Below are 72,089 nucleotides of genomic sequence, written 5' to 3' on the forward strand. Positions count from 1 at the left end.
ACAAGACAGCAGCCAATGAGTGGGTGACATTTGACCGAGTGTACGTAGAACTATGGAGTTCATCCAACAGGTCATTGAACCCGCGAATTTTTCCGGTCCCTAGTTATTCCTACACGTCAGTCGATGGAGCGAGTGATTGAGTGGTACTAAATATAGCTTCAGCGTCCTTTGCAACTCTTTGCGGTGGCCCTGATCGCCGAGGCGCACACTTTAGGAACCCCTGTCATGGGCTGTTAGGGCAGCTCATCAGAGTGAGGTTTTTCCCAACCTAACCTAAGCTAAGTGTATTTGGGATGGGTCTAAGTAGGGAAGGCTCAAGTACGTCTCAGGCCGAAGCCTGTATGCCTGAAGGGGCAAGCAGATTTCGCGAAAAGATTTCGAGACTAGCTGAAAGTTAAAACACTGTAGCATCGTCTGTGTTTCGTGATTGGGTGAGTTTCTTTCAGGTACACGTATTTCGTAACACCAATCACGATAATCCAGTGCGGAAGCAAACGCGTCCTGAGTGGCTCGGTCAAATAAGGCAACGACTTCTCTCGCAGACGGCCGCCAATCACAAGAAAGAAACCACAGGTTCGAGTATACCTTGTTGCAGTCTAATAAGTGTTCAGATATTTTCGCGAAATATGCATGCCCCTAAAATCATGCAGGGTTTTAGCCACGCAGGAAGGGTATCATGCATCACGAGCTAAGAAGGGATTGGACATCCATGACTAACTGCCTTTACATCTTAACTCTAGACTAAAACTAGATAAGTAGGGCCCAGGTACAACCTGCATAGACACAGGGCTCTTTCTAGGGAGTGTAAACGTCATGCATTATGCATAGGGACCGGAAAAATTCGCGGTTTCGATGGCCTTCAGGATAGACTGCACATTCCCCTGTACACTCGGGCAAATAACAGAAGTTCATTGGCTGCTGACTTGTAAGTCGTCTCAGCTGGTTTGTCCGTGATTCGTTTCTTCTTTGGTTGAGGGTTTATAACTGGTTGAGATTCGTCGAGATGAACAGTGAGCCAATAGCAAAATCATTATAAAGGTATATTTATTTGAATTCTACCTTATCGCCGAATCAATCCGCGAATTTTTCCGGTCTCTAATTATGCAGGCAGGTTGGTTATAGGAAACAGAACGATGGTTCAGGAAGGAAATTTTGTCCAGTTATAAAGAACTACTAAGCAAGTTTGGAACTTGGACATTGCCGTCCGCATTGAGTTTGAGCACGTCTGGAGATTAGAGTGTGTGTATTTTCGCAAAGTATAGGCTAATGTGGGTGGTAAAAAATTTTCTAGCTATTTCACATTAGTGTTTTTAGCCAAAAATAAAACCTGTGTAAAAAAACGCCTGACTACGAACTTATTAAGTAAGCCCTACTACGTTTCTTGTGGCTCATACATAACAACGTTAATATTAAGGGCAAATTACCACATTAAATGAATAAATGAAAACGCTAAAAATTTTAACGACATCGAGGTAATTAGAGACGATGTGGAATGAGCGGATGAAATGGAACATCGAGAGAATGAATGAGTGATAGAAATGTGATTATCCCGAAGGAAAAAAGTCACCGACTCACAGCAACGTCAGCAACGTTTCCCACTTATGGGAAATCCGGGTTAGAGCCGGCCGGAAATGGAAGTCGAATCACCTTCAAGACGACAAGTGATCTGTTCACCCAAACACCGCAACACAAAAGCAATTAATAAGTTTAAAAGGTTTTTACGTTTTAATTCAAAAATGCTATACGTAGTTGTAGAAGTAACCATATTTGAAATACTAATGCATCAAAAATATTTAATCTTTTATATTTGCCAAACCATAATGTAAAAAAAGAATTTTTGCGAACATAGCAATTTATTTGAAAACATTATCAATTAAAGCAAATATTTTGTTAAGTTAGCAAAGTAATTTTTTTTAAGAATGCAAGCAGTCAAAGTTACCCGATTAAAAATTATTGCCACTTAAGCCGTTCAAAGTTTTTTTTTTCCTCAAAAATGTATATAATTATTATTTTATTTTGAATTGTTATCAATGGTTGAGTTATTTATGATTGAGAATCAAGACGAAATTAGTCACAGTATTTAAATATTGTACTGATTGGGGACTTGAAAAAAAAAAAAACTTTAAAAAAAAGCCTGTGATATGAAATTCAAACACTTTTTGAATTTCGCCTTTTTTGATTCAGAACCGTGATTAATTGACCTATCAACTCTTCTCGGCTCGACGTTGAGTTATAGGGCACCCCATATATATATATATATATATATATATATATATATATATATATATATATATATATATATATATATATATATAGTTACGTTTATTACTCAGACGCGCGATTAGATTTTGGCTGGGAAGCAAACAAACTTTATATTACCACCGGCGGTTTTTGATGCGTTATTTCTCCGTAGACAGTAGTTAATCTCCGTTGATAGCCCCGGACGTGACTTTATCACGTGCGCCGCACGCTTAGCTATGAATTCTCTTAGGAAGCAGTAACCGTCCGTAGACGTAACTCATTCTTCACCCATGATTTAAGTTAATATTGTGGTAAGGCATAACATTTTTTTTTGTACGTGGAATAGAAATATTCACGTAAAACTTAAGACATTTGCAAAATTTGTACATTTACATGAAAACAACTGCTCCATCAAAAATTTGTGTTCGCAGCAATACTGAGTTCGGATTCTTACCCGGGCATTTATGCTTTGCTTTTTCTCCGGTACCTCCAATAGTTAAGAGTAATTTGTACTGAATAGCTTTCCAGTTTTAACTGCGCAAATTTTTAAGCTTAATAAAACCAAATAAAGTTCAATTATTGAATATTCAGTTATCGTTTCCAATGTATAAAAAATAATGCTTGAATGAACATTAATGAAAATATAAAATTAAGCGCCAATTTTCGTAAGAAATACTCAGTATTATCTCAAAAAACGTAATTCATAAATGCAAAAAAATTAGCCAGGTGTTGTACGAAGTTACAATGTATTTCTTGCAGATTTAAAGCCGTTCCTTGGCAACTGGTTTCAAAACTCTTTTGTAAAGGCACAGAAATTTTATTCTGTGTACTAGGAAGAATTTTAACATAAAGGTTTTCTGTATAAATCTTGTAGTAGTCTGTAAGAATGTGTACTTTTTTATTTTTTTTTTGTTTTATAATAAATAAAATATTTTTTATAATTCTATATTTTACAAAAGTTTTTATCACTCTCTCGTACTAATCTGTTTATTTATTTTTTATCTTACTGCAGGTATTGAGGAGTGTTTTTTATATTCTTAGTTTTTTTATTTAGATTAGTTTTATTACCTCTTTTTATAATTATAATATTTTATAAATATTTGTATGTTTAAAGTGTAAGACGCACTCTATTTAAGTCAAAAAAAATTATTATAAAAAAATATAAAAGGATAAATAACAGCACAACTGCCCACCAATTGTTTTCCCCACGAATACGCACTTTGAAAAATACAAAACAAGCAAACTCTAGGGTTATTCCACCCTGTTAGGTTATTTCTACCTCGTGAGTTTTTTTTTACTAGTCCTGATGCTGTTTTGCAAACACTCCCTCCCGTACCGGAAAAAAGAGAGTACGTATTCATTATTAAAACCAAGACTTATTACGTCATGGTTAAAATCCTGCAAAATTTGCTTTATTTTCTGGTGACGTGAGCATAGTCAACTAGATACGTTATATGTTCATTGGATGATGCCTAAGGTAGGTAATTTTTTACGAAACGGTCGAACGCTCATTCTAGGGGCATGCAGATTTCGCGAAAATATTTCGAAACTAGATGAAAGTTAAAACACTGTTAGCACCGTCTGTGTTTCGTGATTGGGTGAGTTCCTCCCAGGTACATAGCGATTGTAACAACACCAATCACAGTGATTCAGTGCGGAAGTAAACGTGTCCTGAGTGGCTCGGTCAAGTAAAGCAACGACTTCTCTCGCAGATGGCCGCCAATCACAAGGAAAAAACCACAGGTACGGGTATACCTTGTTGCAGTCTAGTAGACGTTCAGATCTTTTCGCGAAAAATGCATGCCCCTACTCATTACTTTTACAATAGAAGCCATTGCCTCATTTAGCCAGGCCAATCACGACTCGTTTGCTTCAGTCGTGTATCAACAGCAGACATGCGACTGAAATACACTTTACCAATCACGAAACACCGATGCAGATTTTTTTTTTACACAAAGCTGGTCTCCAAATATTATTGCGAAAATTACATGCCCATAATGATGCCATATTTCTCTTTCTCACTGAGTCACTTGTGATTTGGTCAGGTTTTTTTTATTGTTTTTCATTTACATGTTGTCATTCAATGATAAGTATTATTCAAATGTACTAACATTTGCTGTCTTGACTGTTGCCAATTAATAAAATGAATTTTGCAGGTCACATTATCGTGGCATTGCTGCCGATGTCCAGGCATATTCATCAGCAATAACACATATTCACGCAGTAAAATACGCGTAAAACGAACGAGGTAAAAATGTTATTCCAAATACTATACTTTATAAAATCCTATACAGTAACGAGCTGATTCGCCCTTAAATAATTTAAAAAAAAATACACAAGTAAGCAAACCACTTGATAGTGAAAAAGGTAAAATAAGTTTCAAGACTTTTATTTATTTTGATTGATAAAAAAAGTTTACCTTCTTATTACATAAGCTGATTGAGCGAAATTTATCGTATGAAACTATGATACGCACAATATTTCAGATGTGCCATTAAGATTTTATGCTTCCATAATAAACTTATTCCATGATTCTGTAACTCGATATCTAAATCAGAAATAATTAAGAAAAATGCCAAATATTTGGCAGCATTGCCATGTCCACTAAATATGAAGTTATCATATCTTATCCCGAACCGAGACTTCGCAATATTTTTAGTTTAGGTAGTATTGACCAAAATTAGCACCTATTTACTTATTATCAGAAGAAACCAAGAAAACTGTTTTAGTTAAAATACTTACACATTTGTTTCAATGTTTTTACAGTTTAAATCAGAAAACAATTTTTGGAAAAGCCAATAAGTGTAGGAACGTAGCTATTCGTCCTTACAAATTTACAAAGTTTATAAAAACAAAGAAACCAATAAATAAACTAAGAAACCGCTTGAATTAAAATAATAACAACTTAATAACTAATTAATACAATGCAATCGACTACCTACTGAAAGAATCCTAAACTTAGATAAAAATTTTAAAAAAACATTTTTTAAATTTAATGCAACCTAGGCGTCTGTTTTAGTCAGCGAAATTCAACATTTCAAAAAAAAATGTTAAGTGATATACAGTTGTGAATTTGTACTACATTGACCTTTATTTATTTTATAAGAATTTTTAAAAGAAATAAATATTGATTAGTGGTGTAAAAATTGTATTTAATTATACCGTATAACTTGATTTTAATTTGACTTTGTAAAATTTTACCTTATTTAACATAATTGCAACAAAAAAATGAAATCTGGACTACATTTTGGTTTGTTATGATAAATAACATAAAGTATACGGCAAAAAATCTTGAAATGTTAAAAGAATTTTCATAGGATACCCCACTTGATCTGAGTAAATCACTCTGCAATTTTTACCCCTCCCTTCTCCTTCAATTGACACTAATACATCAACAACCCCTTGACCAATTTAGCTGATATAATAACTTAAAAGTTATATTGGCTTTATATATCTTTTTACCAAATTTTAGGAATATTCAATAAACGATTCGAAAATTATCGTCGTATAAAGTCATATATATATACATACAAACAAACGCTCATTTGCTCAAGTTTATAAGGAGATTTCGCTTCACTCAGTCGATGATGCTAATTTCAAAATTTCCTTGTTTAAAATTTGGGATTAGTAAATAGTAAAAATGTAAAATGGTAGGTAAAACAAAGCCTTCAACATACATACTTAACTTTCTATCAAAGAGTACTCCCTTGTTTGTATCCTGGTAAATGCTCAAATCAAGCAACATGTCAAAGGTTGCTTAGACCCTAACTTCCCATGAAACTATTAATAGTTCCTTTTAAAAATGAGATTCTGACACGGTTGGCACTAACATTTTAAGTTGCATAAAACACATAGACATTATTGAAATATTTAAGGTAATGTATAGGTATATGTAAAAAATATAAATATTTTCTAAAAACAAAAAATCTCAAAAAAGTTCATTATTAATAAAAATACCACGATTTATCTTCCTAATGTCAAAAGGATTTTGGCACCCTTGAGAAATTTTGGACGCGTTTATGCATAATCCAGTTGTTACTCAACTAATCTGAGAGACAGCTAATCGCCTGCGAGAAAAAGCGTGTGATATGGTAGTATGGGAATTAGCTCAGGGGAAAATGAGAGTAGAGATATTATCTTGAAGGTCTGTTTCATTGTTTTGGTTATTAACCACCATTTTAATTTTGTTTTAATTGTTTTTTTAACTTTCTCCAAAATTGTATTCGTTATTTCATATAGAATATATTATTTAAAATATATATATACTGCAACTTTTAAGATTAATATAGTCATCTCGTAAGTGACCATGAATTAAACATCAAACAAAAATTGAACTACACTGTACTAAATTACATCCATTTATGCCTAATTATACTAAAATTTACAATTTTCCAATTCCTACACATCTTCAACCCCTGTTTTCGTATAAAACTATTCATGGGCCAAAAAAAAAAAAAATTAATGCCTACAGGCAAACTAAGAGCAGAATATTGCTAACAAACTATACGATTTGAGTTGACATTTGAAAATTCGTTTCGCTGAAATTTAACGCAAGTAAACCGTCTCACTGAAGTTGTTATAATACGTAACGAATTGCGTGTACAACTGATTGGGTTATTTATTTTTCTACGAGGATAATTGTTTTGTTGTTCATTAGTGTGTGGAAAAGTTATTGACTGAATAAAAAAGATTGCTTTACAACCGTTAACACAAGTTTCTAATGCGCGAGTGGGGAAATCTCATAAACAGCGGCGTTGTTTTAAATGAACTGCCCTCTCGCTGGAGTGTGGTGACGTCACGTGACCATGTTTGGTGGGTTAGGAAGGGTAGAGTAGGAGGGTGAAAGGGGGGAGAGTGCCCACACCAATCGCATCGACCCGACAGCACTGCCGTGGGCGGGATGGAGACATGTTAACGATAAGTGACGTGCGCGGGAGAAAAAAAAAAGAGCTAGTCATGCGAGCAGCTGTGATGGGGGTGAACGACTGCATCATACCCACAGCTTCTTGTATGTTAACGACATGTGCAGTTTTTAATGTGTTTTTGACGTGACGTCTAATAAATCGATGAACGCCGGCTGCACGCACGAAAAAGTGTCCCGTTACGCACATTGTCCCGTTGCGCTGTGTCCCGTTGCGCTCATTGCACGCTTGCGTCGCATCTATCTCTCTTCCACTCGATTGGAAAGCCCATCGATTTGACTTTTTCGAGGCACATTAAACTTGAAACACTCCCATTCGTTTCCTACTTTTCCTATCATCTTCCTATCCTTAACAGAATAACACAGATTGGAAGAAGTTAAATAGCAAACATGTACAAAAGTTTTAGTTAAAATAATCTGTTCGTTAAAGTAATAAACGTATTTGAATTAATAAGTGCAAATAAAATTAAATTTATCAATTAAATTGTAGATTTAATTTCACTCCTTTGTATCCATACAAAATAGCGATAATTCAATAAAAATGATTCAATTTTATTCACAAAAGTATGCAATCATTTCATCAATGTTTTGTTATGACGTTGTCACGTTAAACTATCGTCCGTAAACAGATTTTACAGACAACCAATTTTTTTTTTATTTGTGTACTAATGTAAAATGGTTCTTGTTCTGACTCGGATATTACTCCAGCGGTCGTGGACGTATGAGCGAGTTCCAGATGACAGGGCCCTCTGGCAATCTCTGACCGCAGTGCAGCGGTGATGACTAAGAAAAAATATAATTTAAATTAGCAATGCTTTATTTACTCATTTTCTAGTTTTAAATGCAAATCAGACGCGTTGACAATAATTACATTAAAAAGTGTTAAAGCTACATACATTTTCTCTCTCTCGAACTAAGCAAAACATATTATTAAACGTACTCTTATTATTGCTCTATACATTTTATAAATACATTTTTAACAATTCGTTAATTCAGTAAATAATAATTAATATGTAAGTAATGTGTTTAACATGTTTATAGACAACTAAGTATAAAAATATATAAAATATTTACAATTTTATTTTTAAACGTTTTCAGTTCATTTAAAACAATTAAACCGTTCCGAATCTGGTATACTTTTCGGATCTTGTCTACTTCCCATAGATCATGCAGTTAAATGAAACAACTCAAGTAATTAAATCGACGTTTGTTAACTGTCGAATAAGTCTACTCCAACTAATCAAAACAATTTTAATCACCCTCTAACAATAATCGCTAACCACAACTTCCAATATTCCAATTCCAACGAAGCCTTTTCTACGCCTCTTCCAATTTACGACACATTTAGACAAGTTTCAAAGTTTAGTTTATTGTCGCTGGAAATAAAGAACACGAGAGTTCAAAAGTGTGCAAAACAGCAATTCATTTTCAACCCTCTACAAATCAGGCAAAAATTATGACATGCTGAAACTGTTATTTTGCTTAATCAGTGAAGCCTATTTATTATTGCACTGACAGATAAATTGGTTTAGAATGAATTGCAATAACTTTCTAACTCCAACCACTGGTCCTCAGCAAATTCCACTGATCAATCAGTCATCAGAACCTTGTTGACTCAAAATTTTCGTGAAATAAATATATTATGGAATTCAGAGTGATGCCTGGGAGATATGAATGTTAGCCATCGATTTTCACTCTCGTGGTAGCCACCATCGTTAAAAAAACAAACGTTGAAAACTTTTCCATATATAATTTACGAAGACTATTGTTTACAAATTTGCACAGGAACTTCTTAAATTAACTGCTATATTTGTAAATTTAGACATACTGAAGTGTGCTTACTGTTACCATGAACCCAAAAGAATCACTTTAGAGTATTTAAAAAAACTTTAAAAATCTTGATTTAAATCTACAGCAAATAAAATAAAAACACACTTATTGCTTCCTCGTACGTGCTTACCAACTTCATTACGGAAAACAGAACTCTGTTACTTGTAACTGCGAAGACCACTTAGTTAATTTGAAGTGCATTCTTATTGGGGAAGTCAGTCAATTTGCTATAATTAGGAACAGGCATGTTTTCGCAAAAAGGATTCCACGACTGTGGGTGGAAGTTAAAAACACTATAGTAGATTCTGTGTTTCGTAATTGGTTGGGTTTCTTTCAGGTACACCAATCACAGTAATTCAGTGCGGAAGCAAACGCATCCTGAGTGGCTCGGCCAAATAAGGCAATTGATTCTCTCGCAAATGGCTACCAATTACAAGGAAAAAACCGCTGGCACAGGATTACCTATTGCTAGAGACATGCAAAATTCGCGGATTCATTTCGCGATAGGCTAGCATCAAAACAACTATACCTTCGTACCGCTTCTGCGATTGGCCCACATTTTATCCGGGGAACTGTGAGCCAATGGGAAACACTAAACCAAAAAGTGCCGAATTACGGACAGCCTAGTTGAGACGTCTCACGCGTCAGTAGCCAATGAACAGGTGTCATTTCCGCAAGTATTTAAAGGACGGTGGAGTCTATCCTAGAGGTCAATGAATCCGCGAAATTTGCAGGTCTCTACCTATTGCGGTCTAATAAGTCTTGAGATATTTTTTCGCCTAAAAAAATGCATTGTCCTAGCTAGGGTCAGGCATTTTTTTTAAATATCTGAACGCCTATCAAAACTGCAACAAGGTACATCCGCAGCAGCAGTGCCTTCCGTGTAGTTGGTAGCCGTCTGCGGGAGAAGGCATTGTCTAATATGACATCCGAGATTAATCATTGTGTTTCGGTGTGCTCACAATAGACGTGTACATGGAAGAAACTCGACCTAGCTCGAAATCCAGACGATGCCACAATGTTTTTAAGCCTCAGCTGGTCTCGAAAACTCTTCGATAATATCTAACGATTAGCATAAGTCTAAATTATTTTTTAATCTCCATCTCTGCCAGCCATCTGTCCTAAATGAATCGTCCTCGAAGCGTCGGATGGAAGTGAACCGATCGATTAGACCCCCACCTCCCTCCCCCCCCCCCCCCTCAACGCAGAACATGATAGTGGTTTTTTTTTTGTGCGACTGCTCCCCGTTTTCATCGAGGCCAAGGCCGTGAAGGCTATCCATCATTTCTAACCCCCCCCCCCTCCTTCTCAGACACCCTCTCCAACCTTTTTTCCAACCCCCAACACTTCCGTCAAACGGGGTCGCAGAAGTCCACGGCGTGGCAGCGTCGCGCTGCTCTCCCGCTGCGCCCCGACTGCTCGAGGTTCGTGGTCAGAGGTGCGGAAATGTCGCGTGTTCTATTGCTCTCAAACTGGAATCCAAACCTTTACGCTCTTGGACCGTGTTAATGATCGGACCGCACGCAGTTGCTTGGACCCCGCCCCTCCACGACCACGAATCAACGATTCCCAGCTAGGAGAGAAGTAAGCGAATCGATAGAGGTAGGTGGTTTTCGTGTTCGTTCGCGTTCGTGGTTAGAGGCAACTCGAACAGACCGATATTTACCCAGGTGGTGTTTACAATAGGCCCGATAAATGATGAAACAATAGTGATTTACAATCCATTAAAGCAGTAATATTAATTTAAATATTTACTACGGAACTAATGTAGTGTTACATGCGTACCAGGAGGCAATACCGCGAGCCGCGCCAGGTACCTGAGCCACCTGGCGGCCCAGCACGGCCAATGACGTCACGCGTGGGTTTAGGGCGGCCCAAACTTGCCACCCCCTGCCCGCGCGCCAACCTTCGCCAGCTCTGTAATCTATCACTTAGCGCCCTGGGAGTTGCGTTGGCTTACTGAGGCCGCCACGCGGAGTGGCGTGAATACACGCCGCTGTTCTGGATGCTTCGACAGTCCGGTCGGTCCGGAATGACGCGACGCGTCACAACCACTTCAGTCAGTTCCAGAAAGACGACCAGCGGGTATAAAAGCGGTCACTCCGACCTCCGCGGGAGTTCCAACGGGCGATATGAGCGAAGTGCGAGTTGGGCAAGCAACGTGACCGTGCGTGTGTGACCGAGTGACACGAGACTGTGTGTGTGGACAGTTGCGAGGTGAGGGGCGAACCACTGTCAAGCCTGGCTCCAGTGAGGAATGTGAACTGTGGTTTGTGAACATACATTAATTGTGGTGATTTAATTAGTAATGTAAATATTAGTAGCAAATAAAAATATGAAATTAATTGGGCTATCGTTACGAACCCATTTTCCCTCCATTCGTAAAAGTATGAATTAAATTAAAAATGTTATTTTAAAAATTATCCTTTCTTGAATGTGGGTTTTTTTTCACTGTAATGGGCTACCACCTGATTTCTTTAATGACAAATGAGGGAAATTAAATTATCAGTTATATTTTAACCTTTTAAAAAAATAACTATTTCACCAGCCAGAGAGGAGTAGCGTTCCGCTGGGCGAGTTGAAGTCTGAAAGCGAGTGACACCCAACGTCTCTAACGAAGCAACTGTCCATACCAAGACGAGAGTAACGGGTTATAGTCCACCAGCGACGAGCTGCCACTCGCGGAACGAGTTGGCTGTTGCAAGGCGAGTGTCCGGAAACGCCACCTGGGAGGCGACGAGCAACATGGCGACGTGGGACCCGGGTTGGAGTCCTCCGAGGAGCGACTACTCGCCGGACGAGTACCACCCCCCTCCGCGACTGGGGACCAGACGAGGCCAGTGGGGAATCCAGGCGGCAGCGCTCCCTTTTCGCCGCGAATCTGTTCTTCACTGAGAGAAAAGTTTGTTTGCCTCAACAAAATATTTGCTTGAATTGACCAAATATATTTATTTCGCCATATGCAAACAAAGATTTTGCAGTAGGAAAGATTCTGTTGACCCAACAAAATGATTTTGTCAACTGAAATGTATATTTGGTCAGGTGTAACAAGTAATTTTTGTTACTTACCGAGCTTGGTTAAGCTAACAAAATATTTTGTTCCACCAAGTAAATATTTGTTTCGCCATATATAAACAAATATTTGTTTGATTCAAACAAACCTTTTTTGCTGTGTAGAAGTCCCGGCTTAAGAAGCGAGTTCAGAAGTCGCATTTACGACTTGAATCATTTCCCTTGCTTTGTGATAGCTGTTTCGCAAAAATTGTGATAAACTGATGAATGCGTCCTCTGTGCATGTGTTATCGGGCACCCTCTCTGTAGATTTAATACTGCCATGCTACGTGCCGGTAATCTTCGTGACTGACCTTAAAAAAAATTCAATTGCAGACGGTCCCCGTGTCACAAGTCACCACAGACACACAAAACCAAAAAGACAAAATGATTTTGCATCTTCATCGCGGAAATAGACTGTTAATACAACATTAGCCCACCAACATTGGAAATATCTACTTACCTTTCACGTTTGTCTCACTTGCAGTAGTTTTTTTTTTTTAATCATTTCCTTTCACATCTTTGATCATTCTCCCTTTTTTATTCTCACTCCCCGTCAACAGATTTGCAGCATAAAAAAAATCTCGATCTTTTAATCTCTCGCCAATGATTTTACTCTTCCTTCCCTCTATAGGTACCGTCACGGTCTTTTATCATTTTCACGCGAAGGGCTTTTATTATTCCCACAGCTAAATTTCTTTTCCCGCTTTTTTCTCGAATATTTTCGCTCACGCACTCAATCTCTTTCCGCTGAAATGTTTAGTTAAGGTAATTTTAAATAGTCAGGGGGAGGGGAGAGGGACATCTCGTAGCTGCCACGCGCGTTCGAAGTGAAACTTCACAGAGAGATTTATAAGAATGAGCGCAAGTGTGCAAGTGCTCAAGTATACAAAAGCGCAAGTGTGTTTACCATCATCAGCACAGATAGTACCACTTAATGTCGTTGTTATTTTCGTTACCCTACGAGCGTTACACTTTCGTTACGCTCTGATGTCTTCTCCTCGACATGCCCTGCTGGCTGTAAATAAGTTTCACTTAGAAATAAAATAAAAATTGGTAGTGGCAACTTTTTAGTATTACTCATTTTCTTTTATAATTCAGCGAAACGGCGCTTTTAATATTCCTGTGAAATGTGGAAATATTTTTATAAAACTGACATATTCAAACCATTTTTTTTAACTCGTGAAACGTTTGTATGCAGGAAAAAGAAAACTATTAAGAATATAACAATTAATGAAATTTAAAACGTAGAAGGATTATTTTTTTCACACGAAGCAGTCGCTACCGTTAACGATTTCTCTCTCATTCTCTCTCTCTCTCTCTCTCTGTCTCCCTATCTCTCTCTGTCTCCCTATCTCTCTCTGTCTCCCTATCTCTCTCTGTCCCTCTCTGTTTTTTTTTATCTCTCTCGATCCGTCTCACTCTCTGTCTGTCTTTCTCTTTCTCGTGCGCGACCAGGCCCTCGCTGATGCGATTTGAGGCAATCGCAAAGATTGCCCAGCTGGTTGTTCCGCCTCGTAACTCGAGTCTACCTCCACACTCGCGGCCTTCATTCCGCTGAGAGCCCGAGGCTCGGCGTCTCGACCAATGGGAGCTGAGAGTCGAGCCGCGCTCTCCTCCTCGCGCGTCACAAGCGAAACTTCGCACATGAATAATCTCCCTCGAACGCCAGAACAGAACAATAAATTGTTCACACGTGTTCTGGGCGGGCTCATGCAGACGGGAAGCCTAAGATTCACTGTGCCCCGATCAGCCCCCCCCCCCCGAAGTTATCCGAAGTTCGCCGTAACCAAGCACTATATATTTTTTTTTGAACGGAACATTCATGTAAAATTACAGTTATTTGTAAATTGGTACATTTATGTAAAAACAACTGTTTCACTACAAAATACTGTTAGCAATTATACTGGGTTCGGATACTTGCCTGTGAACATTTACGATTAGATATTTGTAAACCGTTCCCTGAATAGCTTTCAGGATTAACTGCACACATAATAAATATGATACAACAAAATAATGTCAAAATTTTGAATATTCGATTATATTTTACATGGTTTAGAAAAATATATGTTTTAATGAAAAATCAGTTAAAATATAAAATTTTGCGCTAATTTTTGTAAGAAATACTCAGTATTATTTCGATAAACGTATTCAATGTATGGAAAAATATCCATTGCCATATTTCTTGCAGTATTACAAACTATTTCTGGGCAACTGGTTTCTAAAGGGATATTTGTAAAAGAGAGAAAATGTTTCTCTTTGCGAGGTTGCAATTAAAAAAAAGCGATATAACTTATATGCTTTGATTTTAAAAAAATTTAAGTACCAAGACAAAATTCTCTGTTTTACAAATATGAGATAGCTCAATCACGCAAAAAATAGGTTTTTATGCAATATATTTGAAATAACCAATAACTTATTTATGCTCAAACTTTCACTTTACCTGATATATTAATCATCTTAAGAGTAAAGCATTTACGAATTTATGAATCTTCTCAATCTACATAGGTTAATATAATAACCATAGTAATATTTCTGAAGCACATCACAGTTGACTGGTTTTAAAAACATAGTTTTTCTCAAATATTTTCCAGCGGTGTATTTTGTGTGGTATACAAAAGTGTGAATTTATGTAGACTGTTTGGGGAATTAAACAGTCAGTTTTTAGTATAAAAACACACGTTTTTAGGGGAACGTATTGGCTATCGGCACCGCACTTTCATTTGATTAATTGACTATAAAATATTATTTTAATATTTCTGAGAGTTATATATCAAATATTCAAGTTATAAAATGTTTTTCTCAAGATATATAGGTATTATATGTTGATGTAGTCAGAAAAAATTAAGAATTGTTTTTAAATTTACAGTTTACTTTAATAGTTAAATATGTTCATCTCTTAAGAAAGTGTTTGTTACTGAATTTCAGAAAGGCGGATAGTAGAGTGCAATAATTTTTATGTAATTTTTTTTTTTAGGTAAACCTCATAAATATTAAAGAGAAAATGCATTTTTTTTTATTCCCAGCCCTACCTTTTAGCCGCTCCGTATTTCGCAAGGTCTTACCGCAACATAAATTCGAATTAATTAAAGTAGGCTTAATTACTTTGCGTGGAGCGAGGCGTTATACAGGTATGCAGAGCTCCCCGTGGCGAGTGCGCCAACTACGGTTAGGAAGGGGAGGGCGATGAAATAAAGAGACCAAGTTGCCATATCACGCTCACTAATTACAATTAGGTATTGCAATTCTGCTTATTGATTCTAGTTACTCTAACCACACATATCAATACTTTTTCACGCTCTGCTTTCCCTTTCGATACTTTAAGAGACAAACGTGAAAATCTTGGGCCAATACACATTTTGCTTCTTATTGTGCGTATATTCACACATTTAGTAACATACATTATTAGAAATAGTTATATTTTTGTAAACTTTGAAGAAAATATTTGTGATAATTTCTTGTAGCAAAAGTTTAAAATGAACATTTACTTAACTGATTAATATATGTCCGCCTTAAATTTACTGGTAACATGGGATTCAAATTATGTATGGAACTTACCAAATCCATGGATATCCTCATTTTTATGGGTTATGAGTAAAATTAATTTATATTAACTTATAATAAAAATGTTGAAGGATGTACGAACAAAATATCAAATAACACTGGCTAAGTCTAAAGCAAAAATACTGTTCTTCCGCTTCATCTGATTGCTTGCCCTTTTCCCGAAAATCCAGTTAACTGGAAAAAAATTGTTATTTATTTGCGGCACGTCTTTAATTGAAAACATATATACATTTGTGGAATATTTAACAGTTTAGTTCAACTTACATTTCACAAGTTATTTTTAAAAGTATATACAGTATTATACTTTTAAGGACATTAATTTTTAATTACAGTTGTTGGTACTCTTTTATTTTAGCAAACATTTCAGAACTAAAACCTTTTCCTGTTTAAATTTTTTGCCAGCTATGTACAAAGCACTAAGTTATCCAAAACCATTTGCTGGCGGTTCATTTAAGTAGGTACTCTGATAAAATATTGCATTATATATTCTCTCGCGAAAAATAAACTCAAGTTAACTAACTAGTTCCTTTGCTACAAATTTGAATTATTTGTTATCTTTGATATTTTAATTTATTTTCATATGATGACGATTAAATAAAATAATAGACTCTGTTTCCTATATAAAATAAATAATATAACAGCTATGTTGAAGTTTGCATGCTTTTAGGCATAAATTGATATATTACTGGCAGAACCATGTGGTACAAATGGACAGCTGTTATGATAAAATTGTTGCGCGAAACTAATCAGCCTCAGGGATACCAATTAGTTCAATTATTTCACATAAAATCAATTATACAGTTTTTAAGAATACCACCAAATAGGGCTAAAAATTGTACATAATAACATCAAATACATTTTCCCAAGTTATGACTAACAATTCAAAAATGTTTCAATAGTTAAAATTACTGCAGTAAAAAATCTGAGCGCAAGGCATGCAACAGTATTGTGTTGGGCAAGTTAGGTCCAGAAAATGTTTTCAAATATATAATCAACTTCTTAGAAAGTCTACATACCAGAATTGAAAATGAAAATCTGGAATCATAAAGTACATTTCCTTCAGCTGGAAAATATTTTAACCCTTAGTATGCAATAATTTTTCCAAGCTAAGTTTTTATAGTCCACTTTTTTTAAGCAAATAGGAAACTGTTAAATAATTAAATCAACAAAAAATTAAAAAAAAAAAACGTTTTTCTCGGGTATTGTCTTTTGCTGAAATACAATTAGTAGAACAAATGAGAACTTAATTTTTATAGGTTTCAAAATTTTGGCATTTAATATTACTACCTAAAACGTAAGTAATTATTCTAAGTAATGATCCTTAAACCTAGTCACGTCGTGGATTTCTAGCAATGTACTATAAAATACTTTTATTTTGAGAGACTTACTCACCTATGGCATGGAAGTAGCAGATGATCTTCATTAAAAACACATCAGCAAGTAGATACCCAGACAGCTGCGTGTTAGTAACTGCAGCTACGATGTATTTTCAGAGCACTAATATCTGAAAATACAAAGGGACGAAAATTAATCACTGATTTCTTAGAGACAGTTACCAAACTGATATTTTATATTACGTCTGAAAACTAACATCGGTTTTATATCATAAAAGATTTATCAAACAAATATTTTGTCTTTTCAGAGCTGACGGGACTTGAGCATAAGTGTGTTCATCTCTTTCCGGAGTCGAGGCGAGCTGTGAGAGCAAAGACAGAATTCATAAGTCAAAAGTCAAAGATTTCTGAGATAGTGCTGAATATTTTCTACAAAAATTGACGCATAATTTTATATTTTCATTGATGTTTCATTCAGGCATAAAATTTTTTAAACCATTGAAAATATAATCGAATATTCAAAAATTTTACTTTTTTTTTGTTTTACCGTGATTATTAATATGCGCAGTCAATAATACTGCGGTAAGAGAACGGTTTGCCAGTAACTTTATTGGAGGTCCTGGGACAACAACAAAAAAACATAAATGCCCGAGCATTAATCTGAACCCAGTATTACTGCGAACATTATTTTGTTCTGATAGAGTTTCTATCATATATACAACAAATTTACAAAAATTTGTAATTTTACATTAATATTTCTGTTCCATTCACATAAAAAAAGGGGTTTGTCTGTAAACTGGGTTAACGGACGATAATTTTACGTGATAACGCCATAAGAAAACATTGATGAAAAATTGCATACTTTTTAATTTTCGAATATTATTTACAGTTTTTGCAAATTTAATTTAAATAATTAATTAGTGTCAGTATAATCACGAACAATTAGTTAAAAAGCCCGCCTTAACCTGTTTGATATTATAGAAGGTTTTCTCGCACGCTGTGTGGCCGGTTCTTGCACGCTCGGCTCAGCCGGCGTTCTTCGATTTATAAGTAGGGGCAGGCATTTTTCGCGAAAAGATCTAAACACTTATTAGACTGCAACAAGGTATACCCACACGTGTGGTTTCTTCCTTGTGATTGGCGTCCGAATGCGAGAGAAGTCGTTGCCTAATTTGACCGGGCCACTCAGGACGCGTTTACTTTCGCACTGAATCACTGTGATTGGTGTTGTTACAATCGATATGTATCTGGGAGAAACTCACCCAATCACGAAACACACACGACGCTACAGTGTTTTAACTTTCAGCTAGTCTCGAAATCTTTTCGCGAAATCTGCATGCCCCTATTTATAAGACGTTATCACTAGAGTCACGGAAATTTCGCGGATTCATTTAGTCGCAAGCTAGAATGCAAACCTCCACACTGTCGCACTGTGTTCATAATTGGACCGCAGTTATCTGGACACGCCCCTCTACGACCGTGTGCCAACGATGACCAGCTAGGAAAGAAGTAAGCGAATCAGGTAGTGCCAAACAACAAGGATAAAAATGTTCTCGCTAAGAAATCAACCAATGGGAAAGTAAACATGGGTCGAGCACACCTATAATTTTGAATTCTATCCTGAGGCCAGAGGAATCCGCGACATTTCTGGGACTCTAGTTATCACTAGAGACCCGGAAAATTCGCGGGTTCAATGACCTCCAGGATAGACTCCAATATCCTCTACACACTCGGGGAAAATGCCAACTGTTCATTGGCTGCTGACTTGTGAGTCGTCTCGACTGGGTGGCCTGTGATTCGACACTTATATGAGTGAGGGTGTCTAATTGGCCCTTGGTCCTCCAGATTAACAGTGAACCAATGACAGAAGCCGCACTAAGGTATAATTATTTGAATTTTAGCATAACACGAAATGAACCCGCGAATTTTACGGGTCTCTAGTTATCACGTCAAAAATACAGTGTAGTGTGCAAATACGTCGGGACCTCGAAAGCACGAGAGGAGTGGGACGATAGCGGCGGTGATGATTCATCTGTCGACGACGGCGCGAGCACGTGTGTGGTCGGTGACGCAGCTGAGCGCGTGGCGCCAGCTGGCAAACGGACGCCGTCGATAAAAGAACGTAGGGAGGAGGGGAAAGGGAAGGGGAAGAAGGGGGGTTAACACGAGCGAAATGACTAATGTCCGCGTCGACGGAGCAGAGGTCATTATCGACTCCTCTGATGAATGGAGCCAGCCGTCCCATCGATCGGAACCGACCGATCGATCCTTCTCGCCGCTGCTTTTCACACCGAGGTCGGAACAAAGCTGCGAGCCCGCTGGTCAGGTGACCCCGAGAGAGAGAGAGAGAGAGAGAGAGAGAGAGAGAGAGAGAGAGAGAGAAGGGCTGCCAATCGCCGAGGCGGTAAACGCGCTTAGTCAGGCCTTTAGTCCGTCTATCCGGAACACCCGACAGAAGTGTCACCGTACATGCCCCTAGCCTCATTTTTATAAATTAGCTGAAAGTTGTAATTTTCCCCTTAGTTTAAACGCAAAATGTGGAAGATTTTATCAAAAAGTAATAAAATTATACTTCAGGGGGTGGGGAAGGGAATAAATTTTTTTAAATTACATTTTTTTTTTTTAATAAATCAATTGTTGACAATAACATTATCCTTATTTCGAAGACAGAGAAAAGAACATTTCATCAAGAGGTACAAAGTTCTGTTTCAAGGAGTGGGAAAAATGAATGATGATAGTTTTTCGAAATCTCATTTAGACGGTGACCTTTCTCTTGTTTCGTAGATCATGTGTCAAAAATTAAACACTTATTTTAAAACTGTAAATTTGTATAAAAAAATTGGTTGTCTGTAAAGTCGTTTTACGGACGATAGTTTAACGTGACAACGTCATAACAAAACATTTATGAAATGATTGATCCAGAAGAAAATTAAATATCATATTCGGCCTGAGACTCAGCCGTAATAGGTTTTTGCAACCAAAACCATTTAGGCATTAAAAATATTATATTCTTTGAGGAAGAAATTTTTTAAATTTTTTTATCATTTATGAATAAAATTGAATCATTTTTATTGAATTATCACTATTTTGTATGGACACAAAGGAGTGAAATGAAATCTACAATTTAATTCATAAATTTACTTTTATTTGCATTCATTAATTCAAATATATTTATTACATTTGTAGTGTCACGCGCACCGTATTTATTTTTACAAGTACAAAAATGAAATTATTGCAGCGGCCGGGGTTCGATCCGCTATCCTTCGGAGCGGAAGTCAGCAATGCTAACAACACGGCCAAGAGGCCATATTCCAAACAATTGTTTCAGATTTTATATATATATATGTTTTTTTTAATTGTCTTGTGGAAGTTTTAAAAACGTATGCAGTCCGCCATGTTTATTTCTTATAGTGGTAGGCGGGAAATTAATAACCGGACCCATTGTGCTGAAAATCGGTGGGCGATCGTTAAATTACATAATATTAATAATTCAATCGACGAAAATATGATTGGAAAGTCGAATCGATGGTTCCAATCGAGTGGAAGAGAGATGCCACGCATGAGTAAAATGAGCATAACAGGACACATCCGTAGTGGGACATCCGTAGTGGTACATTGTGCGTTACGGGACACTTTTTCGTGCGTGCAGCCGGCATTCATCGATTTATTAGACGTTGTCACGTAAAAAATAATCTGCAAACAAACGTAAACTCTTCTTTATATTACGGATGAGTAGAGACCTGCAAAATTCGCGGATTCATTGACCTCTAGGATAGACTCCACAGTCCTTTAAATACTCGCGGAAATGACACCTGTTCATTGGCTACTGACGCGTGAGACGTCTCAACTAGGCTGTCCGTAATTCGGCATTTTCTTGGTTTAGTGTTTCCCATTGGCTCACAGTTCCCTGGAAAAATGTGGGCCGATCGCAGAAGCGGTACGAAGGTATAGTTGTTTTGATGCTAGCCTATCGCGAAATGAATCCGCGAATTTTGCATGTCTCTACGGATGAGCCATTTCATGCGCCCAGGCGCATACAACTCCGTCGGCCACGATCAATAATTCGTCACGTCCATGCAGTGAGTAAGGACTTGGTTATTTCCGCCGTCCTATTTCACTCCACTCCAGACTTAACTTGACTTTATCAAACAAAGACCTTACAGAGTGCTCACTGGTCGATAGTTTGTCGGGTTACGCGTGATTGGGTAACTCGTCAATGAAGCGTATCAAAAGCAATGTAGTCCAATCAGCAACGTGAAGCAGGTGTCTATGTGCTTCAAGTCTACTTTTCTACCTGATAAAATCAACGGGGGGAAAACGTGGACAGAAAAAAACTACATTCTGCTACTTTTACAACAGATTCCTTTTAAAACCAGTTGGTAATAAAAGGTTTGTAATACTGTAACACTCTAATAAAGATATTGTAAATTTATACAACACATAGCTATGGTTATTTTTACATATATGAAATACTTTTTCGAGATAATGCGTAGTATTTCTTACTGAAATTGGTGCATAATTTTATATTTTAATTAGGGTTTCATTCAAGCAAACCTGTATAAATCATGAGGAAAATATTCAAATGTTCAATAATTGGACTTTATTTTGTTTTATTATGCTTATTATTGTGAGACGTTAACAGTTAAAAATATTTTCGGTAAATAAATTTTTTGGGTGAGAATCCGAACCCATTATTTTCGCAAACATCATTTTGTAGTGATACAGTAGTTTTCATGTAAATATACGAATTTACAAATATATGTAATTTTACATGAATATTTCCGTTCTATTAAAAATAAATTACAGTTTAATGAGGCAAGGATCTACAGTTTGATTACAATCGCCATCGTGATTCGTTTTCGCAGATACACGAGCAACTCCCAGTTTCAATGGAGTGCAGGACGTTTGAAAGCGACCGCCGATCCTCTCGCAATCTGCGTTCCAGTTCGTCTGTCCGCCCTGGATTGCGGCACTCGTTGGGCTCGCATTTCGATAGATCGATCGATCGATCGATACGCGAGTGTGTGCGAGCTGCGTACATGCGAGGTGACGTCAATCGCGAATCGATGAGAGCCGGGTAACGAAAACGTGTTACGCCGCGCGAGTCTCGCTACATTCGCTTCCAACCGACAGTAAACTCGGCGAGGCGGTAACTGATTGATTTCATTCACACGAGGGAAACCAGAAAAAGTGGGAAGGAACACGTGTTTAAATTCCCCCCCCCCCTTTTTTTTCTCTTCCATCAAAAATCTCCGGATGTTGTCATTCACAAACCGTTCCACAAATTTTTTTATAACTCATTACGAACATCAATTAACCGCAATTTCACTTTTCTACAGAAGTTTCGTTTCATGATTTTGTTTTAAACGTGGATTATTTTTTTTTTTTGGACAAAGTTTAAAAACGGAATTTTCACGTGCGTTTACTGGTAGAGTCTGGAAAAATTAGCGAGTTCAATGACCTTCAGGATGTACTTCACGAACTTCTGCATATTGAAGCAAAATTCACATGTTCATTGGCTGTTTATTTGTGAGTAATGTCTTTTATGATTTGTTACTTCGTTGGCTGATGGTCTCTAATTGGCCCAGAGTCCTCCAGATTAACAGCGAACCAATAGCAAATGCAGGAAAAAGGTATAATTATTTGAAATTTAGCATATCACGAAATGAATCCGTGAATTTTATCCGGTCTCTATTTATAGGTCCTATGAAATATTTGGCGAACAGTATTGTTAAGTAGGATACGGAAGCAGAGAGGCTTTAAATGTAATATTCCACCACAACATTTTATGTTCACCTATTGGAGTCCCATAAAAACGCATTATCAACACGATGACTGCACGCCAATTAGATGCCTTGCTCTTATGGACGAAGAGGCGTGTTATGCGCGAGCGATTGTCGCCTTTATCGCCCCTTGCGCTTTTGGAACTCGCGCGCTCAGAACGATGAAGGGGCAGAGTCCGATCAATCTCAAACCTGTTGGTTGTGAACGACCACACCAAGAAAAATACACTCATTCACAGAAACGTCTGTTACGTTTCCACTTTAGCGAGGAAGTCCGGATCGCCTTGTTATGACGCGAGTGATCTGGTCATAAGTAAGATATCGAAAGAGGCAATTTTATATTCAAAAGTTTTATTCTAAACATAGTAATTTTTTTATCACATACAAACCAAAATTTTGCGTATGCAAAGACAACGGATTTTCCGACTCTGTAAAAACAGAAAGTCATTAATATTCTAACTGTTGAAGTCAGTCGTAAGATACTAATTCAGTGCTGAACGCCAGAAATGTCACTTATAAGAAAAATTAAAAACATCTAATCAACCATCTTGCACGCTGCAAATATTGCTTTCACGTATTCCATTAAGTCATATGCTGTGAACCTGAACGAAGTAAAAACTCTGATATAAACTATATTGATATTTTTGTTCCAAAATACTGTTGAAATTTTGTTTGATTCTAGTTCTTAACGCTATGCATGCTGGGAAACGGCTTAATCCAAACGTAAAATAATAAAAGAACTAGAGTGCTGTTATAAATACGATTGGCAAAATATCAATTCAAATAAATTAAATTAATTTATAATTACTCAGTATTAAATATTAATATAAACATGTTTATAATATTTATTAATTAGATTAGTAAAATAATCGAGATAACTTCTTGTTAGTAATGAAGAAATAAATATGCTGAATGTTTATTTTAAGTTATTAATTTTAATTATTTACTTAATAATAATGTAATAATTAATTATTTAAATTGAAATTAATTATGTATATGGGAACAAAACCTCAATTACACAAATACACTTTAAATACACCTGTAAATGTTTATAAACACCCTTTCTATCACTAATATTCACAATAAATAAATTTTTTTAATGATATGGACCAGTTTTAAATATTAATTACTAAATTTTAACATATAACATATAATTTTTGTATCTATCCCTTTTTTCACGCTGTGTAATTTTTTTTTTCGTGGTGCGTGCATGATAAAAATTCACTTTTATTGTGTTTTTCATAACGCGCCTAAAGAAGTATAACTTAAAAAAATGTGAGCTAGTCTTTTAGTAATCGCCAGTGATATGTAACATCTATAACATCTTACCTCAGAAACGAGCAAATTCATGTGTTCTCATGTTGCAAATACACTTAAAATACGAAACTCAGACAACACCAAATTCAAAAAAGAATTCTTTAAAATAATGCCGATCGTAATATGTACATATTTACGAAAATTGGGTTTTGAACTATATTTCTAGACGCGAATCACAAGTAGTTTCCGCACCCACCGCTAGAATTCATTGCCGGAGTAGCTGTGTCGACTATTCAATCATTTGACTATCGGACAAAAATTTTAAACCAAATGATGTAAAGGCTACGATAAAAGCGAAATTTTCTTGAAAAAAATACTAAACCCCAGCTTTGAAACTGATTTTAGATGAGGAATTTTATTTTATTTATGCTCATCATGTTCAAATACATTAAACAGTTAATACTCTAAATTTTCCCTTTGGTATTGTGTACTTAGGCCTATGTTCACGCCATCAGATGATAGCACCTTTGTTACATATGTCCGATTCATGTGACTTCCGTTCCATTCATGAATTATTTTTCTTCTACAGAAAAAGTGCTTAGCAATGGCGTATGTCCAAAAGCTTACATCAAGTCATGCACTACCATTGCACAAATCTTTCAAAGATAATATTCATGAATCTACTCCAGCAAAACACATTTTGCTATGATAAGTATAGGTATTTTCACGATTTTAGGGTGGCTATATTAATTACATTTCGTTAACCTAACCCAGCCAATTAATGTAGACATTAAAGTTACAATCACTAGACATGAGAAAGCTACCCTCAGAGAAAAGAAAAACCACTTTACGATGATTTCACTGGTTAAACAATCAATTTACGTATTATTTACGTAGCCAACATAATGAACCTTTAGTTTAAGTTACAATCACCTAAACTTACGAAAAACTACTCTCCTGGAGATACAATGAGTACTTATGTTAACTATGAATTTACTCATGTATCAGACCTAACTTAATTCAAAACACAATTATGACCAGACGAAATTGCTGCATGTCATAGAGCATGAACAAGAAAGATGAATACACAAAAAAAAATAATTAGTAAGTAAGCCAATATAAGCCGATGTAAAATGTTAAAATACATAGACAGGATAGATAATTCCGTGGAAGTAACGCCACTATTCCTCTGTGCTGTGATGTTTTTTTTTCCCGACTAATTCTTTCCACGAGATTCTCTGTGCCGCATGTGTGTTAAACATACGACATCGCCTGATTTTGGCTTGATCTCTGTGTGTTTTTACATTCGTCTTACTTGTTCATTCTTGTGGTTTCTCTATGGCATAGAATAATATACTAGCGTATGTCCATAAAAATGTTTTAAATCAGTCTTCCCCATTGCAATAATCGTTCAAAGAAGACACAACTCAGACTAAATTTTACGTTTTGAACATTGTGGGGGGGGGGGGGGGGGAGATAGAGAAAAAGACGACACGGACACGAATTATTATTCGGGTGTCTGACTCGGGTTCAATGAATCTGAAGTGTTTCGACCCGCCTGTCTGACTGCTCGGCCCAACACTGGTGGCGTCCTGCGTTCATTTAGTAGGAAATGGCGGTGCTCTGAGAACGGGAGGGGTCGCAAAAGGGGGGAAAAATTGTGCCATTCATGCCATCCGCTCCTCATAAATGGCATTCCCGCCGTGCTCCGAATAAACGTGCAGTGCGATTATGCAGGAATGCTTTCGCACGTGAGCGACGGTCTGCGCTGGAAAATTCTGGGTATCATCAGAGGTTATGAAGCAGTGTGGAATTGGTTTTTGGTGCTGGCAAAAAAAAAGTTTTTTTTAATTTTCTTAAGAGGCATTCTAATAACGGATCAGCGGTTGGAATAGTAGGACTGCAGTAAAAAAAAAGGAACAATCCAAAATTAAAATGATACTACATATTAATTATTGATAACAACATTAAAATATGAATTTTCTGTAGCTTTTTGTGGATTAGAGTCAGATTAAAGTTATTTTCTCAAAACAGTTTCATATTTACAAAATTAATATGTGGTCCTTCATTTTGAAAATAATGCTTACTTTGTAGGGCGTATGAATAATTATAAATAATTCCCAGTAGTTTAGTTACATCCTACACGTTTCAAAATGTAATATTTCAAACGGAATTCAAAAGAACTAAACAATTCTGGTTTTTAAAAATGCTAAGTACCTATATGGATTGAAACATTCACGAGAAAATATCTGATTCACTATGAAACTTAGTAAATAACCAAGATTTCCTATCCTAGTGGGTAAAAATATTCGATGCGTGTTAATAATGTTGCATATTGTATGGTGGCATTGGTGGGAGAAGAGATAAAATAATGACATTCACTAAGCTTCTGCAGTCTAAATAGTGCATAGGCGCTAGTTTGGCTCCAAAGGTTATACGTAAATGTATTCCCCACGGAACTTTAACAGGGCTGCGAACCTAAAATATCAGGAATATTTAATTAAAATTTAATTTATAAGTTTAAAAAATAATTAAAAATACGTCACTGTAAAAACATTTTGTGAAAACGTAGAATAAGATCATAATAAGTGTTTCGTGTTAATATGTAAAATAATTATCAATATCTTTAATGAAAATTGCGTTTTCTATAATTCCGAGCTTATTTATGAGTCACGTGAGATATCTTTAATTATTTTGCAAGAATCACGCATTCGCCTACACTTGTACGATGACGTCACAGGCACAACAAGATATGCGTGACAAACACGTACAGATATGATCTATGCGTTGTGGGCTCAACCATTGTGGACGCATTATCAGTCTCGTAGTTATTAGCGATTCAAATGTTCCAGATAATTTTGTCACACAAAAAATTTCGACCATCACTGTAACGAGTGTATAAACGTTTTCACGCCAAAACTCACAAACAGGTAACATCTAAACCTATTGGAGATATTTTCTTATCGTTTTCCATTGAAACGGTAAAGCCTGTATTACCTTATGAAATTATGTCGCTGAAGCTAAAATATCCACAGCGTTTTTTTTTTTTTAAGTAAAACATCTTTGGACGCAATGAGAGTAGAATTTGAAGGCCTAATTCCAACTCCTCAGCGTCGCAGTTTTCGTTGCCCTCAATAGCGGATCCAGAGGGGGGGCTAAGGGGCTCAAGCCCCCTCCAAAAGCATCTGGGTTCACTATTGTTTTAGTGTTTGCCTTGATAAAGCCTAGCCTCAGCTGGGTCAAGCCCCTCCCAAACCAAAATCCTGGATCCGCCACTGGTTGCCCTCTTAGTGTTACACTTTCGTTACTCTCTGACGACGACATCTGCCGTCGCGAACGAAAGGAGTGGTCGCTAAGACAGCTGTTTCATGGAATTACCTGTCCTCGCATAACACATAATTCTATCGCAAGGCGTGACTCGGTGCGGCAATTGGTAGGATCTGAATGGGTAGCGAACACCGAATTCCCTCCCCCCCCCCCCCTCTAAAAGGTCACTTAATATTCGAATTTCAGACAGCGGAAACAAGTGAAACATTAATTCGCCCTTGTTTCCCAACGTTTGTCCTTTCCCTTTCCCTTCCTTCCCTATCCAATCTTCTTCCTTGTGTGTTTGGATATTGATACCTATAACCCTTGGCGCTCGTGAACGGCCTCTGCTCGCTGTTGTTAGAGGCAGCTCCGCGCGCGCCGGGCCAATAGAAACACAGTTTGCTCCAGCGCACGAAGGAGAAAAAACGAGAAAGGTGTTGCATGAAATTGCGAGGAAAATGTTTTGCCACAAGCCCGAGACCCTAGTACCCGTGTTCATAACTGTTTCTTCCCCTTTACCCGTTTTAAAATAAGTTCAGATTTTTTTTTTTTTACTCGTTACCGTGTGAAGCCCTAATAGAGATTTTTTCAATGTTAATAAACTTATTACAAAGAGAGATGAAAGAAAAAGATCCCTGTAAGTCTAAATTTTAATAGGCCTATGTTTTGACTGAAATTTGGTGTCGTTTATTGATATAAATAATAACTCAAAAAAACTGGTTGTGTGTAAAGTCGGTTTACGGACGATAGTTTAACGTGACAACGTCATAACAAAACATTGATGAAATGATTGCATACTTTTATGAATAAAAAATTAATTGATAAAAAAAAGTTTAGTTAAAGTCCTAAATTAAAAAGCTACTTTTGAAAAGCCCGCCTTAACCTATTTAATATAATAGAAGATTCATAGGCCAATCGAGTGGAAGAGAGACAGATGCGGTGCAAGCGTACAATGAGCGTAACGGGACACAGCGTAACGGGACAATGTGCGTAACGGGACACTTTTTCGTGCGTGCAGCCGGCGTTCATCGATTTATTAGACGTTGTCAAGTCAAAAAGAAATAAAATTAATGTTTGAATTTATACTTCTTTAGGCAGGTTATGAAAAAAATTATGAGGTAGGATTTTACGATGCGCGCGCACCATGCAAAGACATTTTCACAGGATGAAAAAAAAAAGGCTACATACAAAAAAAAAGCTACATACAAAAAAATATATTCGTTCTTTTAAATCTTATACTTGAGGGGTTGAAATTTAATACTCACCCATACAAATTAAAAATTTGTTTATTGTGAATGTAAGTGACAGAACCTGTGTTTATAAACTTTATTAAAGTGCATTTTCAAGTGTATTTATATCATTGAGGTTATGTTTCCGTATATAACATTTAGTGACATTAAAAATTAAAAAATATTGCATTATTGATTAATAAATAATTTTAATTGTTAAAATGTAATAAATATCTCGTATGTTTATTGATTAAAATTCATTCCTAATATTTTACTAAACTAAATAATTAATTTATAAACGTGTTTATATTAATATTTAATACGGAGTATTTATTTTAAAAATTTAAATTGGTTATATTTATACTTTTTCAACCGTATTTGTAATGTCACTCCAGTCATTTTATTATTTTATTTCTATCATATATTTGAATGCAAAATTAACATTAGATTTTTATCATGCCAAGTAAGAATAATGCGTGTTCATAAGTACACGCACTCATTTTTTACGTTATTAGTATTTTTTTTTTTTTGCAGATTTGTTAGTATTTTTCTCCTGATTCTCTATAACTACGTGCAAACTTTCACACCACTTTTTTTGTAGAAGCGTGTTAGATAAAAATTTATCCCACCAGTGTGTGAATGATTTAAGGTCTTATCTTGACCAAAAACATTGTACATTATACTAACCAAATTAAATAAATGTCGTTTGAATGATTAGGTAGAAGATTTTGTACGAAGAACAAGTTTCGTTTAATGCAAAAAAAAATTGTTAGTATATTGCGAGATTTATATTTACTTGCTTCGACATGATATTGTGTAGGTTGATCCATATTATGCGTAGGAATTTTTCTTGTGAACCTTGGGAGGAAAAAAAAACATACGTAGATTTGAGGCGATGAAAATTTTTGGTTGGATTCCCATTAAAAAAAGTTTGAATTAACTCATTTTACACAATTTATTTTGTAAGACACAAACAAATATGATTTTGAGGCAAACAAACATTTCTCTTGGCGTATCATTCAAGTAATATTATAAGTTCGAAGGTTTGTGTGTGTGTGTAAGCCCCTTAACGGCTAAACGGGTTTTCATGAAATTTGGTTTATAGTTACTTTAGGTCCTGGAATAGGACATAGAGTACTTTGATCCCGGAAAAAAGTATAGTTCCTGTGGGATTGTAACAAAACATAACTCTAAATTTGAACAATATTGTACACATAAAACTTTATCTTTTACGTACGAAGCCGGGTACCGTAGCTAGTCTCCCACGAATAGCCTACTTTAAACCGCGCAGGTAAAAATACTCGACGAATGTCTCTCGGCGAACGACAGGACTGAAACGAGGCGTGATTCGGCGCGTGTGCCCCTGCGTGAAACGGAACGCGCCTTTTGCGTGCCGCTCCGACCCTATAGGGAAACCTTAAAATTCACCAACTCCGAGTCAGATGCCCGAGAAATACGCGTTTTGTGTATCTAGCTTTAGCAGGGCGAGCAACGTAAAGAAAAAAAAAAATTTTTTTTTTTCTTGAATACGGAAGGAGTCGCCCACCCTGCCTTGTGATAAACGAGAAAGGGAAAAATGGTGGAGGAGGAGGGGGGAGGGGTCGCTTCGTTTCTTGTTCGTATCCTCTTCTCTTCGTAAAAATACCACTCGAAGAAATCGATGTGAAGACCTGCTGAGCAGTGAAGCAAGAGCGAGGGGGACAGCCACTAGCTTATTGGAGTCGGCTTCGAGGCCAGCGGGAAATTGAATATTAAAACGGTCGATCGACCGGCCACCCCTGATGCCCGCTCTACAAATGAATGACACGGAAACGGAGACGGAACAACAAACGTAAACGGAGACGGATAACGTGAGGAACAGCTCGGAAACGCTGAACTCTTCCGTTTACGTTGCTCCGTGCGACTAATAGAAGCCGAGTACTTGGCTGCGCTGGTGGCCATGTTTGTTTATGTTTAAATACGTTAAAAAATTGGTTCGAGTAAAAGAAAATTAAGTGTTCTTTAATTACTTTGTGGTTTATTTTTATTATAAATGTAAGTTCTCCCCGTGTTAATATCTAACTATTATATAGTGTTTAATAAATTAATATTTAACTTTGAAATGCAAGCTCATAGGTTGCCATTGTTACGTTTCCGTGCATTGTGGAAGCAGTAAAGACGTAATAGTAAAATGTTCCGGGATATCCGTCTCCGTTTACGTTATTACGTTATTCGTCTATGTTTACGTTATTCGTTTCCGTTTCCATGTCATTGCAAAGCGGGATTAAGACGTTCTTCTTTTGGACTTCGGAGAAGAATCATAGACTACATGAAAAAATTTAAAAAAAAAATTTTTTGAATCGATTATACAAGGGCGAAAGCTTACAGGTATACGAGTGTACAGTAATGTGTGCAAGTATCCTAGTGCGGAAGTATTCGAGTGAGAACGTATGTAAGCGAGTGAACGAGTATGCAAGGGCACAAGTATGCTAGTGTGCTGTAACGCAGACATGTCCTCGAATGCTGCTGCTACTGCCATCAGTGTTTTTTTTAACCAGTAATTTGTTACTTAATGAAGTAAGCAATGGGGATTTACACTACAGGTTCACAATCGTAACAAACATGGTGGCGAAAATCCTGCATAGTGTCTTACAGTTGTCTGACTATTTTATTTGCTCGTACTGTTATTTTGTTTTCGTTAGGCTTTATCGTTGCACTATGACGACGTCATTGCCTCAACTTATACTACCGGTCGTAAAGAAATTGCACTTCAAATAATTTAGCAACGTTCCCTTACATTAAATGTTACTAACAAAAGCAACGCATGGGAAATGTACCATGCAACAACCCATGCATTTAAAATTTTCCTTAATAAATGTACAAGACATCGGACCTTACATGTTTCATGGAATGATTCTCTAAACATATGTGTAGTTCAATAATGTCTATTAAAATAAAGGAGCATCTAAAAAACAAATTTTAGGATGTACAAATCCAACAGCGTTAAGTTGTGTGATATATACATATATACATAAATAATTATATATACATATATATATAGAACTAATGTTTAGTTTCTGAAGAAAGGAGAATTATACTCATCATTACTGTGATAAACATGGAAATATACTAGCAATAATTTTTACAAAGAAATATTATTTTGATTACAGACCATTATTCGTTACAATTTTTGTTGTTATACAGTTGTTGAAACCACTCCACAGTTACAAGTTAGACTGCCCTTTTAAAGAAAATATTCCAGCCACACTTAATATTAAACTGTTAAAACCACTGAAAATCAGTTCGAAGCCAAAAAAAAAAAAATAATGCTCCATACAAATTTAAAATGTAGCAACTTTAAAAGTTTTACAGTAAAATGTCACTTATTCGCAGTAGTTTAACAAGTTTGAATCTAAAAGTATGAACAATTTTTGTTTAATTTCTATTTGATGGTGTACCAAACTTTCAAACAGATTCATCTTACATTTTCCTGACATCAAGTATTTCATATTTTTTTCTTGAATAGAACAAATGACAATATTTCCGTGGAAAAAAAAAAACTTGTTTATGTATTCTCATTGCTTAAAAAATAATATTAAAAGGGCTGTTTTTATTTCAACATCCGATGGGCTATACAAAAAAAGCCATATTTACATAAAAATATTATTTTACTTCCAAATGTTTAGCAGGGTTGTACTTATGTTCCTACATAATCGCAAAAACAATCAAGGCATTTGTCATATCCTTACAAGTTTCTCGATGTCATCTTCAAAGAAGTTAGCTGCCAGTGAATATAGATATAGGGGCCAGTGCCTGGACCTCCCTCTCCCACATTAGTTGAAACCTGAAAATCCTAAAAATGACCTAAAGTTCGTTTCTAAAATTCATTTAATGCTTACTTTGGACAGTGGTTGAACTCACAATTTTTGAGTGCACAGTAGTGCCAGACATCTGTTAAAAAAAAAAAATTACTGGAACATATATTAAACATTACTATTTTTATTTATTTTTTTGTTACAAAGCGCTAAGTATTGGCGAGGGACACATGTGCCCACCCCACTAACGAAAAAAATCCCTTCGACTAGGGTGTGAAAAAAAAAATGTTGGCGTTAATTAAACGCTCCTTCGCAAAAAAAAATATATATATAAATAAAGGTCAATGAAACTCAGCAGGGTTGCTTTATTTATCATTTCGCTTAATCACATGCCTGTCGCAGCACTTCCCAAACATAATCCCTCCATCCCGGGGCGCCCTGTTGCCGGTTTCAAGAGATTATACATGACGGCAGGGGAAAGGTAAAAGCTCGTCATTCTGTGGGTCTGAGGAAGAAGGTGGTGTTGGAATCTGACGTAAAATGAGAAAACCTTCGTAATTAGCTGTAGGGGTTTTGCCCAAGGATTCAAGATGCTAGGACGGCTACAGAAAAAAAAAAAAAAAAAAAGCCCCTCAGGGTTTGAGAAACGCCAGGAGGAAAAAAAGTGTTCGCGGGTGTGATGGGGGGGGGGGGGGGGGTATGAAGAGGCAAGCGAATGATAGTTTCTCACAACACCCGCTGGAGCGCTGCGTTCATTATCTCGTCCTTCTTCCCACGGAAAAACCTAAGATTCACTAACTTCGAGTCAGGCACCCAAATTAGCCACATTCGTCAATATATGTATTGTTATTTTAACATGCGCTCTCTACTTAATAGACGTTCAGCCAGTGATGCACTATTTCTTATAAAAAAAATTATTTTCATATTTTGATTGCTTGGGCGTATCTCAAGAGTGGATAAAGAATTCCAACTTACAATTATTATTGAATTAATGACACTTTTAATACCATTAATAAACATAACAACTTGTTGAAAAGAAATGTGTGAAAATTATTACTCTTTTTGTAATAATCAAGAATCTTTCATTGCTAAAAAAAAACTTTAAAATTATTTTCAAAACTATTATAATTTACAGAATTATTTATTCAGTACACACCATATTAATATAATTTTCCGCCTGGTTTCTGATCAAATATTTTTAAAACCAAAGTTACGAAATAGTTCATCTAAACTTCGAAATCTAGATCCATCTGAGTGTTGTATGTGTTTCTGTTGTTTTGCGTATTTATATGTTACTTATTTTTATATTAGTTATCCTATAATTGGCTTACCGCTGCTGAATAGCACAATAAAACTAACAAATAAATAACTATTGCCTTTGTAGAAGCAATGCAGTTTGGTCTGTGTTCGTAACCAAATAAATTCTTGTAGAAGGTCGTTATTATAAATCTCCCCCCCCCCCCCCACGAGAGAGTAGGTTTCCGTAGTGTAAGTGATCAGAAGATGGAAAATGAAATTTAAAAAATTCTCCTAACCTAACTAAAACTAAGTGTTTTTAGGAGGGGTCTGGTTTAGGGAGAGACTCTAAGTGCGTCTCAGGCTGAATCCTATAAGCTCTAATCATGCAAGGTTGAAGCCATGCAGGAGAGGAAGTATGCATCATGTGCTAAGAGGAGATTGGCCAGCCACGGCAACGTTTTAGCCATGACTAACTCCCCTCACTGACTATACTAGACTAAAACTAGATCAGTTGGGCCCAGGTAAAACCTGCGTAGACACAGGGAAAACCCTGGGCACTCACATGCGGGATGCAAAAATTGTATGCATTAATAACAAGCAGGTTGGTTACAGGAAACAGAAGGATGGTTCAGGAAGAAGAGTTGGACAGAGTAGAAATAAACTACTAAGCAAAGGGCGGGAACTTGGACATTGCTGACCGCGTTTCATTGGGTGGCACTGGTTTTTCGGAGGCGACTTTCGTCGTTTCCCGCCAGGCTGCCAGCCAGTCTATGCAATGAAAGGTTGGTTGGATTCGGTCAGTCACATTTAAAATACTCTAAACTCTAGGAAATGTATGATTTCTCGCAAAATTATTATTTTTTTATTCCTGACCGTGAAGTTGCACGAGGGGGACGCACCTCAACGCCGAAATACCACAACGCCGAAATGCCAAATTGACCACAACGCCGAAATGCCAAATTGACCACAAACGCCGAAATGCCAAATTGGCCACAACGCCGACAGCTAGAAAACTGCTGTGTATCACAACGCCGAAATACACTAACGCCGAAAAATGTTATTGCAGGACTGCCACAAAGGTTAGGTTAGGTTAGACTAGGTTAGGTTAGGTTAGATAAGGTTATGTTTGATTGTAGTATTTCGGCGTTAAGGTACATTTAAGAAACACACACAAATTCATTCAGTTGTTATTTCGGCGTTGTGGTACACAGCAGTTTTCTAGCTGTTGGCGTTGTGGTCAATTTTGACATTCGGCGTTATGGTATTTCGGCGTTGTGGTAACGACCCTTGCACGAGCGATGAATGAACTTCAGATAGGTTCGAGACTGATCGGGGGTCGGTGAATCTTGGGCTTCATTCTTCCTTTCTTCCTTCTCCTACATCACGTGACCGATGGGGGAAAGGAAGGGCTGATAAAGAGGAAGCGCCCATCCCGAGCACACGTGACCCCGCGGATTTAAACCCAGTTTAATCGGGACCCGGAAGAGCTCGTCCATTAGCGTAAAAGCTTCTCCGAATCGCTAGGCCTGTGCGCAGCTTCGAGTCAGCGAGTCAATCGAAGCCTCCTTTTTAATATTCGATTTGACTTCGACGGGAAATTTTGCTAATCGTTTTTATACCAAACTTTGGTAGTGATGCAAAGCTTCGCGTCTGATGTGAAGCTAGGCGTTTCGTGCGAAGCTTTAAAACATGGAAACGCGCTTATGAAATTATTTAGGTTTTTTTTTGCAAAAAATAAGTTTTTTACCTAAAAAATTAAATGTGACATTTATATAAATGCACAATATTATTACTATGCATGGTTAGTTCATAATTTTTATTGGCTGGTATTATATATATGACCTAAATGGTTAATCACTTTATCAGTTAAATAATGTTAAAATATTACTTTTTTACTCTGATCCAGAATTTTATTAAACATAAATTTAAAATTTAAAATACCCCTGACTTTGCACTTCTTACTTGATGCTACTATTAGTAATTAAAATGCATTAAACACTATAATCATATTTTACCATTGTTTTGTTTTTGTCGTCTGTATCGTGCTACACCATCCATACCGCATCAGGTCAAGGTTACCATGTTCTTGCAATATCATTGAAGTAACAGGATACCAAATTTAGAACCTATCAGACCTGTGGAAGTTCCTCACATCCCTTCATCAACTAGAAAAGCGCTGGTGATCTTCAAACGGCTTAACAGATTTTATAGAATCAGAGCCAAGAACACTCTCGATCAAATCACATTTCAAACAAAAAAAAAAACTAAATAAAAATCGACTTACAGCATCCCTCTTTCTGCGCCGGGGGATAAAAATACGTTTGATACAGCCTTGCTGAGAACAAATATTCTCAATTCGCTTCGACTTCGCGAGTATTTCGATTACGACATTAGCTTCGCATAAAAAAATTAAATATTATTCGCACGGGCCTACCAACTGCTGTCCGCTCGCTTATTTACACTTTCACCTTATTGTTTCTGACGCAAAAACTCTCAAGGAGGTCGTGAGATTTTATGCCAGGGGTCCATACCCTTCCGGTTAGCATTATCAGGCTAGGACAACAGTCCAGACGCTACACCGAGAAAACCTTTTGAATTTTTAAATAAAAAAAATAATAATTTACAGTATGACTCATTAAGCGTAACGAAAATTGCTAAGCTCTGGTTGAGGCGAAAGTAAAAGCTATAGTTCACAGGGATGAGAGCCAAACCCGAACAGTTCCGAAGTAATCCGAAGTTGTCCGATCACTTGTGAAAAAAATGTATTGCAAAGATTTATATATTTTACGTCATAGAGTGTTTTTTATAACAACCTAATCCAACCAACATTTCATTTTAGTAACGATAACCTAACCTAACACAACCTACTGTAAAAAATAAAGATTTATTACTTACTACACTGAACGAGCCATAATATAACCCAACCTTTTACTTCAGTGAACTTCGGAACCGTTCGGGTGGTGGTTGTGGCTTTCATCACTGTGAACTGTAGCCTTTCTGCGTTTCAATGTTAACAAAGGATAGTCAAAATTGTAATGCATATTGTTTAAATTGTCATTTTTTGTGACAGTAAACTATAACATAAAGTATTAAAGGATAGTTGTACTATTATAAAGTTTATTTTGGCACACCAATACGCTTTAGTACAGCTCCCGATTTTTTTTCGAAAAATAATATACATATACGGATATTTCAAGCGGGTTTTCAATATTTCTGAGACTACCATAAATGGCAGCACCATGTTTAGGGAAACATTTCCGTTCCAATAGATTTCCGTTCCATTCACGAAATTACTCCTACCCAATCCCGTACACCGAGAACTAAGACGTTTACACATAAAAAAAAAAATCATTGTCGCTAACTTCAGCAAGAGCTTCGAGAACTAAACGTTACTGCTATTTTGCCATGTCTTGTGACATCGCCGTTTTTAAGATTGTTAGCCAAAGTAAACATATGGTGCGAGCCGAAATTCTAACGAGCTATCTATGAGGGGGGGGGGGGGGGGAAGGGGGTGTTTCCTTCGAACCCGTTCAAAATAAGTCGATCGTTCAATTCTCAGCCAGAGATACGCAGAAACCCGCAGAGTTTTTATCACGAAGACTGATGGATTTAGAAAAGTTAATGTGTAAACGGGCAATGCCGAGTCGGCACTATGTGTGGTACCGAGCAACGCAGATCAATCGAAATACATTGCGATTTCTTAAAAAAAAGAAATAACGACAATATTCATGTAAAATAATAGATATTTGTAAATTTTAACATTTACATGAAATCATACGTATCACTACATAATAGTGTTCGCAGAAATACTGAGTTAAGATTATTACCCGGGCATTTATGCTTTGTGATGTATCTGAATAGCTTTCCAGTTTTAACGGCGTACATAACAAGAATGATACCTCAAAATAATGTCAAATTTTTGAATATTCAATTATCTTTTACCGTGGTTAAAAAAAATTGAGTGAAAATTTAAATCAAATATAAAATTATGCGTCAATTATCGTAAGAAATTCTCAGTATTATCTCTAAAAACGTATTTAATGTATGCAAAAATAACCATAGCCATGTGATGTACAAAGCTACAATTTTTTTTTTGTAGTATAACAAATAATTTTTTTTCAAATGTCTTCCTATGGAATCTTTTGCGAAAGTACAGTATTTTTTTTTTCCTGTCGAAGCGGGAGGCGATAAGTCGAGAGGAACGTAAAGCGTTTACGGACCTGGGTGAGTGGGGGGGGGGGGGGGGTAGTGAGTGGGGTTCGTGAGGTTGAAGGTAAAAGACGATATAAATTAGGCGTGCCCCGGCAAACCAGATAGGGTCGCGTGTCCTCAACGCTAGGTTGTCCCGGTAGACGCCGCCACTGTACAGTGGTCGGGTTCCGGACAACCACAACTATATTAACTGTAAAAAAAAATCTGACTTACAACTTGCTATACAAAGAGGGTATGAATTCAACCGAGAAAAACTTAAGACTGCATGTTCATCTCGCTAAACAAAAAAGTTGAAAACACCGTAACCGGTCTTTTAAAGAGACGCGTTTTCGCCTCCTTTTGTGAGTAATCCCCTTCTGGAGCTAGAACCAGCGATGCTCCGAAAGAGTCTCCTCGTTTTGTTTTGTTTTGTTTTCAAAAATTCTTTTATTTCGGAGAAAGATTACATATTGCGGTGAAGCCGAGAAATATAATCATAATAATAAGACAAAATAAACTACTTACACACACGCGGGCTGCAATACCGGACGGTCAACGTCCCTTCCTGCAGTACACGACACTAATAAAATACAAAGGGACACCATAGCATACATGTCAAACAATACGTGACAAAATATACATGCTAGCATAGTCCAAAAAAAAAACCTAGAATAGCGTCTCGTCGACACTCCTGGTTGGAGGACCGGCGAAGCTCGCGCGAGCAAGACGAGAGAACAGTCCAGTTAGTCCGACCGCCACGTCGTTCTGTTCTGGCGAGCATCTTCAGGAACATTCCAGGCCTGGAAGACCTTCGCCCCCTGAGGAGTGTGTGTATTGGACCCCTTGCCACGAAGTGTGGGGCGGGGGGGGGGAAGAGGGGAAGCATCTTGACCACCGACGACGGAAGCTGCCGTCGTTACTCCCGTCTCGTGCCGCCGGGTGCTTGTACGCCCGATGGACCTCCGACCCCAGTGGTGAAGGGTTGGGGGTGAGGTCAGGGAAGCCTGACGTCACCAGAAGAACTCGTGTGTGACTCGCTTGGCGAGCGAAAAAGGTTGTCGAGCTCGCGTAACACGGGGTTCCGTGAGCTTTGCAAGGCGTTGTGGCGTGGCGATATACCTTCACACGCGACTGACCATGGGTCGTTACCACAACGCCGAAATACCATAACGCCGAATGTCAAAATTGACCACAACGCCGACAGCTAGAAAACTGCTGTGTACCACAACGCGAAATAACAACTGAATGAATTTGTTTGTGTTTCTTAAATTTACCTTAACGCCGACCGTCTGACCGGTAAGATGAAACAATAAGCTGAAGGAAACTAAAAAATAATCGGCTTCACACACTTACCATGTAAGCATGTATACGTGGACACCTTCTGAAATAATCAATGTCAATTGGAAGCTGGGTGCGCATTCCTCTGGCTATGAGCTTCCTTCACGGACTGTACGACTATTTGACTTCCCTGTTTGATGCATGGAAAAGTGTGTGAGAGGGATGGAGAGCAAAAATAGCGCTTAAAAACAAGCGCAAAACCTCAGTTGTACGTCTGCTCCCCCGGCCGCACCTGAATTGGCGACTCCGAGATTTATTTATAAGCCCTGTGGCATCGCGGGCAGGGGCAACGGGTCCGGAAAAGATGTCAAGGGGTGGAATTTCGGAGAGCTTTTTTAGGGTGAAGGGGAGGAGGAGGGGTTAGAGAACCGACGGAATGAAAACCGACTGCGAACCGCTGTGTTCGACGAGGGACGGGCGGCCCAAGTCCGCATGAATCATGCATCGCCCTGGCGCGCCGGACCAGGGGTGAGCGAAGGCTGGTTCACACTAGCCCAGTGATTCATTCAAGTGGCGAGTTGTGAGTGGACCAGGAAAAAAAAACGTCGAAAGGGGTGACGAAGGCTGGTTTACACTAGCCCGGTGATTTAGTCAAGTGGTGAGTTGCAAGTGGACCAGAAAAAACGTCGAAAGTGGTGACGAAGGCTGGTTTACACTAGCCCGGTGATTTAGTCAAGGGGTGAGTTGCAAGTGGACCAGAAAAAAAAACGTCGAAAGTGGTGACGAAGGCTGGTTTACACTAGCCCAGTCATTTAGTCAAGTGGCGAGTTGCGAGTGGACCAGAAAGAAACGTCGAAAGGGATGAGCGAAGGCTGGTTTACACTAGCCCAGCGATTTAGTCAAGTGGTGAGTTGCGAGTGGACCAGAAAGAAACGTCGAAAGAGGTGACGAAGGCTGGTTTACACTAGCCCAGTGATTTAGTCAAGTGGCGAGTTGCGAGTGGACCAGAAAGAAACATCGAAAGGGGTGACGAAGGCTAGTTTACACTAGCCCAGTGATTTAGTCAAGTGGTGAGTTGCAAGTGGACCAGAAAAAAACGTGGAAAGGGATGACGAAGGCTGGTGTACACTAGCCCAGTGATTTAGTCAAGTGGTGAGTTGCAAGTGGACCAGAATGAATCGTCGAAAGGGGTGAACGAAGGCTGGTTTACACTAGCCCAGTGATTTAGTCGAGTGGTGAGTTGCGAGTGGACCAGAATGAAACGTCGAAAGGGGTGAGCGAAGGCTGGTTCACACTAGCCCAGTGATTTAGTGGAGTGACGAGTTGCGAGTGGACCAGAAAGAAACGTCGAAAGGGGTGAGCGAAGGCTGGTTCACACTAGCCCAGTAATTTAATCAAGTGGCGAGTTGCGAGTGGACCAGAAAGAAACGTCGAAAGGGGTGAGCGAAGGCTGGTTCACACTATCCCAGTGATTTAGTTAAGTGGCTAGTTGCGAGTGGACCAGAAATAAACGTAGATAAGGGCGAGAGAGCGTTCACGCGAAACCAAAATAAGCTTAGTTCGCTGTTAAATATTTTCACCTTAAATTTTCGAAGAACGCTAGCCAGGGATCTTCGTAAATTGACTTGTACTGAGATCATGAATCCGCAAGAATAAAATTGGAAGATAATCAAAACCTTTAAGAACTTAGAAAAAAAAGACTGCAAATCACAGTTATTTCTTCCACGTGTAGGTATGTGTTGACACTGTTTATACCGGGTAAAAAGAAATCGTTATGCGAATTTCAGCCTTGCTTCTACTAAGATACAATAATCTGAAACAACACAAACGCTTATTTTATATGACGTGAAGTATTTTTTAAAATTTCTACAGTTTTTTTTTTTTTTTTTTTTCAAATTTCAAATAATGTACAAAGAAAAAATGACATGTTATTTTACAATAGAATCCTTTGGGAACCAATTCTAGGAAACGAAGTTAAAATTATAATATTTATAGTAATGACGAGCGTGATAAATATACTGATCAATAAAATATACGCTTTTAGAGTGCATACCAAAATCTCTAGACGCGAATCGCACTCTTACTTTCTGCACCCACCGCTATAATTCTTCCTACTTGTTATATATGTTGTGCATTCGGTAGGTCTTGCGTTCGAAACCAGTATACTCGAATTCAAAATTAATCCTTTGCCTGAGGCTGATCACAAATACCTCAACACCAAAGATTAAGTTTCAAACACTAATAAATTTAATAAAAAATACAAACTATTTTTAAAGTGACTTTACTTGACTAAGAAAACCAAATATTTTTTGTACATAAAATAAGTATATTTATTACCTTGAAATTATAATACGTTACCTATATTTACATATTATTATTTATGTTATCATAATAATAAATACTTTTATAAATCGCTTTGGAACCAAATGTTGTAAATTGTTTGTAAAAAGTAAGGCCCGATCAGAAAAAAAAACCAAATTGTTTCTAAAAACGCAGATAATAATATCTGGACCATTACCTAGGTTCCTAAGGTTACGCATAACTCACAGTAAGGCATACACGTTACTTTCGCCGTACAAATGGTTTTCATGTACGCTATGCAGCTAAACCGGAGAGTTTGCCAGTTTCTACTGGGTGATTTCTTCTAGGTCAACGGTTTACGTTTTCGATTTTGATAACATTTCTTAGTGCTTTTTTAAGAGATCCATTATTGTGTACTCTTGAGAAATTCGGTCGAAAGAATTTTCAGCCACCTCCTCCCCCTCCCCCCAAAAAAAGTTGCAAAAGATTTGAGTTTTGGCGGCAGCGGCAGAAACGCTTAGTGTGATACCGGCCATAGATTCTCAAAGGTGACAACAAAGGGCCATTAGTGATCACGTGGTTTCGAGCTAGTCAGACATAACATTCTCTCGTCCCGCGTCTGCTAGCTGCACGTGTTGTGATTTGGGTAAACTGTTGGTTTGACGGAGGAGGGAACGGGTTGTAATTGGTTCCTGGAACATCTGCGCGCTCCAGCTGGTCATACTGCGATGCTGACAACCGCAGATATTCGCAAACAAAAATCCTCCCCCCTCTGCGATTTCACCCCAAACCCCTTTCGCATCCCAACCCCCCCTGTGCGAACACCTGTCTGCCGCAATCGTGTTTACGTTTCCAACACTGGCGTGAACACGGGGAGACGGCAGTTTGCGACCGTTAAGGCCCGTCTACAATTGTCCTAACCTGTGCGTGGTCCGCGTCCTTATCGGAATGTGAATGACGTTACATTGACGCACGGAAAACAGCTTTGTCTACAATTGTAGTGCCCTATGTCTGAAACTATTGATTTATAAAGTTTTCACCAGAGCGCAGTAAATGTCTTTCGATTGTTTTTTTTTTTTTTTTTATTGTTTTCGTGCATGTTTTGCAAACGGGAACCGGAAACTCGAATATCGTTAGTGTTCTGTTGCTGTTCAATGCTACCAAAGGACACAGGTTGGGACAAAAAAAGTTCAAATTGACGAATGTCTTCGGACAAAGTAGGTTCGGACCTTCGCCCACATGACGCATGGCGTCAGAGGGTCACGTGGACCAATCACCGACGAGTGTACTTCGGACACAGGTTAGGACATTGCAATTGCAGACTATGCTTTAAACACAAGCAGGCGCGCCTTCTACGCCAGCGGAGTGATTAACAACTAAGCGGGATTCGTCAGATCTTGTGACCAAACTATGGGAATCATAATACAGTTCAATAGCAAAAAAAAAAAATGCCCTTCAAAATATTGTTCCAAACAAAACCTTTGTTCGAGAAATATTTCAAGTAAACAATCTTTTTTTTTACCAAAATTTAATTTATTTGCCGTACAAACACGCTTATAATTTACATTTTTACTACGGCTATAACAAATTTAATTGCATCATTTGACGATCCTGTATACAATCTTCAGATGCAATTTAAAAATTGGCCGATACCAATTAAATATTTGAAGATTATAAAAATTTAAATTTCGGAAAATGGTGTAAATTTACTGAACTCTTTTGGGGATAATATAAAAAAAAACATTAATTTTATTCATTTTTTTCTTCATTTAATGGGCCATATATTGGAAAGATTACACTGAAAATATTCGAGGTTTTAGTTTTTTTTAGGAGACTCCACAATCCTGTTCTTACTAGGGATAATTATCAACTCCTCCATTATTTCACTTCGTTACTGATCACTTTTTGTGTTAAATATATCACACTACTATCGTGGGAAAAATGTTTTGCTAAAAAATCATAAACTTTTTTTAAAAATTCTGTTTACTCCACGAAACTTCAAAATATCACTTGTAGCAGAACTTTCAACTCCTTCCCCGTTCGTCACTTGACATTACAAGAGAACTTTATTTTCTGTTTCGTCCCGCCTTTAAGGGGATAAGTGTAACGCTCACTGGTGCTTATCGCACGGTATCGCCTCTAAGCGCAATTCTTTGGACTGGCACTAATTCTTCTTCGTCGTGCATGAGCTTTGAGTGGTGACCATAGCATTTTAAAAGGCAGACAAATGAAGATAAAAGCAGTAATGCAAATCTATTGAGTGCTTTAGAGCATCTTTACCAGGTGTTTCATGCCAAAAAATTTATTATTAAACACGCTTTCAAAAACTAAATACGGAAACAGAACTACGGGGACGCACCACAACGCCGAAATACCACAACGCCGAACGTACAATAACGCCGAAAACCATAACGCCGAAATGCCAAATTGACCACAACGCAACGCCGACAGCTAGAAAACTGCTGTGTACCACAACGCCGAAATACATTAACCCCGAAAAATGTCATTGCAGGACTGCCACAAAGGTTAGGTTAGGTAAGGTTAGCACACAAATTCATTCAATTGTTTTACATTTTTCTCCTGCGGCCCACCCTCCCCGCAGCAACATTTTTCGGCGTTACTGTATTTCGGCGTTGTGGTACACAGCAATTTCTAGCTGTCAGCGTTGCGGTCAATTTGGCACTCGGCGTTATGGTATTCGACTTTATTGTACGTTCGGCGTTGTGGTATTTCGGCGTTATTGTACGTTCGGCGTTGTGGTATTCGGCGTTATTGTTACGTTCGGCGTTGTGGTAACGACCCCAGAACTACTCATCCGCCCACAGCGTGTTCTTAAAAGCAGTTTTCAAAATGCCTCTTTTTTTTATTTACGTGTAAACGTCTATTTACTCGTTACGGTTATAGTCGATCGAACACTCTTGTGTGACAAAATACCGTCAGTTTTTAAAAAACTATTAACTACGAGACTAATAATGTGTCAGTTTTTGCCTGTGACGTCATCGTGTTCGTCATCGTGTTCATCTTGTGTTTTATCTACTGCAGATTCTTGTGATTCATCTATTCTGTAACAATTATATTAAATAGATTCATCTGGTTTTCGTCGATGCTATAGATGTTTATGCAGGCACGAGGATTCTGTTTCTCGAACAGAGGGATCTGGCGAAGTGGATTGGGAAACTCGTTGTTAGTGAAGTAGAACCTTCCCTCCAAGTCATTGGATATCGATACGAAAAACATTTTCATGATTTCATCCCAAGCGTTTTAACGAAAAATCTTCGGTGCGGACCCAAACTGCGCCTTGCTCTGGTTTTAAACTGTAATGAAACATGTTACGTATATGTAATATTTGTCAAAGCTCTACACAATCTACGTATGCGTGCCCAGGTAGGCGGGGCCCTTAAGGTCCAGCCTCACGAGACCCGCAGCCGTATGAGGTCGACCCCCCAACAATCTAAACTTAGGTTTAATTTAACTCGGGAGTTCCGCCCGGCGGAGCGAAATGACGGCAGCGATGCGCGCGCTTGCACTTTGAGGGCGCCGTAAACCAGGGGACATTGCCGCCGCCTCGTCTCCATCCTTCATCATTCATGCACGGTTTGGGGGGGGGAGGGTGAGGGAGGGGCGGGAACGTGTCTGCGTTCCGGTTTGTCCGCCGAACACTGCGCACGGATGTGTGCGTTTTTGACGTGACAACGTCTAATAAATCGATGAACGCCGGCTGCACGCACGAAAAAGTGTCCCGTTACGCTGTGTCCCGTTACGCTCATTGTCCCGTTACGCTGTGTCCCGTTACGCTCATTGTCCCGTTACGCTCATTGTCCCGTTGCGCTGTGACCCGTTACGATCATTGTTCCGTTACGCTGTGTCTTGTTACGCTGTCGGCGAGTGAAGTAATAATAGGTTATGTTAAAATTGACTAAAAAATTATGGTGATTCATATAATTGATCATGGATATTTGATTTCAGTTTATTTATATGAAAACTTGTTCATAATTATATTTAAACTTTATAGCTAAACGCCGGTTTTTTTAAATTAATTACAAGTCATCTACGCGTGAACTGTTTCGTTGACTGTTTATAAAGTGAAGTGAAAAGTTAATGTGGTTTTCATTGCTTATTAAAACAACAATTTCGGCAATAAAGGTTAATTATTCTTGCATTTTAAAAATCTGATTACTAGTATAATTTCAAGTATTTATTCTTTTATTATTAAAATTAAAATGATTCAATTTTATTCATAAAAGTATGCAATCATTTCATCAATGTTTTGTTATGACGTTGTCACGTTGAACTATCGTCCGTAAACCGACTTTACAGACAACCAATTTTTGAAGAGAAAACTTCTTTAGCCGCGTTGAGCGATTTTTGGTAGGGGCAAAACTCATGGGTTCGCGTCACCGACAAGCTAGTGACGTGTTGCGCCAGACTGGCGACGCGCACCGGCCTGTGTTCATGTATACGCATGTATACACTAATGCATTGTATATACTCGACTGTATCATGTGCGTGTTGGACTCTTTTTGGATGGGTAAAATCTTACGGGTTCGCGTCACCGAAATTCTAGTGATATCATACCAAAATCATTTTCTTACGTACATGTAACTTAGAAATGATGTCATGTTACACATTTAAAAACAAAGTTTTAAGTTTTCAATTCTGTTGGCAGTCCCCACGACTGCCTTTTCGTTTTTTTGTACGTGTGTGTAAGCATCTTAGCTATCAGTATACGGCATTTTGTAGGAGTGATTTCGTCGTGAAAATTAGGACGGAAAACTGCGAGAAAACGGTGCTGCGTCAGCGCAGAAGTCTCATAAACCTCTTAAAGATGGCGGACGCACGCGTAGCAACATTAACCCCGTTTACCGTCACTTTGGTAAATATTAGTGTACTTATCAAACGTATTAGTGAGCCAAAAGAAATTTTTAATTAAACCTTGAATATTTTTGGTAAACTAAAATAGTCATAGTAAAAAGAAATCCCAAAGTTTTAAATGACCTAAAAATAACTGGCTTTATAACTATGTCGATACATATTCTCCTTGTAATTTTCCATTTGCCTTGTTAGCATGGTGGTAAAGTGTGCGCTTCATAAGCATGACGTACCTACGTCGTTCATATCTCGTCGAAATAAATTAATATGTATATACTTAATAAATCTTAATATAAACTACGCCGTTTTATTCATTTTTTCACTTTCTCATAGTATAATTCCATCCAACCATAGGTAAACACACAAGTGAACAAAAGAAGAGTGTTTGCTCTTGATGTTCACTTGACCAGTTGTTGAATGTTTTGCTAATATACCAAGAATAATCTCTTTGAGTCTTGTTAAAATTAAGCGAACTCAGTGTCCGTTAATTTATGAAGATCATGGGATAATTTTTTAGCCAGCGTTCTTCGTAAATTTGATGGTGAAAATTTTTAACAGTGTTTATAGCCAGCAATCTACATGACTACTTTAATATCACGTTTATTATTGTTAAAAAGATATATTATTTTACTAGATGAAGTTATTTCAGAGTTAATTATGATTGGTCTGTTTGCAATAGGTGTTTCCTCATTGGCTGAGTGTTTAACCAGAGCCAGTAATAAATCATATTTGTTTGAAATAAGCAAATATTTTACTGAAATCCTATCATCAGTCAAATTTGTTCGCCGATAAATCACCATTTTATCACATGGTACAAGCTTGAATGAAAAAAGGGAGTCCTCGACTCGCGGCCTGGAAGTGATAAAAAAATTACGAAACATATAAACCGCTTGATAAAATTCAACGAAGTGTGTTCATGTTGATAAGGTGTTTTTTTATAGATTGGTATGGACATTTATATTTTGCAAAAAAAAAATTCTAAATAACTTTGTGCTAGAACCCTGTAACATCGTTTGTGTTACGTGATTGGGTGAGTTTCTTTCAGGTACACGTCCAGTGACGGCATCCAAATCCACAGCCGTTCAAAGGAAAAAGCAAACGTGTTCTGAATGACTACGCAGAATGAGGCAATGGCTTCTCTTGCAGATTGCCGTTCACGAAAACTATATAGCAGCCCCTATTGATTTACTAGGATCGTTTTGGTCAACTTCATGTAGTAGTGACAAACTAAATGGAAAAAAACCTTCAGCTGTATTTTTTTAACATCTCTTATTTGTGTTAAAATATTTTCACTATGTTTAAAAACCATTCTACTATTCCTGTTTGAAATAAGAATATACATTGGTTTGACAAATATCACAGAAATGCTTTTAAGTATTCGTTTCCCGAATAATCTAGTCAGAAAATACTAATTTTGTTTTATAGTGACTATTACTAACTCATTTTGAAACCTTATAAATTCGTAGTTATTATTTAATGTAAAAAATTACAGCATATTTAGATTACGCGAATTTAGAAGAAAATTTTCATAACAATTTTAAAATTTGTGTTTTTCGAATAAAACAATATCATTATAAATATAAATAAATTATGTCAAAAAATAAAAATAAATTTTTTGTCTTAGAAATCAACCAAATCTATTGCTTTTAACAAATCGTAAAATCTTGTTTCTTGTGTGTCTTCGTGTGTATCAATCCCGGGGAAAGAAAACCTACAATATGTTACTGTCTAAATGCTCATTATATCGTGGAAGAAGACTAGAGAAATTCACGCCGCGCTGGTTGGCTACGCTGACCGCAACTCCTGCTTCACCGACGCTCGCCCTTGATTTTCGTTTTCCCGCCCAAGGCCCGGGGCACCCTGGCACATCCAGCCACGTGGACGCTTGACATCATCGATTCCCCCACTCCCCCCCCCTTACCCTACCCTGCCCGACCAACCCTCGTAGGGGCTTTGCCAGTCTATTACCCCCCCCCCTTCCCCATGGAGAGGGATGAGGCTCCTAGCCCCTGCCGCGAATCCCTTCATTCGCGCACTCGCGTGTGAACACGCGTTCACACGCACACGAACGCACACCATGCGGCGCTTGCTGGCGCAACCCGGTGCCAGGGACCCGTCGGACCTTACACCAATGCCGGCAAAATATTCACTGGTATGCGCACACTACACCAACTGCTGCGAAATCGTTCCTAATCATGATCAATGTTTCCCACGATTCTAAACACACGAGGGCAGTTTAACATAGTGGACAAGACAGTGATGACAGTGCACACCCAAGTCGAAACAGTTCGCGACGTTTCGGGGGGTCGTTACCACAACGCCGAAATACCATAACGCCGAATGTCAAAATTGACCACAACGCCGACAGCTAGAAAACTGCTGTGTACCACAACGCCGAAATAACAACTGAATGAATTTGTGTGTGTTTATTAAATGAACCTTAACGCCGAAATACTACAATCAAACCTAACCTTACCTAACCTAGCGTAATATAACCTAACCTTACTTAACCAAATTATCCTAGCCTAGCCTAACCTAACCTAGTCTAACCTAACCTAGTCTAACCTAACCTAGTCTAACCTAACCTAGTCTAACCTAACCTAACCTTTGTGGCAGTCCTGCAATGAAATTTTTCGGCGTTAGTGTATTTCGGCGTTGTGGTAATTCGGTGTTGTCGTACACAGCAGTTTTCTAGCTGTCTAGCTGTCGGCGTTGTGGTCAATTTGGCATTTCGGCGTTGTGGTATTTCGGCGTTGTGGTGCGTCCCCCGTTTCGGGAACTGGGTTCCGCTCCCATCCTCAGGCAAAAAAAAAGAACAGACTGTTTGCACATATACCAACAAACAGACTTCGTGCTCGATGACGGGAACAGATCTCAGTTCCCGAAACTCCACAACTCGTTTGTCTTAGGTACTTCGTTAAATGTACATTAGTCAATCTATCGTCATGACTATACATTTAATGAATCAAAACCTCTCGGTCTTGTATTAGATGAGATCCAATCAAATTGTCCTGATAGTTCGAAGACTCTTGTCTGCTTGAAAAAGGCTGTGATGCAGCCGATTTCAAAACTTCCAGATGACCACGGGGGAGAAACTTTAATTGCCGAGACTGAGAACTAGTTTTATTTCAAACAGTTTTTGGCCCATCCGCTCGATAGTAACTTTAATGATACAATACTAACACGGCTATATTAATTTTCAGAAGTAACGCATAAGCTTTTATCAGGCAAACAAACCAGTGAAAATTAAGTCATTTTATTTTAGTGGCCATATATTTTGCATCACCTACTTATTTATATATATGATTTTTTTTATTACAAAACAGCATTAAGTTTTTCTCGCACGGTTTAAATATCTGTTACTAAGCAATTTTTTGTCAAGTAGTTACATAATACTTTAGAAAGCTAGCACTTTAGTTTTGAACCTCCCTTTAAGTTTAATTTTGCCAATAGTTCTGGGCCCACCCAACAGATAGCGTTACATGTCACTCATAACATAGTTTTAGTTTCCACACTTATATATCTCCTTCCTTGTTCTATGGTGATGAATACAACATAGGATAAATCAGACCGGGTAGGCAGGAAATGTGACGACCGTCATGAATGAATGACTTTTCTACATCGAGGCCGAGATTTCAAAGGTGAATTTATGTGGCTGGATTCATGGTGGTATCAATAAGACCATGGAGTCGTTGACAGTTCCAAAGTTAAAGTCGCCCTGGTTGGCAGTTTGTTAGCAAAACAAACCGTAGCTTCATAAATGCGAATGCTATAAGATTGTTGCATAGCTTGAAATGAACTTGCTAGGAAGAATATTAAAAATACCGTTATGAAATGGGTGTTGGTAAACAAAGATTTTTAAAACTAGTCATCACGAAATTAACGCCGAACCTCATTAAAAAAATTAATCGCGATGGTAAAAATAGGCTGTGAGAAGTCGTTTTGACGTGACAACGTCTAATAAATCGATGAACGCCGGCTGCACGCACGAAAGTGTCCCGTTACGCACATTGTTCCGTTACGCTGTGTCCCGTTACGCTCATTGTACGCTTGCGCCGCATCTATCTCTCTTCCACTCGATTGGCCTATGCGTCTGAGGAGAAGAAAGACAGCGGCAGCACACAACTTACATCTACACGTGAACTGTTTCGTCAACTGTTTATAAAGTGAAGTGAAAAGTTAATGTGGTTTTCATTGCTTATTACAACAACAATTTCAGCTATAAAGGTTAATTATTCTTGAATTTTAAAAATCTAATTACTAGTATAATTTTAAGTATTTATTCTTTTATTATTAAAATAAAAATGATTCAATTTTATTCATAAGAGTATGCAATCATTTCATCAATGTTTTGTTATGACGTTGTCACGTTAAACTATCGTCCGTAAACCGACTTTACAACCAATTTTTTATTTTGATTAAAATTATTAACACATAAAAGTATACATGCAGCCATCACACCTCCTTTACGTCACACTAACTTGGGTATTGCAGTGTCGGAGGGTAGCCTACAGTTCACAAAAATGAGACACACACACGAACAGTTCCGAAGTTCTCCGAAGTTTGCCGTTCGCTTGTGAAAAACCACCTCGTTGCGAGAATTTATACGTTTTAGGGTCACAGAGTAATTTAAATAACGCTAATCTAAACTATCCAACGTTTTATATTAGTTGCGATCGCCTAACCTAATCTACCCTCTCGGGAGAATAAGTGAGCAAGACTTTCAGCACTCGCCAGTGATGTGTGAACATCTAACCTCGGTAACAAGCAAACTCGTGTGTTCTCAAGTTGTTCACGTGGCAAATAAACTCACAATACGAAACTCGGACACGAAATCAACGAAGAATGTTTAATTCTAATAAATAAACTGATAAGTGAAATAGTCGCTTTTTGAATACAAAAATTCTGGTTTGCGAATCACACACATACATTCTGTACCTGCCGCTAGAGTTCGTTGCGTGAATCTTAAACGTTGCTTAACACTATAAAACGCATATAACAATCAGCAGCACGAAATAACCATATATTTTTTAACTATTAGAAACAGCTCCAATCAAACCCCGGTTCAGACCTAATTTTTGACAACGAATTTTACTAAAATACTATTCATCTTTTTAAAATTCATTAACCAGTTAATAATAAAAAGTTTCCGTACACGTTAGAAATTTAAAATCTCTGGTGTTGCTAAAATATTAGCCTAAAACATTTTAAAACACTAATTATAACACTAAGTAGCCTATATGTTTGTATAATTGTTTTTTTCAAACGACTGAAATCAGTCTGTAAATTCTTCCTACATACAAGCCTTAAACATATTGAGTTGATTGAAATTTAATATTATAGGATAACGTTATTTAACAGTTAAAAAATTCCAGTGACGAGATTTTAAACATGTCCCTTGAGGTCACCAGGTGCGTGCTCTACCGCTGTGCAACTTAGTCTCTTTAAAATTTAGAAGTAGAATATGTATTATATTCAGCGTAATGCTAGTTTTCTTGGGTATTTTAAATTTTGTGATTTATTTTACTATGACTATTTCAAACCACCAGATATAATCCAGTGTAGTTTCAATATCATAAATTTCATATTGCACATTAATACCTACTTTTGGTATGTGCTCTAATGTTTACGAAAATGACTATACACGAGTATATGTTGCTACACGTGGGGCCACCATCTTTATGACTTCCGTTCTCTTTTCGTGTAATTGCTCCTACCAAATGCCGTATACCGAGTGCTAAGATCTGTACACATCAAAAAATAACTATTATTTATTACCTAAATATTACTTCAGTTAATGGGAACTCTTCGAGTTGTGGTTGTGGCTTTCTCCCCCGTGAACAGTATACTATCCGAGTAACCTCGTGTAAAACCTGCCGGCTCGCAAAAACGTCGGTCAAGGTTTTGCACTCGCGGGAAATCCCAGGATAGACCCCGCCAGGAATCAAACGAGGATTGCTGTTGGCGGGAGGTGATCAGTCTGACCACTCAGCCGCCAATGGGTACCTCAGAGGAGCGAGTGAGCAAAGTGTTATTTTTGATCGCTACCCTCAATCGCTCTGGCAGACAAACAATGGTTTGTTTTCGTTCCCGATGAACAGGGTATATTTGCGTTGCAAAATGGCGTAGCAAAAATAAACAAATAATTGAATCCCAAAAAGCCGAAAACTTCAAAACTGAAAACTAAATCTCCGATTTAAAAAAAAACGAGAATACAAACCAAATAAATCATTTATACCAAAAGAATGGAAAGTTTTTCTTTAGCTCATTCGTTTAAGAGTAAGTGGACTCGAATTCAAATGATTTATCGCAAAATTGTTTTGTTGGCAGCTTACTCTTCTTGTACAGAAATATAATATCAATCAATTATACAAACAATTTGCCACTATTTAAACTATACAATGCATTTTGTGCTTAATACTTAACATTTTTATCTTCACACAAAAAAAATCTACCATATTTGAAAACGTTTCACATATTCTTAGGCTGTATAACAAGTGTGTAACAGAAATTTTGTTTTAATATTCGCCCTAAAATAATTGACAGGACTTTTATTTATATTTTTCATGGAAGTAAAGCTCAAAATGGTGGAATAATTCAGGGGAACAAAAAAAGTGAGCGGGTCTTTCAGTTCTCGCCAGTTATGTGCGATATATCTATAGTCGCTAACGCGAAAAATGACGGTATCACTGAATTGAGTTACGACTTTTTTTGTCCGTACTCCTCGAGTTTGCAACTTTTTCTTACGGTTACGATAACTGTATTCTCGCATGTACTCTGCCCTAGTTTTACCCATCCCTGTAAGTTAAAAAAAAATGAACACAATCTCATCGATATAGGATATTATTACTAAGGAATATATTATTTGATTTATAACTAACACGTTAATTTCTTATGTACCAATTTCAAAAAGATTGATTATCACGGCATGAAAAGGAATGAATCTCACATTTTAAAATCGACATTACAATATCAATTGCAGAAATTATTGTTTAACACTCACTTTATTGAAATAACTTCCAGGTATTAATTCGCATCAAAAGCTATGTGCTAACACGTATTTTAAAACAAAACACGTATAAAATTACTTGGTTGATGTTATTATTTTACAACGTATTAGATAAGCCACGAGTCAATGCGTCGCGCTGTTCAGGTCTACCGTTAGTGGAACGAACGGTAAACAGCTGTGTCTTCTTACTCTCTATCTCCCTTTCCCCCTCTCTGTCATCAAATTCCATGGAAATGTTTCCGCACGCTCACTCGCTGCAAAACGAGCGCCAACTGTAGGTCGCACCAAAAAAAAATTGTATGGTGCGCTACTCCCTATTTACAGTTAACACACTTCCGTCACATCCACGAAACTATTCCCACCAAATGCCTTATACCGTACTTTCACGTCTTAACTCTGGCCGCATGTTTTCTACGCACAAAGAAATAAAATCATCACCCTCTACCGCTATTCTCATCGCTTTGGACTGATAGAAAATATCCGTAAAGTAAGTTACCATGCTTTCATCTGCCCGCTGAAAACGGTAAATTTTCTCCCGCTGTAATTTTTGTTTCACTCGTCGCGGAAATAAGCTCTCCCACAGTTTCTCCTTACATTTTTCCCAACTTAATTTTTCCTCAACACAACTACTTACTACATTACGTGTCACAACTTGACATTTACTGATCACGCAACGTAGGTAATAATTCTACATCCGTCGCAAAACGTTTTAACTCCATTATACGATCTATTTCGAGGCAAATTTTTATTAATTCCTCGGGTTGTCCGCTATGCATACTGGGAATATTACCAAAACTGTCATACACGATCTTACTTTCCAAATCGGCGATCATATTACGTCTTCCTAACTCTATGGTGCCTACTCCAGACTGTGCACCAGCCTCGCTTAAATCTTTTTTCAGATATTTAGACAACTTGCGTCGTAATTCATCCACTGCATCCTCGTCTTGAAACGAAATTCCGGCCGCATTCAAATTCACCTGCAGGCCGTCCTTACTCAGTTGATTTATCCAGCTAACAGCCATGCTAACTAGCCTTAACCCCATTTGACTGCTCTTCAAAGCAGAGTGGCGCAGGTAAATTGTTACCGCCCTGTTGCTTTATTCCAGCAACACCGCGGTCTACAATCTGTCCTCACACTCTCGCCCCAAGGAGGGTCAAACTTCACGCGGCTGGCACGATCCCACCGCACGCGACAGTACAAAATATAGTTTCCCTTTTCATTCCGCAAGTGTGAGATGCTTTAAAACAAACAATGTAAGAGCAGGGTTCAAATTCTTTAATTCTGTCATGGCTGTCACTGAGTAGCATGATTCAAACTAACTCCTAAGAACATTAAACTATAACTCTATATTTACATTTTACATTAAATTCACTTGATTGTCCAAACACAATATTAAATGAAAGGTCCTTGAGTCTGTATAGTTCCTGTGCGCGCACTTTTACGATATTGTGCATGAACTCGTTTGCTGTCTGTCTGTCTGTCTCGAGCAATCACGGCCTAAGTGGGTAATGTTGCACCTCTCGTAAAAACATCCAAAAGAAAGTACGGCCAGTTCAAAAGTTAGTAAGACACGGGCCTGCCCTTCGCCTATTCTGGCAACAAGGTGTAAGTGCGTCGACTCCTTACTTGATATGCGTTGACTGGGGCCCAGCTGGTCGTCCACGCGTGTCGCGGCCGCCAGCTCTCGCCGGCCCATGTTGCTGTCGTCATCGCTGGCTCGCAAGTCCCGTCTCACAGGCTCGCGCGCCACAGCTCTGCGCGTCACTCCGCCACGTCATCGTCGTGCACCTCCGACCGTCCTCGGGTTTTCTCGGCACACCCAATACCCACTCAACACTTGGCGTGCTGACTGGCGGCGGAGTGAGTGGTCAGTGTAACCACTCACCACCAGGGGCGCTTGCGTCCCTGGTCACTAAATCCAGTCCTGGATAAAAAGCAAAGCGGACCACGAGTCCAAGTGCCCAACCCCCGCATGGTAGACTCTTTTCTACTCTGTCCAACACTTCATCCAGACCATCCTCTGTCTCCTGTATATTCCTACACGTAATGCATGCCAAATTGCATCCTGCATGAATGTGCCCAGGATTTTCCCTGTGTCTATGCAGGTTTTACCTGGGCCCAACCTATCTCTAGTTATAGTCTAGATTTAAGAGTGAGGGGAGTTAGTCATTACGCCAATCGCTGCCATGGCTGGCCAATCCCCTCCTAGCACATGATGCATGCGACCCTCTCCCTGCATGGCTAATCCCAGCATGACTAGGCGTATAGGCTACGGCCTGAGACGCACCTAGGTCCCTCCCTAACCCGGACCCCTCTAAAATACACTTAGTTTAAGTTAGGTTAGGAAAAAAAAATCAACACTTTGCGTCCATTTAGCGAACGATTTCAGTTTCATTTTAGCATCCTAACGAAATTACTTTATCACAATGGCCAAAACCAATAAACATGAATATTTTCTAATTAAACAGAAAAATAAATACTTCTTCAAAGAAGCTGACTAAACAATGAAGAAAGTTACCGGCACCGGTAACAAAGTTAAACATCAAAACTCCTCACCGTTGTGAAAATATTTCAATGCAGCACGGTACAAGGATAACTCACATGTTGGACCCGATTATAAGAAAACCTGTCTGAGCGTGCATTTCGTACGGGACGAAGAGAAGACGTCTGTCAGCTGCTACGCACGGGCACAAACGGGGCGACAATGGGGGAAATAGTGACGGAGGAAAAGTGAGAAAGAGACGAATACACACGCTTTCAAAATCGAAAACTCTGAAAACTTTCATCTGCGAGAGGAAATCCACTTTTATATGGACACAGAAAGGGCGGTTAAAAAATCTGCACACAGATGAAAAAGTAAACTGTTATAATTTTTTTTATTTTATACATTATGACACATACAATAAGCGCAAAACGCAACAATTCCATAACTGAGGAATATAAAACCGAACGTTTGAGATTATAAAAACGATAATTCTAGCGTAAAATGTTTTATTTGTTTGAGCACAACATTTTGATAACATCTTGGAGCTTATACACATGTAAATGTTTTGACATAAAACTTAAGTGTGATTTCTAGTAAAAAAATTTGTCTTAAATGTTATTTTTAGTCAGTAATAACTCTTCTACATGATGCAGAGAGACTTGGTAAAATACGGATTCAGAAATTATTCAAAAAACTTTCAATTACGAGGATGATCTCTATCCTACTACTAGGAATCAGGTTCGCTTATCCGTAGATAGATAAGGCCTGAAAACGTGGACAAACAGTAACTGGGGCTTTAATGGACAAAAGTGAACAGCATTTTGTTTTTTCAGTATCAGGAATTTGCTTCCAGAATTCACAAAACTGCTTTTTTTTTAAGCTGTCCGAAATTAAAACGAATATTCAGGCTTCCATAAAAGTATTGCTATAATTACGAAGTGTATTTATAAATGTACAGTTAAAAAAAATCGATTAAACGTTGCGTTATTTACTGCAAAACTTCCTCGTGCACATTGGAATGTCTTGGCATAAGTAAGCTACTACTTATAATAGATTATTATTACTGTATCTCCTCAATATTACATTTGTCCTCGTGGCATTATATGTACAATAAATGTTATTATTACGATTAATAATATAATTACCCATGTTTTTTTTTACTTATCATTAATGAAAAGAGTATCTTGCCCTAGTGAAACCAAAAACAACTAAGCACAGTCGTAGGCACATGAATTGTACAGGTATGAAGTTTGTGTAAGATTTCTGACCACAGTAAGTATATGGTAACTATCGAATTTTTAAAACTATATTATAACATGGACAATTCAAACTACAAATCAGGATGTTCTTCTCTACGAATGTTTAGTCTCTTGGAGCATAAGCGCGTCAAGAATGTTGTGAAAAACCTAAAAAAAAAAAAAACAGTTTGGAAAAAAAACATGTAATAGAATAACCTTTTACATCCCCTTAAGAACGTTGTTAAGTTAGTTTAATTTATCCAAAAATTTTGCTTGCTCCACTTTCACAGAACTGTTTATACAATGATAAGGTTATCGCTTGTTTCCAAGGGGATTCTCGCGATAACACGAAGCTAATCGATAGAAAGGTTTCAACCTTCGGAAGTACTGAGTTGGAAGAAAGCACTCGTAAATTCAAAATTATATTAATGTTAACTTGCATGAACAGAAAAAAAAAATTATAAACATGTACAGTCACAAGATTCTTTATCTTAGTATTTTTTTCGGTCAAGTTAGTGAAAAGACTTCTTAATATGGATGGGCCATTAAAATTCTCCAATCCTCAAATATTCGAGGGAAAATACTAACTTCCAAGAAAAATATTACAGGAAAAAGTAAATTAAAAAATTAAACATTAATAATCTCTGAAGTTTACTAGGCCAATCTTTTTTCTTCTTCATGCCTATCCTGTTACTATTCCCTAATATATTGTACTATTAACATGTAATTATAAAAATAAAATTTTCATAATGTATTGTTTATGGATAGTTAGTTTGCGGGACTACAATTTAAATGGTGTAATGTTTCAACAGCATAGTCAGTTTTTTTTTAATTTATTACGGATTACTTTATTATTGAACCTTGACGTCTAGATTCAGATGCAAAGGGTACTACCTGGGATATTCGTATTCGAGAAAATTGGGATTTGACCCATCACTATTTCTTAACCTTCACGTCACTGCCTAATTGCTTACTTTCCTTGCGATTACTGTTCTAGTATAGTTGTCATATCCCGAGCAATAACGATGCTGCAGTGTTATTGGTATCGTATAGTGTTTAATCTGAACTGATTTATGGATAGCTTTTTTTTCGTGATTTCCCGACTCTAAAATAATGATTATCAGTGATTCTTAGAGAAACCTGTATTTTACGTAAATTTTCGTGTAGGCCTAAGGATATTTTACAAAATCTATTTCTTGCTTTATTTGGGGGTAGAATAAATTTATCAAGAAGAAGAAATTTTATCATGTTATGAATTCTTACCAGTACTTTTTTTCAGTAAGGAAAATCAGTAAAGTGTGGTATATGATATATTACCTATAACAGTAAATCATAAAATTAATTAATCAAAATATTAGTATGTTAAATAAGTTAAAATTTCCTCATTGAGATTACTAAAAGATAGTTTAAAATTCGTGTAGAGATATTCACGAGTTAAAAGATAATTTTTTCACGTACGGGTACCTAAGTAGTTTTCTTACTTTTAAAATCAACTCTTAATTACAATTTGGAGTTATTACAATGCCATCAAAACAATTTAAAGGGCCCGCATACCTGGGCAAACGTACAATATGCATATCTTCCGAAAAACCACGCAATTTGAAAACTTCCCAAGATATCCTAGTGGTGTCTATTTACGAAAAGCAGTTAATAATGCGTTTCTTTTTTTTTTTCGTTTTAAAACTGTATTTTTAGGAGAATGAAAATGGCTTACAAAAACGTGATTTCAGAATCATTTTTAGTCATGAAACCCCCAGTAAAGATTCTTTAAGACAACCAAGGGCATTGCATTACACCTTTATAATCATTTATCGGCAATCTAGCCTTATGGTCACCGCTCAAGTATCATAGTTGCCCTAAGCACGACGATATAACTGCGCGCCAGTTCAGAGCCCTGCGCTTAGAGGCTATACCGCGCTAGGAGCACCAGCAAGCGTCGCAGGTATCATACCTCCTCACCAACACAGATACGCTCCTGACAGGGCGGGCCCCTTAACAATCCCAAATTTGTCATAGTTTCTACGAAGATTCATTGACTTAGAAACTCAAATAATCCTTCGTTTATATAAGATGCTTTCATCATCGAATATACCGTAAGTAAACTTTGATTTCTAAACGCGTTTAAGTCTACATTGTTAGAAATTACAGTAAATTTACAGACATTTCAATGAAAAATTTACCTTAAATAAACGAAAAGTTCTACGTAATTTCAGATAGCCCGATATTCGTATAAATTACGCCGTATTGAAACTTTAGAGCTCTGTTTATCTATAATAATATTATAAAGCTGAAGAGTTTGTTTGTTTGTTTGTTTGTTTGAACGCGCTAATCTCAGGAACCACTGGTCCGATTGGAAAAATTCTTTCAGTGTTGGATAGTACATTTATCGAGGAAGTCTATAGGCTATATTATATTATCAATTACATTAGGGATACTTACTAAAAGTCAAATTTAGAATAAAATGCGTTGGAGGGGTTAGATACAACATGCAGTACACGCACGAAGTGTGTTGACAATGCCGCAGGCGCTAGAAGTTTACTAAGCGAAATACCACTCACTGACACACTCATCACGAGATCTCTAAAACTATACACCCGATTTACATGATATTTAGCATAGTTACTCATTTTGTGATGTAGACGCTCACTAAGAACGGATTCTGCAGAAATCCGATCCCAAGGGGAGTTTCGGGGGCGTAATATATAAAAATTTCCAGTTTTTGGTAGGAAATCACCATGGCAACGGCTGTTGCTTTGTTGATGCTTCATTCGTCTCTATGGCAACGACTATTTCATTGTTACTGCAGTCCTCATCACCGTTGAAATTTTGCGGGTACTTTAAATATCAAAAATCGCCCTTTTTTTCAAGTATATATATATATAGTTTACAGACTTGAAACTTCACAGTAATGTTCCTTATGTTACGCAGGACGACATTTTCCAAAAATTAGATCCCATGGGTGGTTAAAACCAGGCAACAGTGGGTACTTTGTCTGCATGAGGACAGGATTTTGCTATGTTCATGCCTTCTGCGTCTCCATGGCAACGGGCATCGCGCGGCAGTGGCGTACCCACAAGGAGGGGCATGTATAATGAGCGGCGCAAGAGTGATCTGCCTGTAGACTGCCGTAGCGAAGTACGGGTACATCAGTTGTACGTTGCGTGCACGAGTCGGGAAACCATCGGTGCTATTCATTTTCTCTCCGGTACATTATACAGCATTGTAATAAATTTTCTCTGAATTTTTTTTTTATTTACCATTACTGTAAATGGGAGATGTGGCTTAATTTTTCTCCATTAGTATATCCGTGCGAAGCCGGGTCGGGCATCTAGTTGTTATATAAACAGAGTAAAAAAACGTGGAAAACATAATAGTGTTCTTGCAAATAGTTAAAAAAAAAAATAAGTTTTGCTGATATTCTAGTATTATTCTTGTGGATTCAAAGTCAAAGTAAATGAACTTAGTATCTTCAAGTTTACGAAGATGTTGGTAAATATAGCTACGAATATCTGTGGATAATTTGCAACCAGCAATTTTCGTTAATTTAAGGTGAAAAATTTTAACACTGTAAATAAGTAAGTGTCGCCGTTAAAACACGGGTGTGGTAGTGATGTGCGGCAATTGAATCAGTGCATCCATCATAGCTTCGTTCAGAAACAATCAGTTGCTACGTTGTCACGCCCTCTTAAACGAGTGCAGAGCACACACACGAACTAGATCGCGTGCAACACACGTGACTATATTATTTTGTTCTCTCCGTTCGCGGGATCTTTATCGAATAACCTTTTCTTCCGCGCGAAGTGCGCCTTTTGAGGAAGGGATTTAATCAGCGGCCGTTGAGCAGGGTTTCCCCGGCGGGTTTACTGCGCCGGCGGGCCATAAACAAATGTCTGTCACCATGGCAACGGCCGAGTCGCCGCCCCTCGTCAAATGTTTGGTTTGCAGCCACTTTCCCCCCGCCCGGACTCAGGCGAGTTCCCGGTCGCAGTTCCCGCTCAGGGGTTTCACTTAAGGCCCCTGGCTACCCCGGGCACACACTCACGGTGCGCGGAGCTTCAGGAAAAACAACGCGATTTGAAAACTACTCAAGACATCCGAGTGGAGTCTGTTTAGGAAAGCATTTAAGAGTTCGCTGAGGGCCGATAAGTAGTTTGATTTTACAGCTTAAGCTATTAAACTGTTTTTTTAGAAGAGTTAAAATGGCTAAATTGCGCATAAAACAACCGGTAAAGATTATTAAAAACACTTAAGATACTTGCATCACACCTTTATCTTCATTTCTTCGCCATATAATGTTACGATCACCGCTCAAATTTTATAGATGTCCTCTTGCACGACGAGAAGACTTTACGCCAGTTCAGAGCCAGTATCGCGCTAGAAGCACAAGCGAGCGTCGCACTTATCATAACGCCTCATTGACACGGATACACTCCTGACTAGGCGGGCCCCTTAGCTCTGACTCACAATCCATATTGGTTTGTTTTGATTTTATTGCAACAAAATAATGTCCAAGTTACAAATGTTAACTGTATCAACTGTAAGCAGGATTATGCCCTAACGGGATTACCTGCCTGGGGGAGTATTGATGCAAATTTTGAGGTGTGAACCTAATGTACATGTATCAACTGTAAGAGTTTTAAAGTGTTGGTGCAAGGTCACAATTAAAGAGTAACTCAAACAGTTTTAGATAAGAGCGTGAGCGAGTGGTGATTTGTTGTTTTCTCGCTTGCAGCGCCACCTACGCAAAATTAGGACTCCTGAGCGTAAAGCGTTTTTGTGTTCTGCAATTTTCTAAGAGTTAATCCGTAATTTCAGTTCAACGTGCGTTGCGATTTTAAGTTTAATTGGGGAAGTCCCTGGCCGTTGGATTGGTCGTAATGGTCGAGCAGACAGAGCGATTTTCACTGGCCTCAACGCTCACCTGACATAATGCCATACGATTTTTTTCCCCTTTGTGATGTATACTTGAAAAACAGGAGATTTTCTATATTTAATTTCTACCAAGCTCTCCTTGGCAGCTGATTTAAGTAAAATCCTCTCTTTGTGTATCTCTATGTAGCAAATGGGAATACACGTGACAAATTTCAGGTCTGTAGGTCTTGTAATTCCTCATAATTCGTAATGATTGTGTCATTGATAGGTAATTCGTTTTATACTAAATTCACCATCCCTTTTTCACCCCTTCAAAGATAGATTTTTCAAAAATAATCTCTTATTGCTCACCTAGGTTATATAAGGAAGCCTGTGCAAAATTTCATGCTTCTAGACTCACTGGTTTAAGCTGTTCGTTATCTGTCAGTCAGTTTTTGAGTTTAATTAATTAGATATTTACAAACTACTTTAAAATCTCGGTGAAAGGTCTCAAGTTGTTCGAAGCTATGTTCTCTCGCGTGATGTCTTACGAGCTTGAAAATATTTTATAGTACCCGTAAATATCTGGTGAGAAAATTTGTGACCGAACCACAAACGCAAGAGAGCCATCGGGATGTATTTACGGAAAATATCTTAATTGAAATAATAACAAGGAAATTAAACGACTGGCATTGAGTGTGAGATTGTATCTCCCATTCCAGGTCATTATTTTATGTTTCACAGTTGAACTTGCTGTCTTTTTTGAGTGGCTGAACTTTCACTAAAGGAATACAATATATGTTAGTTATTCTTTTTGCCTAATTAGCTGGCAAAGTTGAATTTTTAACGTTTTCGTGGAATATTAATGTGTAATTGAATATAAAAATGGAAAATTTTAGGTTAAAGTCAATACACCTACTGTGTGGTATAGTTTAATTTCTTTCAGTATAAAAAAGAAGGCTGCGTGTACTTTGGTACGCGCGTTAGATATTATACTTACTTTGCTTAATAAAAAACTTACTTTAATTTTGCATTCAAATAAATAATAGAATTAAATTAATAAAATAACTGGAGTGATATTATACATACGGATGATAAAGTATAATTTCAATCAAAATATAAAAAAGTGAAATAGATATTCAGTATTCAATGTTAATATTAACACGTGTATAATTTTTTTTATTAAATTTAGTCAAATAATCCAGTTAAATATAAATAAAATAATATGCTTAATATGTATTCTAAATTATTAATTTTAATTTTTATATAGTAATTTTATAATTTATAATGCAAATAATTTATACATACGGGAATATAACCTCACAAACACTCCCTTGACAACGGCCAGGAGAATACTAAACTTCCCACACACTCCCCCTGCCGGCGACCATGAAAGCTTACAAGCAACCTGATATACACAATTAATATACGCAATTAACAAATATTAACAAATACAAGGACCAGGATTCAATATAAATCATTAAAGTATAATATTTAAAAACATAAGTATAATTTTTGTTCGTATGTAGCCTTTTTTTCCATCCCGTGAAAATTTCGTTTGATAGTATGTGTGCATCGTAAACTTTCATAATGCGCCTAAAGAAGTTTAACTAAATAATTATTTAATTTTGCCATGCCTTTTGAAATCCTCAGTAATTTTTATGAATTTCAAAGGCAAGATAGAATTAAATAATTCGTTTCTGAAAGAAAAAAACCGGTGGCTTTATAAGCATGCAATCTGGAAAAAGGAGATACTTTTATAACGTAAGTGAGCACTAAGAAAGGATTTTTGAAAATTTATTCCCTAAGAGGATTTTAATAGGGGGTGAAAGTTTGTATGGAAGTTTATCATTTTTGAACATATAAACATGGTTGTTGGTGTGTAGGCTTCTGTTTATAAATAAGTCAGTTGGATGAGCGTTTTTGGTAGTTCATCAAAAATGAGGATCAAATACTTTCCCATCGGGCACACGGCCAGTAGTATATAATTGACTGGACTATCTGAAGTTAAAAGAGACCAGTTTCTGTAAGTCAGTAGCGTTACATATTGAATTTATCCCTGTAAATTACTGACACTATAATAATACTTTCAATATGCACTATATTATGGTTTGTTCAAAATTCTTAAAGAGAGATGCCTGTTTCAACGAAAGCAAAATTTCAGGATTGAAAGATAAAAATTTATTTAAGCCTTAAAACTGTAAAATCAAAATGGCGTCTTATAGTTCAAATCTCTCTGCAATAAGAGTTAAAATATAAAAAGATAATTTTATTTAATTGTGTTTTGGAGTTAGTAATCAAGGTGAGTTCAATTAAGGGGAGAATAATTGTCAGCAACGCACTCGTATGTTTATCCCTCGGGGTAAAAAATTCTTTTTGAACTTTCAGGATGTTTCGCTGAAATTTTTACCAACCCATCCAAATAATTTTTTTTTTCTCGCATCTGCATGTAACTAGTTTCGCCTACATTTTAATTTCTTTTTTTCCAAAGTAGATCGTAACTGACAATCACGTTCAGCTTCTTCGAAAACGCACCTGATCATTCAGACCGACGTGTGTGAGGGTCAGTTTCAAATAACTCACCGGAAAACAGACAGCTTCTCAAACGACCGCGAGTAACCGAGAAAGAGGATGTGGGTAGGGACAGAGAAAGGAAGATACGCAACATAGAGAGAAAAAATTTTGAGCACAACCACCAACGTCCGGACAGATGGGATCAAAACAAGGAGGTTCGAAGGGTTTTCAAAAATAGACCAGACGTATACAGATCAAGAGCCTTGTTGTCTTGATGGACGTGGAGGGGAGTCTTGGCACCGCTTTGACAACCAGTGGGCGCCCATCTGTCGCCGTTGCGGAACAAGACTGAGCTGAGACAGACTGCTTCAGAGGATTCCAAACGATGCCCCAGCGTCAGAAAAGTAAAATCAAATTAGGTCTGCTTCAGGATAGTCAAATACAGACAACATGAAGGTGTTATGACTAGGGACCGGAAAAATTCGCGGGTTCAATTACCTGCAGGATGAACTCCATAGTTCTGCATACACTCGGTCAAATGCCACCCATGCATTGGCTGCTGTCTTTTGAGACATCCCAACGTAGCAGCCTGTGATTTGATAAAGCTTTGGTCGGGTGTTTCTCATTGGCCCAGAGTCATTCAGATGAGTTGTAAGATAATAGCAGAGGCAGCACTGAGGTATAACTATTTGTATTTTAGCCTATCCCGAAATGAATTCGCGGATTTTTCCGGTCTATAGTTATGACAGTTCTTAAATTCTGGGGTTAAAATTTGAATCGGCATAATTTTACAGTAAATGATCCACTTTTATTATGTGTAACATCTTAACACTCGGTAAACGGCATTTGGTAGGAGTAATTTCGTAAATGAAATGTAAGTCGATTGGAACGAAAATGTGTAACCATGGTCCTGGCAAGCGAACCAAAGTTCATAAACCCAAAGAGAAATATGTAAGTATTACTTGTTTAACGAATTTTAACAACATGGGCAGTATTTTAATAAAAGTTCCTTGTCTAAAATCACTTTCTAAGCAGGGTTTTAGTTTTTTCAATATTTTCCCCTTTTATAGAAGCCGTTTCATCAAATAATTCAAAATTTCGCTCTGCAAATCGAATGATTCGATAGTCGGTGTAGCGTCTCCTACAACGAAATATAGCGGCGGGTGCAGAAACTACGTGTTCTTTCCGTCAATAATGTATATAGTTGAAAACACAATTTGCGTATATGTTTATCACGCTCGGAATTATTTTTAAGAATTCTACGTTGAATTTCGAATACGAATTTCGTATCATTAGTGTACTTACAACATGGGAACACGTGAAATTGCTTGTTTCCGAGAATTTGGACGTTACACATCTCTGGCGAGTGATGAAAGACTGGCTCACGTTTTGTTGTTGTTGTTGTTTTTTGTAATTAATCTCATAAGAGTTAACTAGGAATGTTTTCTTGTAAATACAGTGTAAACTCTATATAACGACACTTAACGGACTGAGCATTTTTCGGCGTTATAGAGAGTGGTCGTTAAATGGAGAGAAATAAAAGATAAAATTTTACTATTCTATAATAATATGCATTTACTAATATAGTACACATTTTACACACGAACATTAATATTCATACAAATAACAACACTTTTGCTTAAAGTCTATTATCTTCGACTGATGTATTTTGCTGCTCCGATATTTAAATTGTATTTTCTTATGTTTCCTCTTATTTTAAATGTATCTTCTTTGTTATTCCATATTGTAACACGGTAGAGCGGCTAAATCCAAAGCATCTTCAAACATCACTGATCTTTTCTCCCGTCTCTATTGAGCGTATTAATAAAACTTTCTCGTCAATACACAAAGATTTTCGTTTACTCGCCACGTTTACAGTTCGAAAGTCTGTAAACAACTGCGATAATGATAACGTGTAACAACTTGACAAAAGTCTAGTGACCGAGGTAAACATGTGCAAGTTCATCATATAAAAACAAAAGACAAAATTGCTCGGAAACTCCGGTACGTCAGTCGAAGTAAACGCGTGCTGGATAATACAACAACAAAACAGCAAACAAAAGAACGTACACAGCTGCAGTTCTTATCAACTTCGGCAACTTAGAAAGTAATGCTTAATGATTTATAATGTCGTATTGTTGTCGTTAAATAGAGTGAGCGTGCCGCTATATAGTGTGTATTAAGGAGTTTGTCGTTAAATCGAGTGACGTTATAAAGAGATTACACTGTATACCAATGCACTTATGACAGACAGAAATAAATAAACAAGAATAACCTAGTCCCTGGTTGCCGACACAAACATCTTTATGTTTCCGGTCTCGAAGAGCTAGTTGGCTCCGGTGGAAGTCACGCCTTTTCTTTTATGTGCATGTGAAGCTTGAGCTCTGGGGAGTAAGTGTAGGGACCCGGCAGGTCTTCAGGGATTCATCTCCCAATCCATCATTTCTGAACCACGCCGTTCGGAAAACTCCAGACCTCGGTGTGCAAGTGAATCCGGGCACCAATTTGCGTTATTTTAAAAGTCATACAATTTTGTTTTGTAACTACGGTAACAACCAATTATTTTCACCACGACATTGCTGTTAAAAATTTTAACCTTAAATAAATGAAAATAAGTTTACTATTTACAAATTTTTTTTCCCAGGGATCTTCCTAAATTTAGGGATATGTGAACGTAATTTCACCGCCGCTGAAATAATTCCTTTTAGAATTAACGCAAAAGGGTCATCTTGGAGTATTGAAAAAAATTTAAAATAAGTATCAAGTGTGCAGCAAGAAAACTCTTTATCCTTCCATGTGTATATTATCCTTGGTTACAACAGAAAATTATACAGAATAAGTCTGAATTACATTGACAAACTTCAGCTGCAAATTCATAAAAACAAAATAAGCTGAAATGATTGGTGTTCTCAAGTGTTCCCCGAGGCTAGTATATGTCTTTGAAGTTAGAGCTGAACAACTCTTTTTATTTAGAATTATAAAGTATTAAAGATGCAACACTGATCGTCTAGATTAAATTTAACTGAATGAAGTTCTACCATCTCCGATAATTTGGTCGCTGTCGTAAAATACTTTCAGTTAAACAATTGGGAGTAGTATTTTTACTTTCCACAATTTCAATTAAATAATATTGCGACAGCGACAAATTTCGCGGTGTTTGAATAATTTCATTCAATTAAATATTATCTAGCCGCTGTGTGTTTCATCTTGAATACTTTCTCTATTAGCTACAATAAAAATTCTTTTCGGCTCTGACTCAAAGATATAAACCAGCCTTAAATATAATTTTGGATCATTTGTCTTATAAGTGTTTTAACTCATTTTGTCGTGATGAGCCTCCAGCCGAAATTTGTCGGTCGAATTCAGACTCATTTTGTATAGTAATGCGGAATATGACGTATTTTGTATTAACTACGAAATTACGTAACTACGAAAACGTTTTCTTTTCATTATTAAATTATGAAAAGCAGGGACCTATCTAGGATATTGATTGGACTCCTCCCCCCCCCCCCCCAGGCAAAAGAAAACATATTTTCACTACAGAAATAAATGAGCAAGGCATAATTTTTTTTGTATCCGGTACATTACATTAAAAGTTTTTAATTAGTTATTTTTATACCTCGTGTACTTAAGATTTTTTAATGTAGTACGTATTATTTCACGTATTGCAGTTAAAGAAATAATTTTGTGTTCAAGGATCAGTAGTCACACGAAAGATTAAAAACACGCGGTTATAATTGTTGCTACATTGAAAAATTATTTTACAATGTCAGAAACTAAACTTACTTATTCAAGGTCCAATAAAAAAGATATGATAATATATACATATATATATGAATTAGGTAATTAGGATATATACCTATACCGTACTGTTTTCAGTCGTTTAGTATAGATTGTATAGTAATGATTTGTTTATATTTGTCTTATATTTCACATTTTTTGTAGTCCAACATATTTGTCGGTACATCTTGTATCTCTCTCACTTATGGCCTGGATGAGAAGCATATTAAATTTTTGGGGCTTTATCGTGTTGGTCAAATAGCCCAGTATTTTTGCACAGTAAAATGCAGATTCGCTCCCTGTGCAGATAGGATTTTTTTTCTAGAATGTCAAAACGTTACAGCGACAAAAAAAATTATAAATAATAACAATAATCTAGACTTCTGGCGCTTAGTTCGAACCTTCTATAACGGTCGCCATGTCCTCAATACCTACAGTCCACTTAAACGTACTAAGAATAATTTTTTAGAACGCGCACTAACATGGTTTGAGAAATTTCAATTGATGATTGCCTATGTTGTGGAACTCACAGAGGTCCGTCCTGTATCTGAGCTCGGACCCGCTAAAAGTTTTCATCGGACGTGATGGAATGACAGCGCTTTTTCCACTTAAATATGCAAAACTTATTGGACCAAGTTATTTTATGCCGCTCATGAATCTGTGTATGATGCGCTCCACCGTGTGTTTCTTGAAAATAGATTCTATAAGGATCGTGCACGGTTTTAAGTGTGGGAGACGTAGGAACCAAAGGCACAGTCTAAGTTTCAACAGTCTTTAGTTTTTTGCTATTTTAGGTAGATTTCAAAGAAATATTACCTACTGTAGCCGTTACCATGGTGCGACTTTCGTAAAATGTATTCATAGTTTTTCCTTTCATGGTCTATAGTCTCAAAAAAATCGTCAACTCTAAAATTAATATAGCCTATATATAACAATTTTGTGGACACGATAACTCTCGCAATTTTTTCACAAATCACTACCAAACTGATACATAAAATCTAGTAGTGGAAAATCTCAGTGGAGTTGTTCCTTAATGGGCAATATTCGACCAAAGGGGTGGAAATGGGAAAAAAAAAATTTAACAGAAAAATCTTTTCTATAATATGGAAAATATCACATCCGTTTGAACGTATTATAACTTGTAAGAGTAATACCAAAATATGTTGTGTAAAGACGATTTTTATAGGACCAACCATAACTGCAAGGAGTTGAAAAAACAAGGGTTGGAGAACAAAAAATTAACCTCCTTCGTAGGTACAACATCGAATCCCTACAAAAATGTATTAATCTTATATTTTTTATCTAAAAACCTTTATCTGAAACAAATTTTAAATAAAAAGAACTTTGCTGAAAGGGGTTTAAAAATAGAAGGGTAAGATTAATAAAATATATATAACTCCCATAAGAGTAACATTATCGAATCCGTTCAAATAGTTTGTAATTATTATAATTCTTATCTAAAACTTTTGTCTTAAAGAATTTTTGATAAGACGAGCCATTTTTTTAGGACGTTGAATAAATAAAGAATTAAATTAATATATTTCGTAACATGTAAACTGTTAAATCTGTTCGGTTTGATTTTTAAACCTTAAATTAGTGTCTACAACTTTCGTCTGAAATATTTTTTATACGACCAACCATTCCTGCAAGGGGTAGAATAAACAAGGATTGGAGGGGGGGGGGGGAAATCATAACTCCCTTTGTAGGCACAACATCGAATTTGTTCAGATATTTCGTAAATCTTATAAATTTTATCAAAAACCTTTGTCCGAAACATTGCTGTAAGGGGTTGAAAAAATGACGGGAAGAATTTAAAACAAAATGCATAACCCCCTTAGTAGGTACACTAACAAATCCGTTCAAATTGGTTGTAAATCTTATCATATTTACCTTAAACTATTGTCTTAAATAATTTTGGTAATATAAACCATTACTGCAAGGGGTGGAAATAACAAGGGTAGAAAGACAAAATGTCATTATTTTTTAATAAATATGCTATCAAACTGTAAAAACTCTAAAACGTTCAGTGCTGAGTGAATGCGAGGGCTACGGCAGTGTCGAAAACGAAATTAAATCCAGACGTTTTCACGTAAAATCTACGGAGTGGAGCTAAACTGTGCCTTTCTTCATTTTTATATTTGATAGGAATGAGTAGAGAGAGAGACTGAAAGGTGCCATTTTGTACGGTACAATTTTTTTTACCATTAATTTTTTTATCCAATAATATTGAAAATTGGCCTTCTTTAAGGTTATATATATAAAGATATTTTCTGAGACTTTATAGTAATGTGTAGATAAAGTATCATTTTTATGTACTTATAAAAATTAAACCCAATACTACATAACAATGACTTTATAGGGGAAACTTGTAGTCGCAGCAAGTCCCTGCTATTTTTAGGAACTCTCTTACCTTATGTAATATGCTTTAACGCATCCATATATTCAAAATTTACCTAAGGAACAGCTAGCTTGTATTGGCATTTCCTGACACCCATTATATTTATGCCCAGCAATCCTTTACGATAATCCTGTATCTATGTTTTCTTTACTTTCCTTCTCTGTTTTGCTTTCATCCATTTTCACCCGCAGTAATGTGATTTCAAAGGTTTCTGACAAATAACTGAGAAACTCCCCGAGACAGTTTCGCAAAATATGATTTAGAACTTGGAGTAAATTTTCGCGAAAAGGAAACGTCAGATGAAATTCACAGTGCATCAGCCAGAGAAAATCAGTTTTCATTGAAAAACCATGGAAAAACATGAGGTAAAACCCAACAACTTTAACCGTAGCCAAAATTACTTCGAGTTGTGTATGGACTGCTTACCTGCAAATAATGCGTTGTAAATATGAATTATGATTGTTTGTGGGTGTACGTCAATGTGAAAATGTAAAAATGTTTGTGTAAAATAAAATGAATTTGTATTTAAATATGATTATTTTTTATATTTGAAATAAATAGTTTATTTTAATATTAACAGAAATTTTATAAGAATAAATAATTAGTGTATCAATTTTTTAAATATTTTATTTTTTAACATATTTTTATCTTTTTTTAGCTGTATAAAAATGTCAAAATACGTCTGAACTTACACTTAAATAGTTCCTATTTTCTGGTAAGAAATAACATTTTCTAGTAGATTTTCAGGAAAATATTGGGAGAATTAAGGTGTGCTTAAGCATTTTAAATTCGTAGAAATATATATTTAAATCATATTTTAAAATGTTTTTGTAATAGGCTTGAAGGTTTTGAAGTCATAATGCTGCAAAATATGTTCTTTAAGTTCATTTCAAAGTTTTGTAAACTTCTGAGCAACGTTTGAAATATATTTGTAATAAAAAAATATATTTTATAGAGTTACATAGTAACATTTTGGAAACTAATTTTTAAAATATTACTAGTAAATTTTATCACAAATTCTAGAAGAAATTTTAAAAATATATTTGATGCAATTTGAGGAACTAGGTGTGGGTTTCCTTATTATGATAAACATGATTTACAGCAATGCGTTTGAAAATTAAGAATATTGTCATTGAAACAATATGAAATCTTATTTTGGCAATTATTTTCAAGGATTTTTCTTTTAGACACTTTCAGAGGTTTTTACTGAGCATAAAACAAAAAAAAAAGGTTTGCTACACATAACTTAAAGGCAAATGGCAAAAAAAAAAAATTCCAACGAGCTAAAACCATCACAGGAAACACGAAGAAGAAAAAAAATCTGAGACGAATGAAGCTCCCGATAACCTCTAGATAACTTCCACGTCGCAGGAACGAATAAGGATAATTTTCCTTTCGCCGCTCGGTCGATTTTTCTTTCGTCCAACGGTGGCATCGCCATTTCCTTTCCGGTCCGCGCCCCGTTTATTCCGCGAACGACAAACATTTCTCATCTTCTGCTTTGAGGGCGAACGACCTCTGTGGAAGATATCGGCTGGCGGTGGGAGAGGGTGGAAGGATAAGAAAAGGAATAGCGAGTCGTAAAGAGGGAGGGGGCTGAGAAATAAGAATCCCCGGGC

Source organism: Bacillus rossius, chromosome 5 (assembly GCF_032445375.1).
Source record: "Bacillus rossius redtenbacheri isolate Brsri chromosome 5, Brsri_v3, whole genome shotgun sequence".
Taxonomy (NCBI): Eukaryota; Metazoa; Arthropoda; class Insecta; order Phasmatodea; family Bacillidae; genus Bacillus; species Bacillus rossius.